The following is a 72089-nucleotide window of genomic DNA, read 5'->3' as shown; positions in this document are numbered from 1 at the left end:
TAAAAATACTTTCGTCCTCGAGCGTGCTAAGAACTGCTCCGGAGTTGTCCAAAATCGTTGTTTAACACCTCGTGCACATACCCGTGCTACCACAACCCAGTTGAGCACATTAGCTCGAGCCAAACAGAAGATCCTTCCTGCTATCTTAGCTAACAAACTTTAGAACCAAATTCCAACATCGAAATTCTCCACGATACCAGATCCTAACACACGTACACCGTATCAATTACCAGACACTGAACACAACATGACCATGCTCTTCATCTGAAATCACACCATGAGCTACATAACTCATTTGCCCAAGGCAATCACCCCGAGCACAATAACTGAAACTTTTACTGACCCAAAGCCCATCGTATACCTTATAACATACATAATCCTTGTTTTAATTCTCGTAATACTGCCACGACGGAAGAGATGTGTAGAAACTCATAACCACCTGCCAACTCAACAAATCATGAAGTCTCTCCTCCTGTTGTCGCGCCCCTTTTTCTCGCGAAATCGGATTTCGACCTCTGATAACTCTTTTAAAGGAGGGTATTAAAAGAGAAGAGTCGCCACCTAACGGTTTTGAGGTGCGTTAGGGCATCTATTATGAAAATAACTCTGTTTGACTAGTCAACGCCACCAAAAATCAGGCAAGGGCTCAAATTACCTCAAAGAGAAGGTGTTAGGCACTCTTCGAGGTCCACAACTGTGGGTCCCGGCCGAACTTAAGACTATGTGGATCGCATAATTAGGCTAGGTGATCAGATAAACAAAGAAATATAAAAGTCAAAGAGTTTCATTATGACATAATGAGAATTGGTACAAATCTTAAGGATTACAAGGATACGACTACAATGGTCTATATTAAATGACTAAGTCTGAATAGCAAGTATATAAAGGAGGGGGGTCCTAAGTTTTTTAGCCTAAAGGATCACCCCGTACAACATAAATAATACTTCGCAACTCCTTTTAGATAGGAGTTGCTCATATTATTCAGCGGGCACAGACTATCATCTCCTGCTACCCGATTACAATGTTGAAGTTGTTTACCTAAAGCGGTCTAATTCAATTCTAAGTCGTGTCCTATGTGCGCACTACCCATCCCATGCCTAGGGTCCAGGAGGCATTGGACCTCTATTTGGGTGGTTCTAGACTTACTTAGGTTGCTCAAAATGATAAAACTAATCACGCATACAAAACAAATAGGACTACACATAATAGCAAAGAGTGGCTCATGTTAGCCTCCACATATAAACAAAGAAGCACGCAGACGGATTTTCAGATTAAATGATAGAACATTTCGAACTTAAGACTTAGAGTCCTTTGGTCCTATAGGCATGCTTTCTATGTGATTCTAGTATCAAACAGGTAATGCTGCATTTTTAGTCTAATGTAAGGACAAATTAAATCGTTATAAATCCTATAGGCATAGTTTCTAAATGATTCTAATTTTTTAGCAATGTACAACAACGGATTTGCAGATTACAAATCTATAGGCATGGTTTCTAGATTGTTTGCGCAAAAGGCAGTGAAACGACCCCAGAATCATGAATTACCAGCGCTGATTTTATAGAGGAATTTCTTAGGCAGGTGACGGTGTCCTAGAAGCATGATATCTAAATAGTTGGCAATTGATTTTATATAGTTTTATCCCTATATGCATGGTATCTAGATGAGCAGTACAATGATAATCGAGGAAATTGATAGACTAGTCATTTGAATTCCTATAGGCATGGCACCCAGGTAAGTAGAATATTGCATTGCTACACCCTATAGACATGCTATCTAAGAAAGCACAGTAGTAGAAACAGGTACGACAAATACTTGAAATAGCATGCGTTGGCAAGTTAAGTGAGGTGTGTGTGTGCGCAACTCCTATAGGCAGGCTTTCTATTCATGCAGTTAAAAACATGTAAAAGCAAATAGCGAATAGATCACATAGATCCTATAGGCATGCTTTCTACCCATTTATGTGAGAACTAGAGTACCCTACCCCTCTTTTACTAATATCCCCATCTGTTTTTGTTCACAAATTTTTACAGACTCTAAAATAATGAATACTAGTGCGAATATTATATATTAAAAGGCTATAGGCTCAATACACAGAACATGCCCAAAAGAATATAACCCAGTAACACCCAGGCCTTCAGCAAGCTTCTCCTTTCACACGAACAGTGAACCCAGGACCCAACATGTTTCAGAGTGAGAATGTATCAGCTACACACCCAGGGCCATACACAAACTCATGCCAAGCTTAAAGGGGAAAATCATACATGATAACCAATTGACAGTCCTAAAGCCTATTAACAATCGTCATGATTCTTAGAAGCTAGGGGAACAATATTGGTTAACCAAGAGGGCTTAAGAAGCAAGTCTATTGAGCTAACAGGACAAACACACACATGCTAAGCTCTCAGAAATTAAGTTTAGCACAAGACATTAACCAAAATAGGTCAGAAAAGACTTTAAACAAGTGAGCCTTATTCAAAATAATTATAATTAGAGGGATATGCAATTCCACATAAAGAGGACCACGAGCTGCATAGCAACAAACTAATAGCATGGTTTACCATAAACCTCAACAGTGTCCTAACTCATGAGAATATACAACACTTAAGGGGGAATGAAACAGGCAGGCATAACCATTCGTGCTAATTGCCTAGACAGGAGGGAAACCAACATAGTAATTTGTCCTAGAAGCCATTATGAACCAAACATGCAACGGAACTTAAATGGCATGGAAACATGCTTTAGCTAATCAATACAGCTTCAGAGACCTATCATTTGAGCAAGAAGAACTCAACAAGGTCTAGAACACAAACAAGGAAATACAGGACAAGGTAGGGAACACACGTTAGTCTGGAAGTACTTAAGAAAACTGGAATCTATTCCGATAATGAAAACATATTACATATATTGAAGTCTACTGAATTCAACTAATAAGGAACATAGAACTGCAGGGGATTGTTAAAAGCAATATAATGGCAGTAAAGCATACAATATCAGGGGTCCATGAATAGCAGGAAAACTGAATCATGCTTACAGAATTTAAACAACATTAGCACATAGAACACACATGTCATAGACAAATAGAAAGGAGAATAGTTAACATTGTAAGAGTCAAAAACACTAACCAGTAGCAAAGTTAAACGAGAAAAAAAGTGAGGAATTTAGAATATTGGTAACAGTAATTGAAAGAGAACCCCAAATTCCCGATGCTTCAGAGTTCACAAGAGCCTCGAGAAGGGCTTCGAGCAGTGCTTGCACCGGAGGAGGTCGTTTTAACAGTATTATGGCCTTGGCTTTCAGCCGGCCAAGAATTCAACGATTCCAAAAAATATTCAAGTGTCTCAGAAGAAGTGAACGAGTGAGAGAAGAATATAGTGAGAGTAATAGCAGTCAAAAATTAGGTCCGTCTAAAGAAAAATCGGGAAGGGTTTATATAGTAGCCAAAATCAACATCCAAATAAGGAAACATAATTAATCGAACATAAATAAGGAAATAGAAGCATGCAAAATTGTTCAGAATAAATTTAAGAGAAAATCAAGTAAACCCTAGTTCAAAAGGAAAGCACGGATGATCGAAAATCTCAGTGAACCGGACCATATGGCCCGGTAGTGAGTGCATATAGATGAAATAACGTCTAAATCTCAAAGGTTGAAGGCGGTGGAACCCGATTTAGGGATTGATACTTGCCAAAATTGAGGCAAGTACTATGTAACACCATAGTCTTGTAGCAAACGATGAGATGATCCATAAAAGGTAAGAGGATCGTAGTAAGAATCCATGATTTGATCGGATTTAGTAGAGATTTGAGTGAGGTGGCTAGGGTTTGAAAGGAGAGAGTAGAGAAGATTTTAGGACAGCGGTCTCAGGGAAATGGGGTTAGGGTTTCTGGGTTGGGCTAATTAAAAAAGGGGAATGAACGAGGGTTGTTGATCTTGAGAGATCAACGGCCAAGATTAAAAAATTGAACGGGGCGGGTCATGAAGATGGGTACCGACGAGTTTAGTATGGGGTCGTTTGGCTTGGGCTGGGGGGCTGTTGGGCTAAGGATTTGGGCCAAATTTGATCCAAAATTGGCTTAAATTGGGCCATAGTTTAAATACACAAAATTTATAAAACAATAACTTATAAAAGTAATTAATAAATAGTAAAAATATTACTTATGTAGTAAAATGATTGGAAATAATAATTTAGCATTATAAAAATATAAAATGCTATTTTGGCACAAATAATGTAATTAAAACACAATTATGCATGAACGTAGTCTATTATTACAAAAATTACATAAATAACTAAAATATAGATGTAATTATATAAAATAAAGTAAAATATTATTAAACACACACGTGGATATAAAATGATAATTTTGGGTGATTAAGTCATCATAGATAATTTAAAGGGATAATATTTAAGTAATTTAAATGCAAGAAAATTAATTTTAAAACTCTAAAAATTGCAGAAAATTATGGAAAGTACTTTTATAAATCTTGTAAATCAAATAATGATGCAAAATTGACATTTTGAAAATATATATACTATTTGAAAAAATGTGAGGGCAAAATTGGGTATCAACACCTGTTAAGGACCATTACCTTATTCTGAACTAAACAATGATATTTGCTCTTTAATATACCTTATATAAATCTAATTGCACTGATTTCAGGTCCAAAAGTCTCGTCTCACCCAGTACAAGCTGCTCGGCAATAAGCCACCTCAAACATTGAACAAGATTTCATATGATGCCACAATGCACCAACAAGCTACAAACTCGAATGTGATACATAAGGAAAACGAACTCTGGAAAGAACTACTCAACCTACGTAACTAATTAAACAGTCGAAAGGATGTTATGAACCTTCCTCAGAAAATGAGAAACAAAACACACAAGAACAAATATAGGGGAACTTTACTCAACATCACACCGTTGCAGCGTGCAACCCGATCCACGCATGATGTCGTTGCGGCGTGCAACCCGATCCAACCATAATACCCATGGCGGCGTGCATCCAAACAACATACCCGCGGCGACGTGCCACCCGATCCACACTTAATAATCTATAAGGAAATGCCTACCGAGCCAAAATGCTCATACCTACAAAACACCTGAATGTCGACCACAAGCACTATATGTGTATAATACCATCCCTGGAGAGACAGTTAGCGCCATACGCTACAAAACTCAAGCACGACTAAGGTGCAATAAATGACCTGCATCTCGAGAGCCATCCTGCTCATATAACACCGCAAGCTACACGGGACCACAATACATGTGTGAATAATCAAGCCATCTCACAACCCACATGGCACAATAGAGTATTACATGGAATAGCTGACGATGGGAATAACACCCGGCGCTGGAAGACTCCTCCATAAGCAACGCTATGCTGAACAAACACACCCGACCTGATATAGAGGACACATTCACATTTAGATCCATCCACGGACCTCAAGCCGATTCTGATCATACCGAACTGGGCTAATAACCTCCTAAGGATCCACAACAACCCTATTCATGACACATAAGAGCCGCCGTCCAATCCGGAACAAACTTTCACAGTCCACAACCAAATGAATAGAGCGCCTTCCAGGCCTAAACTCTCACATTAGCGATAGTACCATAATCTCCATACTCGGTTTCAATCTTTAATCAATCAAGTGACTACATGTCACACTTACACAATCTCCCTATGGGATATGCCCTCACGACCTTCCGCACCAGGTAGCAAAGTCTGCATATCCATGCCACCGGCCATACTAGTGCTGTCAAGAAAATCGAGACCCCATAAATCAGTATACAAATCCTCCTACACATGACACCATTCTCAAGTGACGCTAAAGAAAATACCAGCTTACCCTAAACATCTGAATTCTTTCCTGCTCATCCGAGCTCGTGACATTCTTGTCAACACCAAACTGCAACTTGATTTCCCATGCCGCTCCATGCACCTAACCTGCCACTACGCGAGAGTACAAGAATTTCATCATAACTCTTGAATAACTAATATAATAAACACTTCATCATATAGAAACTTTTCACCTAACTCATTTTAGGAAAACCATTACATCACGCGAGTGAATTCCCATAACTGCCGAAAATACAAATCTCAAGTTGAGGTCTAAACCACCATAACTCTTCCGGGATCCATCTACACATAACAGGCCATAATAATCGAATGCCTCTAAATAACTCAAATTACAGCGGCCGTCAAGCCTCGCACGTACCGCCACAAGTCACATGTATATCTTAACACTCTGACGGAACGGATCATTGCCACCACTATGCTGATTCAACCATTGCTAACCGAACCAACTTCTTCTAATTACTATGGACTTGCCCTAGAAATAATAATAGCTCCATTAAAAACATAACAAACTCAATCCGCACTCATCCCGAGTGACCCCATTTCACGAGATCACATTGTCTCAAAATCCACAAACTATCTCATACCATCCTTGTGCGCACATTCGCATCTTCAACTGGTACCCCCATTTTGATAATTCCTCTATGAATCTGAAGTTATTTTCTCCCATATCTCCAATATTACACCGCAGACCGATGATAACATAGAACACTCCAAGTCTCTTTCATAATCCACTACAAAAGCTCGATACTAAACCACACCATAGACTCGAAACCCTTGGGCACCGCACTTTAATTTTTGAACCCACTAGGACCGTTGTTGAGAGTCACCCACTCTGACATGGTCCCGAATATAATCAACTCCAAAACTCTGCTAGCACATGAACACCCTCTTAAAGAAGCAACCGGCTGAATTCCTTTCTTTGTACATCACATCCATATGAAGCATAAACTCTGAGTCTTCCCAAAACCTGAACATGAATCGATAAGGCCAAATATAGCACTCATTCCTCAAACCCTTTGCTCAAATTACCACTAATGTTTTCTTTCCTTAGTCGTAATAACCAACCAATACACCGATAACCAGAAACCGCACAAGTAGACAACCACGCAATCCAATCGTAGACGGTCGGGCTCCCCCACTTAGCTTGAAGATATAATTACATAACCCTGAAACCCACCAAGATTCCTTCTTCCCCATTGACATCAACTGAAAGTCCGCCAATACATTCCAAACTCGAAGTCATATTGCATCTAAATAAAATCCGTGCACCTAGTCACTGCCCACCATGATTCCCGAATTGCTCTAAACTTTTCTCAAGGCGCGTGGCTATCCTACCATAGAACCCATATGCTACCGTACCACTCTCCCACTTTGGTTAAACCCTCTCCTTTAAGCAACTTCTCAACTTCCTCTTTTCATACTTGACCTGCTAGTAATTCGACCACCGCGAGATACCTTCTGCCCCGTCTTTCCTCCTTTTCGCTGCCCAAATACTGCCTCAAATAAAAATCCATCACTGTAGCACCTGACATGATAAATTGCTACCAACTCTAAGCCTCCTCTTAGATCATCTTTCCCGAGCCATCAGTATTAGAAATGCCGATTCGATCCTGAAGCCAACATATACCTGCCATATCTGACAATCGCTTCTTAGGCACTATTTCACAGCATCCTGCCCCGAAGGCAAATCAAATGAGACCATAACACCGGCGAACATCAATGCATTCCATCAAGGATGACGACACCACATCAAGATGAGAATTACTCCATCAAGCCTCGCTACTCCGTCAACCCAAGCATGAGCATTCATAGACCGATTATCTTTCCTCCACTGGATTTAAATGTTGAACCCCTAAGTCATGCACTGAGAAATCCTCCTTTCAAGTCATTCACTGCCTCGACACATAGACAAACACCATACCATTGCACCAACACTACGTCTGAACATCATAGCAATCTGCACGCAGCCTTGAAACCATTGAAAATACAGCTACTGAGCCGAAATGACAGAACATCCTTCTGCAAGAAGACGATAATGACTTGCTTGAATGCGCAGGGAGAAACATCCTACCCATGTCTGTAGTACCACTACAGCTCCTCGATGCCCAATTGACACGAGCGTTGAACATCATATAAGAATGAGTAGGAAGGATATAAAGGCATAAGCCTCAAAGGAATCAAATCACACGATGGCGAATCAAGAAAGGGAAGTGCTCCTAACAGCCCTGTAGCCTCTCGAAGATAAGTACAGACGTCTCTGTACCGATCCGCAAGACTCTACTAGACTTGCTCATGACTCGTGAGACCTAAATAAACCTAACGCTATGATACCAAGCAGTCACAATCCAAAATACTCTAAGGTCATGATGGCGCCTAACACCGCCGTCAGGAAAGCCAACAGTGAATGATTAACTTAATTACTCATTTAGTACTTTTGAAATCGAAATTTTCATCAATTAAATAGTAAGAAATAGAATTCACAGGATAAATGATAATATTTTTACAACTTCAATAATGAACAACCCGTAAGTACCCCCAAAACCCGATGTCACAAGTGCATGAGCATCAACTAGGAAATATAATAAAATACAACATCTGTTTGGAATACAACTTAGACAGGAGAACATAAATAACTCTGATGGAGACTCTGCAGGCTGCGGATCGTAACATGAAATGCATCTCACGGTAAGTACCCGCAACATCCACGCCTCTGCGCCCACAAAACCACCATACATATATGTACCTGCACAAAATGTGCACCAAGTGTAGCATGAGTACATAAATCAACGCGTACCCAGTAAGTATCTAGCCTAACTCCAGAGAAGTAGTGACGAGGGGTCGACATCGACACATACTAGTGATCCAATAAGACAGATACAGTAAGAGGTAAACAGATATGGGGCAGAGTAAATAGATGAAATAAAAAAGTATAAATACGTGGTACAATCCTCCTATCAACAGTAAACTCAAACTCTCGATTAGCAGTTACCTCCTCAACCGGAGTATATATATATATAATGGACCCCACTAGATAGGTCGTCATAATTCAAATCACGAAAACTCCCAGATACACTGCTTTTCGACAATTAATACGCACGATTCCATAGGAATATTTTATAGAAATGCCGAGGCGTACGGCCTGATTCCATTATAACTGGTATATAACTATAGATACATCTATTATATTGCCGAGGCAAACGGCTCGCTCCCATGAGAGTGTAGTACATAATCCTGCCGAGGCGTACAACCCGATCCACCATATTGTGCGCACTGCCGAGGGTCGAACGGTATGAACCATAGATGTATCTATCCTGTCGAGGCGAATGACCCGATCCTATTAGAATAAGAAGCTTTGATGGGTCCTTAACCCCGCTCACCAATGGACATGTGAGTTATAAGAAGATTTGGGGAAAACCTTTCGATGAGAACACATAAAACGGGAGAATTTCGTAAAGAGAGTACAATTATACATCGGATAATCATGAAGCCCCTAGAATCTCTATGATGGCAAGTCCATTACTCTACACAAGTATAGTCTCAAGTCGCATCGTAAAAATAAAGAAATTTAATAGACACGAAAGAACTCAAGTAGTACAGCTATAGCATGGTGTGAGCCTAAGTCTACCTGGACATAACATGAATCTAGCTACGCACGGACTCTCTTCACCTTGTGCGTACGTAGCCCCCGTAATAAGTAACACATAACAAATACATCACCTAGGGGTAGTTTTCCCCCTCACAGAGTTAGACAGGAGACTTACCTCACTCAGAAGTTCCAAAACCGGCTCCAAGGCCTCTCTAACACCTCAAACCAAAGCACGTCGATCCAAAACTATTCAAACAACATGCAAACCAGTCAAAATACATTCTAATACCCATAATTGATCAATTTAAACAATTCCTAACTCCGCTAGAATATTCTATAAAATCAACTCTTGGGCCCACGTGCCCGGCCGAAATTTTTGAAGATAAGCTTTACCCATAACACCAAGAACTCAAATATATAATTTATACCTAATTCCATATCCAATTTCGTGTTCAAATTCCAAAAATGCCAAATTCTAGGTTTTCTACCAAAACCCCAGAATTCTTACTAATTTCCATGCCCTAATCCGCATAAAACCCATGTATTTAACTTGTAATAGGTGGTAATCACTTACCTTATGTTGCTTGATGACAATATTCCCTTGAAGCTCTCCAAAATCGCCCCAGCCAAGTGAAAAATGGAAGAAAAATGGGCCAAGTCCCGTTTTTATAAAACCTTACTGCCCAGCGACTTTCCGCACCTGCGGACACCATCCGCACTTGCGGAAAATCAATCGTAGGTGCGGTTCCCTCCAAGCCAGGCAAAATTTGCTTCTACGGACAACATTTCGCTTTTGCGCGACCGCTTCTGCAGCCAACACGCGCTTCTGCGCTGCGCATGTGCGGATACCCCGCCGCTTCTGCATCCCATCCGCCCCTCTCATTTTTTGCTTCTGCGAAGATCCCCTCGTATATGTAGGCTCGTAGATGCGGAAATGCACTCGCATCTGAGGCCATCTCAGCTAGTCCAAAGGTTGCTTCTGCAGCCACCATGCCGCTTTTGCGGCTCCGCACCTGCGGCCAAAACCTCGTAGGTACTGTTACACCAGATATGCCGCCACTGGCCTTTGCATAAGGCCAAATTCTAATACCCATAATTGATCAATTTAAACAATTCCCAACTCTGTTTGAAAAGTCTATAAAATCAACCCTCGGGCTCACGTACCCGAATTTCGAAAATATTCGAAGATAAGATTTGCCCATAACACCACGAACTCAAATATATAATTAATACCTAATTCCATGTCCAATTTCATGGTCAAATTTCAAAAATGCCAAATTCTAGATTTTCTACCAAAACCCCATAATTTCTACTAATTACCATGCCCTAATCCACATAAAAATCATATATTTAACTTGTAATAGGTGAGAATCACTTACCTTATGTTGCTTGATAACAATCTTCCCTTGAAGCTCTCCAAAATCGCCCCAACCAAGTGAAAAATGGAAGAAAAATGGGCCAAGTCCTGTTTTCATACAACCTTACTACCCATCGACTTTCCGCACCTCCGGACACAAGCCGCACCTGCGGAAAATCCATCGCAGGTGCAGTTCCCTCCAAGCCAAGCAAAATACGCTTCTGCAGACAATATTTTGCTTCTGCGCGACCGCTTCTGCGGCCAACCACGCGCTTCTGCACTGCGCATGTGCGGATACCCTGCCGCTTCTGCGTCCCAGCCGCCCCTCTCGTTTTTCGCTTCTGCGAAGCTCCCCTCATATATGCGGGTTCATAGATGCGGAAATGCACTCACATCTGCGGCCATCTCATCTAGTCCAAAGGTTGCTTCTGCAGCCACCATGCCGCTTCTGTGGCTCCGCACCTGCAGCCAAAACCTCGTAGGTACTGTTACACTAGATATGCTGCCACCGGCCTTTTCATAAGGCCAAATTTAATCAGTTAACCATCCGTAATCCACCCGAGGCCCCCAGAACCTCGACCAAATATACGAACCAGTCCTAAATCCAAAACCTCGCACGTGCGGTCACATCAAACAATGCTAAAACCATGAATCGCATCCCAATTCAAGCTTAATGAACTTTGAACTTCAAACTTCAACATCTGATGCCGAAACCTATCAAATCAGGTCCGATTGACCTCAAATTTTTCATACAAGTCATAATTGACATCACAAAGCTACTCCAAGGCTCGGAACCCCAAAAGGACATTGATAACATTAAAATCTCAATTAAAACCAAACTTAGGAATTCCTTAATCTTTTAAATATCAACCTTCCATACTGAGCGCTGAAACGCTCCTGGGTGATCCGATACTCAACTCTAACATATGCCCAAGTCCGAAATTATCATACGAACCTATTGGAACCTTTAAATCTCGATTTCGAGGTCGTTTACTCAAAAGTCACACCTTAGTCAATTCTTCCAACTTAAAGCTTACGAAATTAGAATTTTCTTTCCAAATCAACTCCGAACTTCCCGAAATTCAATTCTGACCACACGAATAAGTCATAATACCTGAAGTGAAGTTACTCAAGACCTCAAACCACTGAACGACGTGCTAGAGCTCAGAACAACCGGTCGGGTCGTTGCAATTGTGCATTTTATGATATTGTAGTTTGCTTTTTTCAGATCGTATTTTACTATAACTCAAAGAGTGATATATTTTATTCTAAATTGTAAGGACTAATACTTCAAATATCTGCATGATTAGTAAATCTAATTCAGCTGCACCTTCAATTTTCTATCAAGCTCTAATTATTTTCTATCACATTCATATAAACATCTCCTCTAATTTTCTATCCATTTTTTTTGCTACTTCAATGTACCAATTGTTTGAACCTTTCATTCCATCTTATTTCTTAACTGTATATAATTATTTTACATCTCTCTCTCTCTCTCTCTCTCATATATATATATATATATATATATATATATATATATATATATATATATATATATAACTACTATATTAGGAAGAAACTACTATCCATTCAATTTGAATTTTTAGTTTTTTTTATATTTTATTTTTTATTATTTTAAAATAATTTTAAAACTTCAATTTGAAACTACTCCATAATTTGAATGGGTAGTTTTTTTTAAAAATATATTTTCGTTTTTAATTATAGATAATTATAAGATATTTATATTTATTAATTCAAATAGAGTAACCAATTAATTTAAAATTTAAAATTTAAAATATTTTTTAATTAGAAAGGTAGTTTATTTTATCTTAACAATGTTACTTGACTTTTTGTAGTTATGCCACTTGGTTTAATGAGATTTTTTTTTTCTACTTTTAATTATAGATAGATAAAAAAATTAGAGTAAAGCATTGGCTTTGGCCTTTGGCAGACTGCGGTTAAAAGAAAATAGGAGTAGAGGACATGACTAAGGCTGGGAATCTGAACTGTGTTTCCTGTGCTTTGATGTTTTCGTATATCAGGTTATGGTATTCGCATTCTCTACCGCGGTATTCTTATCTTCATCGGCTAATTTTGCCTTTTCCTTGTTATTTCCTCTATTTAGCATATTTTATTTCTACGTTTGGTATTCATTTTATCATTTTTTTTATTAAAAGGGAAAATATTCCTCTTATCTATGTATTCATATTACTTGGATCATATTTCTTTTTCTTCTTCTCTTTTCATTTAACCAATTGAAAAGTGTATGAGTCAAAATCTACCCTAGAATATTTAAGATAAGATAACACTAAAGAAAGAGTCCCCGAGCCGTCGTTAGTCAAGGTGGAGCAGGAAGCAGCAAGACCTATAGCCGAAGAGTCGACGATAGCCATGGTCGAGGTGTTGATAATGGTCGAAGTCGAGCATCGCTGATAAAGTTGTAACAGTTGGTTTTCAAAATAGGATATGTAAGAGAATATTCTAGTGGATATTCTCTACACTTGTACTATTAGGGTTTACTAGGAAAATATCTCATATAAATAGAAAAAAAGGCAATGATATGAGGCATGCGATATTCATTTTGTAAGAACAGACTTTGACAAAAGATTCTCTCTCTCTCTCTCTCTCTCTCTCTCTCTATATATATATATATATATATATATATATATATATATCGCTCTCTCTCTCTCTCTTACTAAGATACAAACACTACCTTTTATCAATATTCTTGTCTATATTATTTCATACTTTTCCATCAGATCCGAGAATAATTCGAACATTCAAGGATTTGTCTGTCACTCATCATTGTCAGGTAGAACAATCGTCTAGTTCATCCTTTATTGGGTGAATCATTCCTCCTATTTACTTGAATGTCATTTATTATTATTCATTGCTATTAAATGCTACATTATTGCTCATACGTTTTGGAATAGTTATTGCATGCTATTATCACTTTCCTACCAGATCTATTCGACGCTAATCACGCTTTCAAAAGTCACATATAAAAATATTATTATTAACTAGGTTTAACCTCTTATCACATAAATTTAGTTATTTGAACCAAGAGTTATATTTTTTGGTAAATTAATTTGGCGCCATATGTGGGGATTTCTTAGTTAAGCTTTTTGTTTTTTCTAGATCTACAACTAACACGGGTCACTAATGTAAAAACAAAATGCAAAAATAAGATCTCCTTTCTTTGTGTGCACAAATCCCAACATGGCAGGTAACCGAGAAGAAAGGACGAGAATAATAAGTGACCTTCCAACCAACCTCATGAACGTCATCAACGAAAGTTATGAAACAGTAGATGAAGTCGCAATGCCCAGTGCCTCCCCTAGGCGAGATGGGTCCCCGCCCCCTTACTGCAGCATCACAAAATATCTTGGTAAGGGAGCCTCCACATCTGTGGGGGAGGAGACGCCCCCAACTGTAAAAAAAAAAAAAAAAAAGCTCCTCGAAGTGTGGCTAACTGACATGCTAACCAACATCCTCAAAAGGCCCGCCCAGGACACGACTACAGAAAATGCAAGAACTTGCACTATACAACTATCAGATGAGTAGTGCAACCAACTCCCTCCTCCTCCAACAACAGGTATTACTCACAATGTCATTAATAGTGCAGGTGACAACGCCCTCGCGCCCTCGCAGCCATTTTGAAAAGGATAGAGGAAATAGAGAATGAGAACAAGGCACTCCGAGATCAAATGGAAGAACACCAGGAAAGGGTCGATAAAATACCGGGCGCCCTCAATCTGTTGCCGAAGAGGGACGTTGGCCGGTTTGTCAAACAGTCGTATAGTGATGATGCAGCCCTACATGCTATGCCAAAAACCTTTAAAATGCCACACTACCTCAGGATATATGACAGCACAACTAACCCCGAAGATCATGTGACTTATTACGTCACCGCCGTAAAAGGCAACGACCTCTCCAAGGAACAAGTGTCTTCCATTTTGCTGAAAAAGTTCTACGAAACCCTCACTACAGGAGCATTAACCTGGTATTCGCAGCTACCAGCATGCTCCATTGAAATATTTTAAGAAATGGACGACAAGTGCGTAACGGCCCACGTAGGAGCCAAAAAGGCCGAGGCAAGAGTGAACGACATATTTGCCGTCAAACAATCTCTGGGAGAGGGATTAATGGACTTTCTCGCCCGGTTCAACCGAGTAAGGATGACGTTACCAAACGTCTCCGAAGGGATGGCGGTCGCAGCCTTTAAGAACGGGTTGAGCTGGGATTGTTCAAGAGAAAATAGGAAACTGTTAAGTCGATTGATGAAGTATCCCCCAACCACTTGGGACAAAATCCACAATGCTTACTGTGCCGAAGTCCGTGCAAATAAGGACGACCTCAACGGGCCAACCCACTGGCTAACCTCATTACAAGCGAAGTCAATAAAGGATCGAAGAGACAACGCCAGAAGAGATCACCCGATCCCACAACCTAACAGGAAATGACACCAACCATATATGAGAACGGTCGTCGCCCCCTCTCCTCGATATGAAGAAGGTCCATCCAGACCAAGGTTGTACTCATCGAAATGACAAAGGTATGCCCCCATTGTCTGCTCACAATTTTTGTGTGTTACCTACATAGATAGTGCACGCCCTGGTGAAGGTCGGACCAAAAGTGAAGTGGCAGCCAAAGATGAGATCAGACCCTAATACTAGAAAGTCTGACGCCCTCTGTGAGTTCCACCAGGAACGAGGGCACAAAATGGAAGACTGCATCGCCCTAAGGCAGGAGGTCGTGAATATGCTACGACAAGGACATCTTAAAGAGCTGTTAAGTGATAAGGGAAGAACTAATTTTTCCATAGGGTGCGAACATCGAGGGCCACCCAAACCGCCCTCACCAGCCCGTACCATCAATATGATCATCGAAGACGACGCCTCTATCAATAGCGTGAAATTCATCACTACATACAAACTCAAGTGATCCATCACTCGCGAACAGTATGACGAACTCAAAGAAAGTATCATTTTTGGCAAGTTGGATGCCGACGGTTTGGTCTTTCCTCATCATGACGCTCTCGTTATTACTCTACGAATTTTGGATATTGATGTTAAACGCATTATGATTGATGATGGAAGTGGCGCGTGCATTATTCATCCTTGAGTACTTACTCAAATGAAACTCGAGGATAAGATAGTGTCGCGCTGCATCACGCTAACTGGTTTTAACAATGCAGTTGAACAGACATCCAGGGAAATTACTTTCCCTATTTTGGCTGGTGGTGTAACTCTGGAAACAACATTCCACATCATGGACCAAGAAACCGCGTACAACGCCAAAGTGGGATGACCGTGGATACACCCCATAAAGGCCGTCCCCTCTAGCTTATACCAAGTCATCAAATTCCCAACTCCATGAGGGATATTCAGCATACGAGGAGAGAAACGTACATCCCGGGAATGCTACCGCATTGCTTTAGACATCACTGCCACCCAACAAATGAAGGACAAAGAAAAAGAGGCATAGTAATCAGCCGGGTCGAGGTCGGGGCATGACGAGGTCGGGGAAGGCATCAAAGATCTCGACATAGTTGAAGCCGTAGGGTCGACCATAGAAAACCTCGACCCCATTCAATTAGACTCAAACGATCACAACAAAAAGGCTTATATCGGTTGCAAGCTCCAGGACCTAAGTAAATTCAGTCAATTCTTAAAAGCTAACGCGGATTTTTTTGCTTTCAGATATACAGATATGTTGGGCATCCCAAAGGAGATCGCCACGCATAAATTAAATGTCGACCCCTACCACCCCCCAGTGAAGCAGGTCAGGCATAAATTCAACTCCACAATCAACGACCCAATGCACGAGGAAGTGGAAAAACTGTTAGAAAATGGTTCTATCAGGTAATCAAAGTACCCCAAATGGGTCGCCAACGTGGTAATGGTTAAAACGAATAATGGGAAATGGCGGATGTGTGTAGACTTCACATACTTGAACAAAGCATGCCCAAAGGATTCGTTCTCGCTGCCTCACATTGACCAACTCATTGATGCAATGGCCGGACATGAGCTGCTAAGTTTCTTGGATGCTAACTCAGGCTGTAATCAGATCCTCATGGAAGAGGAAGATTAGGAAAAAACCACGTTCATCACCTACCAAGGAACGTACTGCTACGGGATCATGCCCTTCAGACTAAAGAATGTGGGGGCGACTTGTCAAAGGTTGGTGACAAGAATGTTCAAGGATCAGCTCAGCAAGACAATGTAAGTATATATAAACAACATGTTTGTCAAGTCAAAAAGAGGAGAAGATCACATGGACCATTTGAAAGAAACTTTCGACAGACTCAGACAGTACGGAATAAAACTGAACCCAGAGAAGTGTACGTTCGACGTAGCCTTGGGAAAATTTCTAGGGTTCCTCGTATCACAGCTAGGGATCGAGGTCAACCCTGACCAAATTAAAGCCATTGAAGGGATACCCGAACTCTTGACCACCAAATAACAGGTCCAAAGATTGACTGGCCGCATCGCCACCCTATCAAGGTTAATCTCGTAATCGTCGAATAGATACCATAAATTCTTTGACATACTCAAGAAATATAACGGCCTCCAATGGACTTTGGAGTACGTCTAGTCTCTGAGGGAACTAAAGGCATACTTGTCATCGCCACCCTTGCTTTCAAAACCAGAGTCGAGGCAACATCTCCTCATTTATCTAGTTGTATCTGAGGTAGCTGTGTGCACAATCCTAATTTGAGAAAACAAAGGTACGCAATCTCACATCTATTACATTAGCAAAACACTAGTCGATGCCGAGACGAGGTACCCACACCTTGAGAAACTGGCTTTGGCCTTAGTCATAGCTTCACTGAAGCTTAGACCGTATTTCCAGTGTCACTGACGGTAGGCTATAATTATGTATTTCAGTCGCTTATTGCCCTCTAATTCACTACACTTTACTTGTGTTTGATCTTTAATTGGTAGTGTTTTGCACTTATTGTGTGTTTTATACCTTGTAGGAGTGATTTCGAGCTATGTAGATATTGTGGAACTAATTCGAGCTATTTGGAGCTTTGAAATCTGAGTAAAAGCCCAAGGTATTAAGCCGGGATCGAGATTGGGGTCAAAAACTAAGTATACATATGAAAAATAAAAGAAAAAAACACTCAAGACCAATTGGATGGCCTATCATGGCATGAAGCTGGTTGGGCATCTAATTTAAATGTTAGGCAACAAAACTTGCAAGGAACTGAAATATTTTGATAAAGTGGATTAGCACTTTATGCTTGCCAACGTGTCCAACAAAGGGGACAAGTAAATTGTCATCAGGAATTAAAGAACAAAGTCCTCTAAATTTTTCCATTAGTGCGGCGCGCAGTGCGGCGCGCTGGACGATGCGACAGTGCTATTGTGCGGCTATCAGTTAGAACCTGCTCTCTGAACTTCTCCGCAAGCGCCCCACATGGGGCGGCGCACCTGTGCAATATTTACAGAGTAAATGTCCTACTTTGGCTTGGAAAAGGTATTTTCATCTTTGCCCGACCCTACTTGGTATAAATATATGAAAAAATATTATTTTCTGGACTTTTGACTCATCTAAAACCTAAGGAGGCTAAGGAGGAGCTGGACAAGAAAAAGCACAAGGAATTCATCATTCAATCCTCACTCAAGACAAGAGTTTGGATCGTTTTATGTTTTTCTTTACTTTAACATATTTGTGATGAATTACTCTATATCTATGGTGTAGTTCTATTTAGGGTTTGATGGATTTGGTGTATTGAGATTTGTTTGTGGATTATAACTCTAGTTTTATGTATTGAATCGTTTTGGTTGTTTTAATTATTGCATTTATAGTCACTTGTTCATGTAATCGAGAGAGGCATAACTTGTGATATCTTTGCATTATCTTGTTGGTTGAATTCATTAATTTTTCTAAGTAATCGAAAGAGGTTCTCTTAAATACCAATCCACTACGAAGTCATACATATCTTCATCGAGCTTAAATTGGTTCATATTATGAGGTTGAGACTTAATCGAGAGAGGAGTTTCTACTAAACGTTTGATCTAATAATAGAGTGAATTCGAGAGACTCACTTGAACATTAGAAGTGAATTAACTAGAGTTAAATCCCAGACATTTATCTTGCACCAATCCAATCAATCCCTATTTTCTCCCATTGACATCTTCCTTGCTCACTTTTGTTCGATTGTCATTCGTCAATTAGCTTTAGATTCATAGTTAATTTTAGTTGTTAAATCACATTATTCTAAACTGTTGATTATCTTGGATAGCAATCTAGCTACAAACTACGATAATACTATTTAACTCCAATCCCTGTGGATATGATATTATATTATACTATATTCGACTAGCGAGCATATTTAAGTGTGTGTTTTGCGCTCCTCAAATTTTGGCGTTGTTGCCGGGGATTGGCAATCAATAGTGTTTAAAATAGTTTGTAGTACTAATTCAAAAGTTAATTTCTTTTTTATTCTATGTTATTTTTCCCTTTTTACGGTTGGTGTTCTCTGACTGTGCACAGGTTGCATGAAAGAGTGGTACATGACTCGATCTTCTGGGAAGAAATTGCTACCATACGAACCAAAAATAGAAAAACAACTGCGACAGCTGAGGAAAGGAAGAAATCTCCTTGAGAATATCGATAAGGTTGGTCAATCCTCAACCATAGAAACTATGGCTGGAGATGATGATAATGTGGATTTGGCTGCAAGAGAGTCAGCCTACCAAATAGAAAAAGTTGCACGGGATGCTGAAGAAGCAACTATTAGAGATATGCAACGCATTTATGAAGAAGAGAGGGGTCACAGACTTAATCGAAATCATCCCTTGGCTGCAGCCCATTTTGGAAACATAGTTCCCAGTGCTGGGAGACCACTTAGTGAATACGCTAGACCGGTCTACAACCAAGGATTGTCAAGTATCAGACCACCTCCAGTTGCAGCGAACAATTTTGAATTCAAGCAAGGGTTGCCCCAAACTCTTCAAAACTGTTGTGTCTACATAGGGAAGATGAACGAAGATCCAAACAACCATCTAATGGACTTCGAGGAGATTATGAACACCTTTCAATATAATGGTGTGTCACAAGATGCAGTGTACTTAAGGGCATTCCCATTCACACTCAAAGATGATGCGAAGTAGTGGCTTCGAAGCTTGCCTCAGGTATCAATTAGAATTTAGGAGGAGATGACCAGAAAATTTCTTGATAAATATTTCTCCTAAGCTAAAACGAGCAAGTTTAGAAGAGAGATCCATAACTTCTGCTAGAAAGACACTGAAACTGTGTTTGAAGCTTGGGAGAGGTTTAAGGAGATTGTCAGAAAGTGTCAACATAGCGGAATTGAACTCTAGATGCAACTACGAAACTTTTGGATGGATTGGCATCGGCCTCGCGTGGAATATTGAGCAATGAAGCTGGAGGCCCATTGATGAAGAAGACCCCCAGAGGATATAGTCACAATCCTTGATGAGTTATCTGAAGATGCAAATCAATAGCCCTTTGAGAGTGCTGAAAGAAGAAGATCAACTGGTGTTCACCAGGTTGATGCTAACACATTTGTGCAGGTACAGCTTGATGTTGTGGCCAAAGAGATAAGGAAGCTGACCTCAGTCTCGATAAAAAGTGAGACTCACGCAGCTTGTGATATATGTGGAAGAGGACACCCTACCCAGGAGTGTCAGGCCACAATTGAGGAAGTAAATGTTGTGGAGAACTACAATTTTAATGCAATGGGTCAGAGGCACCTCAATTTTTCATAGAGTTCACATGGAGGTACAGAAAATGCATGGCAACAGAACAATCCTAGACCTTAGGGACAAGGGGCGCCACTCTACCAAAATTAACAGAGGCAATAATTTCAGCCTCAAAAGCACATTCAGTCTGGCTTAGAAGATCTCATGAAGTCCTTCATTCAGAAAACTGATGAGAAGCTAGAAATTCATAGTGCATCTATAAGGGAACATGGAGCATCTATCAAGGAAATAGGTACTGGTCTTTGAAATCTAGAGAGACAAGTGGGACAGATCGCAACAATATTATCTAAAAGGATTCCAGGTACTCTGCCAGCTGATATTGAAAGAAACCCTAAAGAAACAGTAAATGTTGTAACTCTGAGAAGTGGGCAAGTGTTGAAAGAGCCCACCCAAGTCCAAAAAGATGTGATACCTAAAAAAGAAAGTGGGGAGCAGCTGAAAAATGAAGTTGATAAGAAGAAAGGCAAAAAGGGAACTGAGAAAAAGAAGAAGGAAGAGAATTCAAGAAGGGATGAAACTGAACAGAGCAAGCACATGCTTGTTTTACCTTTTCCCCAAAAGATTTATAGAGAAAAGATGGACAAGCAATTTGAGAGATTTTCGGATATGGTGAAACAGATTAATGTAAATTTGCCATTCACATAAGTGCTTTCATAAATGCCAGCTTATGCCAAATTCTTGAAGGAGATCCTTACAAAGAAGACGAAGATAGAAGAGACCTCGGTGGTGAAGCTCACAGAGCATTGCAAAGCAATCTTGCAAAACAAACTCCTACGGAAGTGTGGAGATCCAGGGAGTTTTACTATACCTTACTCTTTAGGCACTATTAAATTTTATAAGTCTTTATGTGATTCTGGTGCCTCAATTAATCTAATGCCTTTGTCTATTTACGGGAAGTTGGAGAATGAGATTGGAGAGATAAGGTCAGCACCAATATCTTTGCAACTGGCTGACCAGACGATTCTGATACCTGAGGGGATAGTGGAAGATATTTTAGTTCGGGTAGATAAGTTTGTCTTTCCTGTAGACTTTATAGTGTTGAATATGGAGGAGAACAAGGAGGTCTCTCTCATCTTAGGAAGACCATTCTTAGCAACGAGTAGGGAGATTTTAGATATACACGAGAGAAGACTCATGCTGAGAGTGGGTGAGGAGACTGTGACTTTTGAGATGAATGTACAAACGGGGTTGAAAAAGGAAAAGCCAGCTGTCACGACCGAAATCCACTATAGATTGTGATGGCGCCTAACGCCGCCGTCAGGCAAGCCAACGGTAATTTACCAAATTAATTACTCATCTTAGAAATTTGAAATCAAAGTTTTTCCTTAATTAGACAGTATAAAAATAGAATTTACACAGTAAATGAAAATATCTGCACTAACCACAATAGTGAATAACCTGTAAGAACACCCAAAATCCGGTGTCACAAGTGCATGAGTATCAACTAGGAAATATGATAAAAGACAGCATATGTATGGAATATAGATTAGACAGGGGAATGTAAATAACTTTGATGGAGACTCTGTATGCTGCGGATTCGTAACATGGAATGCAGCTCACCGTAAGTCCCCGCAATAGTTGCGCCTCTGCGCCTAGAAAACCACTAGACTTATATCTACCTGCACAAAAATATACACCAAGTGTAGTATGAGTACGTAAATCAACCTGTACCCAGTAAGTATCGAGCCTAACCTCGAATAAGTAGTGACGAGAGGTCGACATCGACACTTACTAAAGATCTAATAAAGAAATATAATAAAGGCGTAAGCAAATATGAAGTACATAACAATAGTGGGGTAAATTTGTAAGGTTTATAATCTTCCAATTATTCCTTTTAAAGCATAAGTTTCTCGATATTGTATTCTACATTAATATCTTAGAAAGTTTCAAAGTGTCAATACCAATTAAGCAAGAAATACCATAAAATATCGGGCTTCAGTGGGAGGTTTATCTTGTGAATATTCGAACTACTAGCGATAACGCCCGATTCTGCTGAGGTCGTTCGGCCCGATCCGGAATAACGTGTACACTACCGAGTGACGTGCGGCACGATCCATAGATGCATCTATACTGCCGAGGTGTTCGGCCCGCTCCACAAGAAAGGAAGACACTTTATGAACCTTCGGAATGAGAAGCTATCATAAGGCTAACACATAGGGATGTACAATTACTATTAGCGGTCGATATTTGCACAAAAATTCAAGTATGTGAAATTTTGATCTTTTACTATTTGCTCTAACAATTTCCAAAATGATTCAAGTACTTCAATTAATAAAGGGTGCAAATATTACAAGTAATTCATGATTTGGGTCCTAAACTACCCGTACATAGCATAATTAGTAGCTACGTACGGACTCTCGTCACCTCGTGCGTATGTAGCCCCCACAATTAGCAGTATATAATAATTTAAATCATCTATGGGGGTAAATTTTCTCTTATAAGGTTAGACAAGAGACTTACCTCACTCCGAAATTCCATAACCGACTCCAACACCACTCAAACACCTCAACCCGATGCCCGTCTCTTCAAACTAGTCAAACAAATATACACCAGTACGTATAATTTAACAATTTATAATGATTTTCAGCTTCGCTCAAAAGCCAACAAAGTCAACCCTCGAGCCCACGCGCCCAGATTTCGGAAATGTTTGAAGATAAACTTTACCCATAACACCAAGAACTCAAATATATAATTTATTCTTAATTCCATGCCCAATTTCGTGGTCAAAATCCAAAAATACCAAATTCTATATTTTCTCCCAAAATCCCAAATTTCTACTAATTTTCATATTTAAATCCATATATAAATCGTGTATTAAACTTGTAATAAAACTAAGACGGAGGACTACGGAAAATAATTGAAAACTAAGCTCAATAGAAGACTATATGGAATCAATAAAGATTAGCTCAAAAAAAAATAACTAAATAAAATCCAATAAAGCACATACACACCGATAATGAGAAATCAGAGACGAAGAGAAGAACCCCAAAATAGTTTCATCTTCACCTTTTTAATAATCAAAACTTATCGTCCAATTTATGATCTTATTAAACTCATGATGATAAGAGAATTAGTGTAAAATACCAAAGCAGCTAAGTAGGAAGGCATTGATACAGTAGACAAGAGAATGAATTGAACATTATATAGAGGAGAAAGAATTTCAACACCTATCACTCTTACGAAATCCAAAAAAAAACAGTAAGAAAAAGTCAAAAATCATTATTATTTATATTCCACACAACAAGCACAAATTAAGAAAAATAAATAAATAAAGTTATCAAAATGTGCTGAAACATAACAAATAAACTACTAATTTATGATATACGAAGTAAAAATTGAAGCAAGGTAGAAAAAGGAAAGGACCTTTGTATTATATAATTTTGCCTTGAATGTGAATGCACCTCGAATTCGAACAAAGCACAGGTTACTACGGACTATATCTCAGCCTCAATCACTCGACATCAACTCAACCAACGAAATCGATCTCCATTACGTAGCTTTGATAGATTAATTTCAACCCAACTGAATTTGGATAGAATATAGCCATTGTTTATGTTCAAAAGGAATATGAGTAAGATGAGTGATTGTGAGATTTCAAGCTCTCTTTCTTTTTGTTGTTTTCGTATCTTTCATTTTTGTTTCCTTCTTCTTCTTTTTTTAGGTGCCTTTTTCGTGTCCCTTTCCCCAAAAAACCAGCCCCTCCTTATCGTTTCTTTTTTTTTTTCCCTTACTTTCACGTCCTCCCCCTCTTTTTTATTTCCTCCTAGTCCTTTTCTAGATGAATCAGCCACATTCTTTTTCTTTTAGGTCGTTTTACTCAAAAGTCAAACCTTAATTAATTCTTCTAACTTAAAGCTTCCGAAATTAGAATTTTCTTTTCAAATCAATTCCGAACTTCCCGAAATTAAATTCCGACCATGCGTACAAGTCATAAAACATAGAGTGAAGCTACTCAAACCGCCGAACAACGCACTAGAGCTCAAAACGACCAGTCGGGTCGTTACACCAGCTACAAGTATTGAGTGGAATGTGAAGAGTTCAAAAGACAAAGCTGTGGTGAGTGAGAAACAAAAGTGTGGGGTGTACCCCAAGAAGGCTGAGAAGAAGTTGTTTGCATGGATGTGTGCTTTGGTTCGGGTGCGTGGAATGGAGCCCGACTTCGACTCAGACCCCGACTAGATATTCAGGGAAGTTTCCTTTACAGTATATTTTTTAATTGTGTGTCATGGGGATATGCCACAACTTATAGAGCGGGATAGGGGGATAATTGTATGTTGCATGTATATGTGTTAGTTTTTTTTATTTTAGTAGTTAGAGATAGAAAAACAATTGGAAAAAAAAACATAAAATTTTGATTTTTCCCGACGATGGATATCATTCGACAGGTTTCTTGAGGGATTAAAGTTAAAAGAAAAAGACAAAAAGATTTTCTTTTGTAATTAGTGTAATGATTTCCCCTTGGTTTTTCTTTGTGTCGCGGTTCTTTTCCAAGGGTTTTGTTTGAACCGGGTATAGTCAGTTATTATTTTAGAAGTAGAAAACCTTGTGCTATGATTTGAATTGAAGGCAGTATCTCTTAACTTTATTATATCTTGAGAATAGTGAGTGCTTTAGTTGTGACTCTTAGGCTCAGTTTTTTACTCTTGCATAAGCACCTTAAAGTGTATGATCTTAACTTTGCTTAACTTCTTTGACTAGGGTATCTTGATAATCCATTATTGAGTGAGTTATGTGCCATGTGGGTGTGAGGTTTTGTGTATTCTGTGTATTACATTTGATGTCTAGAACTTGCCCCGTATATTTGTAAAGCGAAATAGTAGTTTTATTCAGTCTTGAAAGTGATATAGGCATTTCTTTATTAAGCCAGTTGTATGCTCTTACCCACCTAATTGTTATGTATCTTAGTTAACCTCTTTGAGCATGTATTCATATTTCTTTGGCAATCGCATTACAAGCATTACCCATTTATTTGAATTGACCATCTATTTGAACTTTTAACCTCTCGTGAGCACTTAAAATTGTTATGAACTTTGTAAAAGTTGAAGTGTGTGGTGGTTGGTTTGGCTTTTGAGTGAAACTAATGAAATAAGAAGAAAGGTGCATTATTTTTGAAAACGTAAGAGCCACTTGAATTGAAAATAAAAAGGAAAGAAAAAATAATTGTATGGTTATGAAAAATATTCCATGATAGTGGTAACTTTTGATGTAATTGTGCTTAAAGAAGTTGGGAGTTAATGTATATTAATGTAAAGGTGGAGTTATGGATTGACATAAGTGTGGGGTTTTGAATAATGAAATTGTATGTACTGAAGTGCTTAGGGAGGTGTAGTCACTCTTATATCTAAATGTATCCTACCTGTCCCGCAGCCTACATTACAACCAATTAAAGTCCTACTTGATCTTTGACTGAATGAGTTCGATTAGTTGAGTAGTATACTACGGGCAAGCCCATGGTACGTCTTTTGTGGCATATGAATGTTGTTTCTGAGAGTGAGTGAATTCTTTCTATTTTGAGTTCCTAATTATTCTTAATTTCTATGGTGTGTGGAACTACTCTCTATTGTTGTGTGAGGGCACTTGATTCACGAAGGAAAGGTAATGTCGTTGACCTTTGTGTTAGAGTAAGTGAGCATGTTATAAATAAAGCTTTTGAATTAAATCTTGAGGCTAGGATGTTACACTATTGGGCTTAGTCTATTTTAAATATTCTTGGTATGATGAGTTATGAGAGTTGTTTAGAAAGGTCGTGTTCTATATGAAGTGTAGTTGGATTGCTCGAGGAGGAGCAATGATTTAAGCGTGGGGTGTTTATGGTAGGCTATAATTACGTATTTTAGTCACTTATTGCCCTATAATTCACTGCACTTTACTTGTGTTTGAGCTTTAATTGATAGTATTTTGCACTTATAGTATATTTTATACCTTGTAGGAGTGATTCCAAGCTATGTAGATATTGTAGAACTAATTCGAGCTATTTGGAGCTTTGAAGTCTGAGTAAAAGCCCAATAATTAAGCTGAGATCGGGTTCGGGGTCAAAAATTGAGTATACATATGAAAATTAAAAGAAAAAAACACTCAAGACCAATTGGATGGCCTATCACGACGTGAAGCTGGTTGGGCATGACGAGGTTACTGCCAATTTAAATTTTAGGCAACAAAACTTGCAAGGAATTGAAATATTTTGATAAAGTGGCTTAGCATTTTGTGCTTGCCAACATGGCCAATAGAGAGGACAAGTAAATCGTCATCGGGAATTAAAGAACAAAGTCCTCTGAATTTTTCCATTAGTGCGGCGCGCTGGGCGATGTAGCAGTGCTATTGTGTTGTTGTCCGTCAGAACGTGCTCTCTAAACTTCTCCGCTAGCTCCCCACGTGGGGCGGCGCGCCTGTACAACGTTTACGGAGTAAATGTCCTATTTCGACTTGGAAAAGATATTTTTATCTGGGCCCGACCCTACTTGGTATAAATACATGAAAAACGTTATTTTTGGACTTTTGATACATCTAAGACCTAAGGATTCTAAGGAGGAGCTGGAGACGAAAAAGCACAAGGAATTCATCATTCAATCCTCACTCAAGAGAAGAGTTTGGATCGTTTTATATTTTTCTTTACTTTAACATATTTGTGATGAATTACTCCATATCTATGGAGTAGTTCTCTTTAGGGTTTGATGGATTTGGTGTATTGAAATTTGTTTGTGGATTATAACTCTAGTTTTATGTATTGAATCGTTTTGGATGTTTTAATTGTTGCATCTATAGTCACTTGTTCATGTAATCGAGAGAGGCATAACTTGTGATATCTTTGCATTATATTGTTGGTTGAATTCATTAATTCTTCTCAATAATCAAAAGAGGCTAGTTGAATTGTTGATTAAACCTAGTTAGGAGGATAATCGAAAGGGATTCTCTTAAAGACCAATCCACTACGAAGTCGTACATATCTTCACCGAGCTTATATTGGATCATATTGTGAGGTTGAGACTTAATCGAGAGAGAAGTTTCTACTAAACGTTTGAACTAATAATCGAGTGAATTCGAGAGACTCACTTGAAAATTAGAAGTGAATTAACTAGAGTTAAATCCCAGACATTTATCTTGAACCTATCCAATCAATCCCTATTTTCTCCCATTGATATCTTCCTTGCTCACTTTTGTTTGATTGTCATTCGTCAATTAGGTTTAGATTCTTAGTTAATTTTAGTTGTTAAATCACATAATTCTAAACTGTTGATTATCTTAGATAGCAATCTAGCTACAAACTACGATAATACTGTTTAACTCCAATCCCTGTGGATACGATATTATATTATACTATTATTCAACTAGCGAGCATATTTAAGTATGTGTTTTGCGCTCGTCAGTCACCCCATCTCAGTCGTCACAACTTTACCCTTAGATGTATTTTGCATAAACCCGAGCTATCGGGGAGTCTGGCCAAATGGTCCATCGAGCTCAGCAAGCACGATATCACATACCATCCTATACACCGACAGCATGTCCAACGCGTCGGGGTACAGACTAGGACTCGTACTCAAAGTCCCAACAGGTGAAGTAATTCTCCAGTCTATAAGGTGCCCGAATATGACTAATAACGAGGCCGCGTATGAGGCTGTCATTGCAGGTTTGAGACTAGCACTCAAGTATGGGGAAAAACGGTTAAAACTACGTTGTCATTCCCAGCTCGTAGTCAACCAAGTCACAGGGACTTTCCAAATCAAGGAACAAAGATTGCAAAAATACCAGACCGAAATTTGCAAACTACTGCCTGAGTTCGACGAATGCCAGCTCGACCAAATTCCACGAGCATAGAACGCTGAGGTAGACTGCCTCACCAAACTAGCCACAGCTACCAAAAGCATCACAACATGAGACAAAAACATGGTCCATCTGCTCAACTCCTCGCTAGACCAAGTCGAGGTAAGAACTATTAACTTAACTTGGGATTGGCGCAATCATATTATCGTATACTTGCAGGACGGCGCACTCCCAGGTGATAAAAAAGAGGCCAGGAAACTGAGAATGCAGCCAACCAGATACAGTATCCTCCACAATGACCTGTACAAGAGAACCTATGGCGGACCTTTAGCAAAGTGCCTTGGCCCAAACCAGACTCGGCACGTCCTTGAGGAGATCCACGAAGTCCATTGCATGGCTTATTCCGGCAACCGAATGCTGGTCAGATGCCTCATACTGGCGGGATATTATTGGCCCACCATGAAAAAGGAGGCCGCAGACTTTGTAAAAAGATTTGAGCAATGCTAGAAGTACACCCCAGTGATTCACCAAGCGGGCGAACACATCCACTTAGTCACCTCACCTTGGCCGTTCATCAAATGGGGAATGGACATCGTAGGCCCCCTCCCGGCAGGACGAGATAACGTACGATTCCTTTTAGTTTTAACTGATTATTTTTCTAATTGGGTGGAAGTGGGAGAATTCGCCCAAATACGGGAACAAGAATTAATCACTTTTATATGGAGAAATATCATATGCCAGTTCCGCCTTCCCCAAAGAAATCAGCAGTTACAAAGGAACCCAATTCACGGGCAATGGGCAAGAAGATTCCTCCAACAATCAATACTAAACATCATGAAAAAGAAGCTCGAGAACGCCAAGGGACTGTGGCCGGAAGTCCTACCAGAAGTATTGTGGTCATATCGGACAACTCAGAAATTTAGCACAGGAGAGACACCCTACTCTTTGGTCTATGGGACCGATGCAGTAATACCAGTTGAGGATGGTGAGCCCAGTCTAAAGTACTCCCATAAGAGCAGCACAAGCAACGATGAGGGCCGAAGGAAGGAACTCGATGAAGAGATATGGCTTATATAAGAATGATCGCCCAAAAACAGCAAGCAAAACGCTATTATAACAAGAAAGCAAAGGTCAAGCCGCTCAAAGTCGGGGACTACGTACTGAAAGCTAAAACCCTAGTAAGGAAAGATCCCAGGGAAGGTAAGCTGAGAAAAAATTGGGACAGTCCGTACAAAATCATAGCAAAAGTGAATAAAGTATCATTTCATCTAGAAACAATGGAAGGAAAGCTACTACCAAACAACTGGATTATCAGCCACCTCAAATACTTCAACTTCTAAAGGAAAGAGTGTCCCCCAAGTTGTACTCTTTTTTTCCTCACTTGAGTTTTATCCTTGTTGTGTTTTCTCAAGGAGGTTTTTAACTAGGCGACGAAGGGAACACTCCAAGTCGAAGTACACGAAGGCTAAGCCCTGGTTACTATTTCATTGCTCGGCCTCTTACTACTCTCCATATCGACCAATGAAAGGACTAAATAGACCGGGAATGGGACTGGAACGCCAGCCAACAACAAAAGTCTATAAATTTCTCCAAGTATGTAACTGTCACGCCCCAAACCTGGGGAGGCGTGGCTGGCACCCAGTGTCGTGCTGGCCCGAGCGAACCACTCTGTAACTTATGATCATTCGACCAAAACTAGAACATATATAGGTTGAGTTAGCTGAACTCATTCCTTTTGTAACTATCATAGGCCCACATGGCCACAACTCCTAATGTACAACTGTAAGTGGGAAAACATTGTATTACTGAATCATTTTTCTTAAAACATAAATACATATGGGCCGTCAAGGCCTCTAACATACTGTACAAAATAAATCTCTATCTACAAAGCCTCTAAGATTATTTGACATCAAATGGGACAGGGTACCGTTCTACCTATAAGTCTTTAGCAACACTCTGACACGATGACTCATAGACTCGGTTGCACTCCGAATGAGGTGGAGTCTTACCGATCCTTTGATGAATGCCAATCTCGTCTACTATGAGGGCTCGTCAAACTGATTATTTATACCTGCAAGCATGAATGCAGCGTCCCCAACAAAAGAGCGTCAGTACGAATAATGTACTGAGTATGTAAGGCAGAACTGAAACATAACAATAAGTCAACATTAATTAAAGACATATAGGAATCAACCTGAATCTTTGAAGTGCCACCGTATATGCATACTTATTATACTCATATATATACAATGCTTCTCTTTAAGACTATTATCCATATCGTATGATGCATGACTGCCCAACTGATTAGTGGTAACTGCCCGACCGGCCGTAGCGCGGTGGTAAATGCATGACTGCCCAACCGGCCATAGCTCGGTGGTAAATACATGACTGCTCAACCGACCGTAGCTCGGTGGTAAATGAATATGCATGTCTGCCCAACCAGTGGTAAATAATAATACATAACTGCCCAACCGGTGGTAACTGCCCGACTGGCCGTAGCACGGTGAAAAATGAATATGCATGAAGATGAGTGTATCACTATATTATAAACATTAACATTTTTATCAAATACCTCAATAGAGATTTAAGAATATGCTTAGACATGCTTGAATATCAATTTACAGGAATGAATAACATAGACATCCTTAACTACTAAGAGTAGAACCACTTATGGAATAACATTATGTTTACGTATCGTTACTTGGATCATGCCAAAAGAAAGAAGGATTAGCCTTAACATACCTGAACCAGTTCTCCTAACAATCCCTCTAACACACGTTAATTGTGACAAAATACGTAACGGCGGATAGTAGAAAAAAATCCTTAAGATATTCTTGATATCATATCACGTCATTTCTTATCCGACTAATATTCACTCCATACTCTACATTATCAAACAGTTCCTTTCGGCCTTCTTCTGTCATGTATCTCCAAAATTCCTCAAATTTCATTACCAATAAAGAAACCAAGACAAAGGAAATTATTCAAAGATAACTTATGTGTTATTCATGGTCCTCCAACGTGTAAACAACTTCATTGAGGTGTTATGACTCATCATACACCTTAGTGCCACCAAGTTACATGACTTTAAGAGTCATTAATTTGAAAGGGAGGGGCTGCCACGTTAGGCCTTGTAGGTCTTATCCAAACTTTTAATTAATTTTCCACTAAAAATTATTAATTACCTAATTATCCATATAATTAAGAATTATCTCAAATTACTTAAAATACTACTTACTTTTAACTCACTTTATACACCTTACTATTATGGTCATATGGTACCATATAAAATCAATACATACACTATTATTTCATTAAAACATCCATGTAAAAAAAAAATACACATATTTTCTCAACTTCTAATTTTCCTAATCTCATATAAAGAGTACAAATTTTTATACGCTTAATTCTTAAAATGGTAAAAAGATAATCTTCTTTTCTTGTGAGAAAATAATTTCTATCTTTACAATAAAGAAAATCTCATATTATTTATATAATTTAAAGCATATTCGGAAGTAGTAATATTAATAACTATATAAAATCATATTTTTCAAACTTTTTACAAAAATATTTCACTCAAAATACCATATCAAACGTATATAATGGTGTCAATATTGTTAAACTCACGGGATGTAACAGTAACAAATGCAACAATGTCAAGGCAATAAACATTACACTTACCAGCGCATTTCTCTCAAATTCAGGTTATGTTCGACCTCGCTCGAATTAACCTACCGGCCCTCGGTCATAATTAAATTCAGGTTATGTTCGACCTCGCTCGAACTAACACCTACCGGCCCTCTGCCATAATTAAATTCAGGTTATGTTCGACCTCGCTCGAACTAACACCTACCGGCCCCGGGGCATAATTAAATTCAGGTTATGTTTGACCTCGCTCGAACTAGAACCTACAGGCCCTCGGCCATAATTAAATTCAGGTTATGTTCGACCTCGCTCGAACTAGCACCTACCAGCTCTCGGTCATAACTAAACTCGGGGTTATGTTCGACCTCGCTTGAACTAACACCTACCGGCCGCCGACCATTACTAAGTTCAGGTTATGTTCGACCTCGCTCAAACTAACATCTGTCGGCCCTCAGCCACAGCTAAGTTCAGATATGTTCGACCTCGCTCGAACTAACATCTACCGGCCCTCGGCCACGACTAAGTTCAAATATGTTCGACCTTGCTCAAACAAGAAACATAAGCAAAAAACACGCAAGTACAGAAAAACTAACCACAGAAAAGGAAACAGATACAGAAAACAATCTTGGAATTCTATTTCATACTTAAATATTTTTTACAAAGGCTCGTGAAGATGCCGGCAAAAATACACAAGCTTACAACAACAAAAAAGAGGAGAAAAACTACTGGTCACTGCCATCACGATCTTCTACACCTCCACCACTCTGACTGCCGATTCCTGGGCCGCCTCGATCCTTTTCTTCATCATCACCCTCAGGGTATACAGCATCATACTAGGCGTTCTCTTTAAGATGGTCCACGTCCCTGTCCCCCTCATCATCACCAACCTCAGGCAACCCGAGCCTTGCAGGCCTTAACACGAACAATATCAAGGGCGACCGCAGAAAAAGACCCTGCCTTATACAAATCTCAAAACACGTCCAACTAAGCTTCAGCATGAATCCATTCCTCATACAGGTCCCGAGAAACATTTGGGAAATTTAAAGTACGAGAGGAAGACGGTTGCGCAAGTAGTTGAGCCTTTTAAGCCTTTAAGGCGGCCACCCGGTCCTACATGAGGGAGTTGTCTTTTTCCAGCTCTCCGATCCTCTACTCTAACCTATCTTCTTTTGCCTTCACCGTAACTTGATCAATCTCCCTCTCGGCCCAGAGAGTCCTATTCGCCAACTCTAATATCTCCAATTTTCTCTGAGCCTCCAAATGGTAAGACTTCGCCTTCTCAAGCTCGCTCTGCTTTTCGGCGACTTCGCCATGAAGGACCTCCATCTGTAGCCAGCACTCCTCCAATTGCTTGTGCAGTTTGACCACTTGCGTCTGAAGGTCGCCACATTGGGCCTCTATGGCTCTACTGACTTTGAGCTCTTCTTCCCTACTTCTCAACATCCCCTCAAGGACACTACACTTCTCGATGACTCTCACCAGCTCATCATCCTTCTCCTTCAATTCATCACGAAGGCCCCGCAAATTGCCGCCCTCACCAAACCGCCTACGAAACTCCCGGTTGTTATCATGGTACTAGAAATATTTACGTTTCAACCTCTCAAATATTTCCTTATGTTTCTCCTACCTTCGGGCGCTTTCAATCTCCAAAATCATGGTTTGTAGTCATAAAAAGAAAAAAAGGAAAGCAAAAATAAGAACGCCCCTGCTAACAAAGGCAAAATACTAAACAAAAAAACAGACAGAAAGACGAAGCCCAAAAATACTCACCCTGAGAGCAAGGTCGTCTATGCTCCTCGACAAGGTAACATTGTCCAGCTCTTTGAGGGTTTCACCCTCTATGTCAGAGCAAAGACGTCCGAGGGCAGGGACTACATTCTCCGTGTTCTTCAACAGATCACGATCCATGGGGATCGCAATGGTCCTCGTAGACCCCTCCAGCCTCACCTCGAGCTAGGTAAACCCTTCCTCCATCATCCTGAGGTCAGCAGCATCAACGTCTGAACCTGTCTCATAGCCTTCTTCGATAATGAATTTGCCTCTCCCATCGGCCGGCAAAGAAGTATCATCAGCTGGCTGCGAAGTCAACATCCCCTCTTACCGTGAAGTGTCAGAAGCCCTAGTGGTCGGCCCGTCGGCTTCCGTCATCGCAGAAAAGAGAGACGCACCCTCGTCGGCCTCCGCCGACCTCAGAATCTCAGACGTCGGCCCGATATCATATTCAATGACAATAGTCACCATCTCAAGAAGTGTAAAATCACCCATCACCAAGCCAACAGCCCGGGCAACCTCGTCACCAACGTCCACCGATCTCCTTTTACGGGGCATCAGGTCCCTATCACTTGGCAACGACTCCTCTTCCTCATCTATGAGACGGTACAAGGGAGAATCCAAAGGTTCCGCGGGCGAAGTCTCTGTAGATAAAGAAGGAATTGATGCTGAAGCAGCAACGGGAGGGACCGAGGAGTGAGAAGAATCAGTCGCGGTCGTAGAAGGGGCAGGAGCCAAAGAGGTAGCAGTTATCCTCTTACGGAACGCAGGCGCGGGAGCTATCGACCTCCTTGAGGACCCTCTAGCTGAAATTAAGAGAAGTACAAAGGGATAAAAAAGTTAGCCAAAACAAACTACGAAAGAGAAACAACTAACAGGTCAAAGACAAGAGTAACTTACCAGTTGAGGGGGGAGCCGGCCCGAACCTCTTGAAGAAGCCCGGCCACTTATGAATCCCTTCGATGTGAGGGAGGAGCCGACCGACACAACCAAAAATGTCCTCGACTAAAAGAGGAGGCGAGGTCTTGGTTGCATAAGAAAAGAACGAAATGTCAGAATCCACAACTAAGCAAAATAAACCAAGTACCTACATGCAAGGGAGTGAGGCACTTACGAGTACAATTACAAGCTTCAGGGAAGTCGTCGACATTGGCCACCGCATCTTCAGTTCTAACAAAGAAAAAAGTTGAGCCAGAACTAGAGGTTAGCCTTGTCATCCATCTTCACCACCAGGTATTTGCCTCCTCGGTGGCGGAGATTCATCATCATCCCCCTATAAAAACTGGGGGCGAACAGGTGCATCAGGTGTCGAAGTGTGATCTCGACCCCGGCTAACTCCGCGAATTTGGTGAGCATCCTCATGAGCTTGTACACATACGGAGAGAGTTGAGTCGGGCAAATACCGTAGAAGCGACAAAATTCCTCCGTCAGTGGGAAGAGAGGAAGAGTGTAGCCGACACGAAAGGGATAGGCGTAGAATATGCAATACCTTGGACGGTGGTGCTGCACCGTATCCCACCCGGCAGGGATCAACTCGACGTGATCAGGAATGTCGTATTTCACCTTAAGCTCTAATAAATTAGCCTCCTTCATCGCCGACTTAAAGGTCCCGGGTTCGGCTTCAGGCAATTTCGAGAAATCAGACCTGACATCGGGGTTACGAGGAACAATCTCTTCCACAATCGGGAAGCTTCCATCCTCTACAGTAGTGAGAATGTTCTCCGCATGAGGAGGAAGAAGAATTGCTAGAGGGACCGGGTCACTTCCCTCGCTGGGCCTAGAAGGTATGTTAGATATATTTTCAACGAAAGAGAGGAAGGTATCAAATAATGAAGAATTAAAAATGATAAGGATCGATGGAACAAAAGGAAAAGTTGCACAACAATGGAAGAGGAAGAAGAAAATACAGGGTTTCGGTGCAAAATTTTTTGTCAAGTATGATATTATACCTTTACACCCCTATTTATAGGAATTCAAGCATCATAACCAAGAAATTGATTCATCATTACCTGGAACCGTAACCGAAGCGGAAGATTCAATCAAAAGACGTACGCGAAACAAAGCAACGCATCGGGAAAATGCATCATAATAACGCATGACATCATGACGTCACCTCGATTCATGGACAGCACAACTCCAGAGTTTGTGGCTCACAAAGGGCCATGTTGCTAGCTTGCCCAAATCATCACGATCCGGTCAGCTCATCCAATCATTTCGACCACAATGAACAGAATCTGCTCATCAAGCTCGCCTAAGGCCATCCTCAATAAGCAGAGGGACGAAACTGTATGGGTCAAAATCTACCCTAGAATATTTAAGATAAGATAACACTAAAGAAAGAGTCCCCGAGCCGTCGTTAGTCGTGGTGGAGCAAGAAGCAGCAAGACCTATAGCCGAAGAGTCGACGAGAGCCATGGTCGAGGTGTTGATAATGGTCGAAGTCGAGCATCGCTGATGAAGTTGTAACGGCTGATTTTCAAAATAGGATATGTAAGAGAATATTCTAGTGGATATTCTTTGCACTTGTACTATTAGGGTTTAATAGGAAAATATCTCATATAAATAGGAAAAATGGCAATGATATGAGGCATGTGATATTCATTTTGTAAGAAAAGACTTTGACAAAAGATTCTCTCTCTCTCTCTTACTAAGATACAAACACTACCTTTTCATCAAGATTCTTGTCTATATTATTCCATATGTTTTCATCAGATCCGAGAATAATTCGAATATTCAAGGATTTGTCTGTCACTCATCATTGTCAGGTGGAACAAAAGTCTAGCTCATCATTTATTGGATGAATCACTCCTCCTATTTACTTGAATGTCATTTATTGTTATTCATTAATATTAAATGCTACATTATTGCTCATAGTTTTTGGAATAGTTATTGCATGCTGTTATCACTTTCCTTATCAGATCTATTCGACGCTAATCACACTTTCGGAAGTCACTAGAAATATTATTATTAACTAGGTTTAATCCATTATCACATAAATTTAATTATTTGAACTAAGAGTTATATTTTTTTGTCAAACAAAAAGTTTGTTAAATAACTACAGATTTGCACAAGAAGAGTATGTAGTTTATTGTGAAATCCTCGCAACCTAAGTTGATGGTGAAGGAATATGGTTTGGTTTTTTTTTTTTTTTTTTGGGGGGGGGGAGGGGGGGGGGGAGGGTTGAGAATAAAAAAGACAAAATTTGTTTAACTTATCATTTGAAGGTCTTATAATTAAGGCGGTGCATAATTTGGCAAATACCGAATTACCGTATCGAAATCTAAAATTTTGGTATTTGGTATTTGGTATTTAATATTTTGGTATTCGGTGTTGAGAGTAAAAAAGACAAAATTTGTCATTTGAAGGTCTTATAATTAGGGCGGTGCATAATTTGGCAAATACCGAATTACCGTACCGAAATCAAAAATTTTGGTATTTGGTATTTGATATTTTGGTATTCGGTATGGTATTTGGTTTAATTTTTTTTTTAAAAATGGTATTAGGAATGGTATTTTAAAATGAAATACCGATATCGTACCGAAATATATATTATATTGCACAATACACATATTATTAATTATAACATAAATATAAAAAATCTAAAATTGTGCTTTAATTTGTTCTATAAGTTCATCAATTAACTCTATGCAAGTAACAAGACATTTCTAATGATCAAATTTATTTCTTTATGTACAGTTTTCTCTCTCTGGGTTGATATTTATTGGTTTTGGACAAAATTTTTGTCAACAAACATTTTTAGTTTTGTACTTTTGAGTATTTTAATTAAGAATATTATAGTCTATGACTCTACGTACTAATTAGTATTCAAACCAAATAAATCGAAGTTACTGAACCGAATAAACCGAAACCGAAACCGAAAGAAGAAAAACCTAACAATACCGATTTTAATTAGGTACAATATTGGTATAATATTTTAAGAAACCGAATACCAAAAATATCGAATCGAAATGCCTAAATATCATATCGTACCGACTGACGAACACCCCTCGTTATAATCCACAATTCAAATTGCATTTAAACGGCCACTGTTTTATGCTCTACATATGGGACACATGGTCAACCTTCTAGTAAAAACAACTTTATCATATTGTCCCAATTTTCCTAGTTGAAGCTGATTTCGTAATTTAGCTCATGTCTTGCAATACTTACTGGTATTATATTGCAAAAAGAGTTTAGTGGTCAGAAAATCACTAATTTAATAAAAAATTTGCAAAAATTATTCGGATTTAGTGGCCCCCTAGCTATTATTGTGCAGTTGAAGTTTATACCTTCAATTGTCAATATGCATAAATATTTGAAAAAACGTGAGGCCATTGCTTACTTTGGTTCACTGTTCGAAAGCAATCAATCTCTTTTTGAATTTTAACACTTGACCTCAGTGACAGGATGACTTTGACACCTGAATAAACATTTTAAGAAATAAAAACCAGAGACTCAGATATGCAATAAAGTGACTAAAATTCATGAGGAAAAAAAAACAGCTACAAGTTTGGAAATCTAAATGCAACAAAAGCAAGTTTTCATAGTTAAATCTTTGAGAACTATTTTCCATTTAGCCCCATTATTTCCTAAAACCCAAAAAGAAAATTGTTTACCTGAAAAACGGATAGAGTTGAATTTATACGTAATTCTAAGGATACGTGATATAAATTGATACAAATTAGGAAAGATATGCAAATGAATATCGAAATTAGTTATAAAAGAAATGAATGTAAACTGAATAAACTAGTTAGCCTAAGCCTTCAAGTTTTATCACCTTCAAATTGAGGGAAGAATGATTGGTAGAAGAAACAATATGACTAAATATCAAAAGCCAAAAAAAAGGATAGTATTTGCTCTCTTTTCTGTATATCTCAAAAATGAATCTGTGCCCACTACAAATGATAACAACTCTTAATATAGTGGGGGAATTCCATTTTGGATATAATTAAAAATACATAGTGAGGATCCCATGATAGATTAATTAATTAGCTTTTTCTTGATTCAAGCCGTGATTTCTGCCGAGATTCTCCCCTTAATTGCGGCTATAACGATTTTTTTGTTTCTTGGCTTGATCTTGATCTTGGCCGATCTCGATCCTGATTAGTTTCTGTTGCTTGAGCTCGATCTTGGACGATCTTTATTTGTTCGACCTCGATGTCTCGAGCTCGATCTTGGCCGATCTCTATTTGGTCGACCTCGATGTCTCGAGCTCAATCTTGACAGATCTCGATCTAGATTGGTTTCTGGGGCTCGAGCTCGATAACCAAACTCCGCATTATGGCTCGATATTACAATGACGAACCTTGATCCATCATGTTCCAATCTCGAAGGGCAAACCCGATTTTGACCGTATACAGATAGTCCCCTTCTCGGAAAGAAGATAGCGAGAAACGATATGAATTTTCAAACTCCAACTAGATGGGCAATGACATCAGCGACGAGCCCGATTGTGACGTATGCGACAAATGTCCTGTCGGTCCAGTTACCAAGGTATTAAATGCGCGTCAGTCGATGGCCGGCCACTACCAGTTTTGAACTGTCGTTGTGAAACCTATAAATAGCCCCCTTCTTCATCATTTCAAACTTTTACTTTCAAATCTTTTTCATTCCAATCTTCATAGTCCTTTATCTTCTCCAAAGCTCCTTATTTCCAGGTTTTCAAATTTCTTTCCTTTTTCTTCCTAAAACATCAAATACTTCAATTTCCATTCTTCTTTGTTCACAAAAACTAAATGGCCAAAACATCTAAAACTATTCCGCAGAAAGAGGTTGCTTCCTCATCTCGGCCGGCCGGCGAGAAACCAGTGGTGGAGCCACGCCTTGAAGAACTTATTCTCGGGGGTGTGTTATGTTATTGATTCCGACTTAAAGGTCGAGAAACCTTCATCGGTTGCTGGTCGATGCGAGCCGGTATCGAGATATATATGCTCAATATCCAAAAGCCTTCTTGATCTGGTGAAGAAAGATTGCAATTAGGAAAACAAAGAGGTTGTGATACCGACACCGGAGGAAGCAATCACTACCCACGTGAAAGGGTACCTGAGTGTTTACACTTATCCTTTCATGTTGGGTCCCCTCGATCCGATCATCGTCGATTTCTGCAAGAAATACCAGGTGACCCTCGGCCAAATACACCCTTCTTTCTGGAAGATCGTGGTACTGCTCCGTTTCTTTGTGAGCAAAATCGACGGGCTTCCCTTCACCCTCGACCACCTCGTAAGATTATATAGCCCTGGACTATACCTAGGTGGGCTGCTAAAGCTTCAATGCCGGGCCACCAAGGCGTTCACCTCGAGTATAGATGAAGACAAAGATTGGGGTTGGATGGGCCAGTTCGTTCGGGTGAACACCTTGGACCTAATCCTGGCTGAGAGCATGCCATTTCCTGAGAAATGGAATATGAAACGTAAGTATGATCCCGTCTTTAATTTTCGTTTATTGTTTTTACTTCTTCATTCTTTCTTATCAGTGTTTTTCTCGATGCAGTTGTTGTTTGGATGTTGGGTGCGGTTCCCACCTCAAAAACTGGGTCAGGAGCCTGGTTTCGGCGTTAACATATGTCTAGCACGTGTGGCGCGATTTGTCAAAGGGCCGGTGGGAGGCTCGTACTCATGGTAGGCCTTCTTCTTGGCTTACCGATTTGCCTATCGTTCAAGCATGACTTTACTTACTTTCTCCTTTTGTAGGTCTCGGAAAGGATGCGGCTATGAGACCCATGTCCGGTGATGAAGAAGTTTTACAGCCTATCTCAAAATCGGCGAAGGTGATTAAGAGAAAAAGGGCCTCGAATTCCGAGGGTCAAAAACCCAAGAAGAGAGCAGCCCGTAAACCCAAGGGGAACACAATCCCACTGACTATGGAGTCAGTCCAAAGACTAAGGGAAGAAGAAGAAGAAGGTGATTCTGGGCTGGTGGCCCGTGCACGAGCTAGCACCGATATTTAGAAAACTTCGGAACCGGTGCTAGTTGATACTGCTCTGTCTAGGCTCGATGAGGTCGAGGAGGAGACTCCGGACCAAGTTCCTGAGCTGAGGGGAACCGAAGATACTTTACCTCAGGGCGAAGAGACCATTGAATAGGCGGTGGATGCCGATGCATAAACAGGGCTTGAGGCTCGTCAAGATGGAGGCGGCGCTCCAAAAAACCTACTTGGGGCAATAGATATCGGGGATTCCCCCTCGTTTCCTTCATTTTCCCAGTCGATGATACGTGACGCTAAGGTCGTGGAGACTTATCACGGGGAGGGATCCCATGGAGAGGAAGATCCTTTCCGTCATTATTTTGTTGGGGTAGAAGATGTCACCGGTCTGAGTGACTTGGAGGCTCCGAGAAGAGCTCGGGCGAGGTGGGAGCATCTTGTCTTTTCAACGAAGCTCAACAGGCCCTAAATCGGGTAAGTTCATATTTTCTTTGTCAATTTTCATACTTGTATTTTTCTTTCCTTGTATAATTCCTTCTTTTTATTTTTGTAGGTATCTATGCTTCATCACGATGCGTTTTTCCGATCCTGAGGGGAGAAGAGCCGGTATGAAGTTGAAATTTGAGGGCTTACTGAGGAGAGAGATGCCTTCAAACTTCTCAGTGAGCAGAGAGAAGGAGAAGCAAAAGGACTTCAGGCTGAGCTAGAAGCAGCTCGGAAAGAACAAGCTAATCTGGTCGAGCAGGTAAAAAGAATCTTTGAAGTTAATGACACTGACACGGGCGTGATGGCTAATAGTTCGGTCCCACAGGTCCAACAAAAGTTTGATGTGATTAGGCAGCTTCGTGTTGAAGTGGACGCAGTGAAAGCGGAGGCCAAGGAGTGGAAGAAAAATATGGACCGCCTTGTCTCAGAAAAGGAGGCTGCCCGAGCTCAACTGGCCTCGGCTGAGTCCCAACTCCGAAGCTTGAAAGAGAAGGCCTTGGTGCAAGCCAAGAAAATCTAGGAGTTCCAGTCTCAGTTGGGCTCAGCAACTTCTGATCGAGAGAGACTGGCCATAGAACTTGCAGCGGCCAAATCAGAGGTCGAAATAGCCATGGCTAATGCTGATGCAATGGTGGTCGTCTACCGGTACGAAGCTGAAGTTGCTCAGGTTCGAGCAAATGAGGTTGCCGAGGCTGCTCAGGCTCGAGCAAACTGGGTTACCGAGCATGCTAAATGCCAGTCTCGAAGGGAGACTCTCGAGGAGATCCATGCTCGTGGCTTCGATCTTACAGCCGAGATCGAGAATGCTAAGGAGCTTGAAGCCGAAACCAGAGTGTTGGCCTTTCCTGATGATGATGATACCGGGAGTATGAGCAGATCTGAAAGTGAAGGAGGCCTCGAGGCCGAAGATGCTGCTCCCGGAGAGGACTATGTCCTTTAGGATTAGTATTTTTTTGTGTTTCTTTTAAGATCGTTTCAGTCTTTTGTAGAGAAACTTGATCGGGCCATGCTGCCCTTGTAAATAATTTTTGACATATATATAAAAACTTTCTTCCTTTCCGCCTTATAAAATTATGAAGTTATATTCTAAGATCAGAGGTTTAGACAATTTGATTTGGAACTGAATTGTATAGCCCTTAGACTTTATGATCGAGTGAGTGCTTGCTCGAACTAGAAGTAAGATAACCCTTAGGTTTTTTATTTGAGCGAGGATGGTCTCTCGAACTCAAGGAAAAAACATCCCATAGGCTTTTGTAAAAAGATTGTTTATGGCTTTGTCCCATTTTCGGCTTGAAAAAGTTTTTTATCATTTGTATTTGCGAAACTTGTAATGCCTTGGCATGAAATAAGGAATTGTTCGAGAGTTCGAACAATTTTGTACTCATTAGAGTTTTTTGAGGCTTGATATTATCGAAACCTTTTATGATTTTGCTGGGGGGTAGCCTTGTTATCCACTTTATGAAAGAATTCGAAGGCCTGTTTTGTTACAGAATTTGGACGTCTCCGACCCGTGTTAATTCGGTCGTAGCCTATTTAGTTCGGAATTTGCCTCCTGGGCTTATTTTTCCGTTTTACTACGAGCTTGCCCGAAGTGTCAGTCCCCGAGTGGGGTGGCCGTGGCCTTTAAAATCGAGAGTTGCCTAAAAGGTCTTATGATCTCGGAGTTTATATAATTCAATCTAGTTTATTTTTCGGACGGCAATCCCCAATTGTGGGGGTAATTATCCAAAATCTGGTCATAATCGGCCCTTAAGCATGTTTACAAAATAGATCGAGAATATAAAATTATAAAGTAGAAAAACTTTTCTAAGGTACGAGATATCGGTAAAGAAGAATACTTCTCTTTATAAATCATTATACATGCATACATGTTCTGTGCCAAGGCTCGAGCAAACTACGCGGGCATGGTTCGTTTGACCGTTTGGCCCTTACAAATTTTCCTATCGATACCTTGCTGCCATGAAGTAACTTCCTCGCATCAAACTTGATATTCGAGGGCAATGCCTCCCAGTATTCGAGTTTGATTGTAAGGAGGCCTCGGTTACTGTTGAATTGTTCTAAGTTAGCACGATCAATAGTTGCTTCATTAAAAACCTCGCCGGAAAACCCATTTGGGACAAAATGGGTCTAAAGGAAAAAGAGTGCAATGCGTGCTTTCAAACCAAAAGGCTTCATGTTGAAGAATCCATCGTTGTTTCTGGTCGAACACTTGCAAGAGTTAGTTTTGAAAAATAAATGAAAATGGGAGGGGTCGTACCTTAGTAGTAGTATCGTTTTAGGTGTGATACGTTCCAATTGATCGGTAGTTATTTGCCGTTTATCATGCCGAGCTTGTAGGACCCTTTTTTGATGATTTCGAGAACCTGATACGGTCCTTCGCAGTTCAGACCCAGTTTCCCTTCATTCGGATTTCGGGTGTTAAGGGTGACTTTTCTTAACACCAAGTCCCCGATGTTAAAATGTTGAAGATTGGTTCTTCGATTGTAGTACCTTTCAATCCACTACTTTTGGGCAGCCAATCGGACGAGAGAGGTTTCGCGTCTTTCGTCCAACAATTCTAGGCTCGTATTCATAGTCTTGTTATTAGACTCCTCTATTGCATATCAAAACCTGATACTGGGTTCTCTGACCTCGACCGAGATCAGAGCTTCGGCGCCATAAACCAATGAGAACGGTGTTGCTCCGGTACTGGATTTCGATGTTGTACGGTATGCCCATAGGACCTCGGGTAGTATTTCTCTCCATTTTCCTTTGGCATCGGTCAATCTCTTCTTAAGATTTTGGATAATGGTTTTGTTGGTCGATTCGGCTTGTCCGTTCCCGCTGGGATGATAAGGTATTGATAGGATCCTTTTGATCTGGTGATCCTCGAGAAATTTAGTTACTTTGCTGGCGATGAATTGTTTTCCATTATCACATACAATTTCGGATGGCATCCCGAATCGACATATGATGTGGTCCCAAATGAAGTCTATGACGTCCTTTTCTCTGACTTTCTCGAAAGCCCGTGCTTCAACCCATTTAGAAAAATAATCAGGCATAAACAAAATAAATTGAACCTTACCTGGGGCCGATGGGAGGGGGCTAACGATGTCCATTCCCCATTTCATGAAAGGCCATGGGGATATGACCGAGTGGAGTAGTTCCCCGGGTTGATGAATCATGGGCGCATGCCTTCGGCATTTGTCGCATTTTCGAACGAACTCCCTTGCATCCTTGCCCATATCAGTCTAATAATACCCTACTCTGATTACTTTGTGGACCAACGAATCGGCACCAGAATGATTTCCACAAGTGCCCTCGTGAATTTTTCGTAGGATGTAGTCAGTATCTCCCGGTCCAAAACATATTGCCAATGGTCCATCGAACGTCCTTCTAAATAGTGTTCCATCTTCGGACAAAGTGAACCGTGCTGCCTTTGTGCGCAGAACTCTCGACTCCTTTGGATCTGATGGAAGCTTCCCATTCTTTAAGTACTCTATGTTTTTATTTCTCCAATCCCAGGTTACACTTGTGGAGTTTATCTCGGCGTGACCTTCTTCAATTACCGATCTCATGAGTTGTACGACAGTCCCCGAGTTGAGTTCGTCATCTTCGACCGATGAACCTAAGTTTGCAAGAGCGTCGGCCTCGTTGTTCTATTCTCGAGGTACATATTGCAAGGTCCATTCCTTAAATCAATGTAGAGTCACCTGTAGTTTATCCAAGTACCTTTGCATTCAATATTCTCGGACTTCAAAAGTCCCGTTAACTTCGTTTACCACGAGGAGGGAATCACACTTAGCCTCTACGACCTTCGCTCCCAAGCTTCTAGCTAGTTCGAGACCTGCGATCATGGCCTCATACTCGGCCTCATTGTTAGTCAATTTTGTAGTTCTGATAGATTGTCTAACTACATTACATGTGGGTATTTTAGTACGATGCCTAATCCGGACCCCTTCACGTTCGAAGCATCATCCGTAAAGAGGGTCCGGACTCCCGAAGATGTTCCCGATTTTATCAATAGTTCTTCTTCAATCTCGGGTACGAAGGCTGGCATAAAGTCAGCCACAAAGTCCGCCAAGATTTAAGATTTGATGACGGTTCGGGGTCGATACTCAATATCGTACCCACTGATTTCTATGGCCCATTTGGCCAATCGACCCAAAAGCTCGGGTTTGTGTAAAATATTTTGAAGAGGATAAGTTGTTACAACATATATCGGATGACATTGAAAATATGGTTTTAGTTTCCTAGAGGCGCTTATTAAAGCAAGCGCTAATTTTTCTAAGTGTGGATATCTAGTTTCGGCCACACCTAAGGTCCGACTGACATCATAAATAGGGAATTGCATACCTTGTTCTTCTTCGGACCAAGACTCCACTTACCATTATCTCCGAGATAGCTAAGTATAGGTAAAGTTGTTCGTCCACTTTTGGGGTATGAAGCAACGGCGGGCTCGATAAATACCGCTTTAGTTCCTCCAAGGCCAGCTGGCATTCCGGAGTCCATGCAAAATTGCTCTTCTTTTTAAGCAGTGAGAAAAATCGGTGGCTTCTATCTGAGGATCTCGAAATGAATCGTCCTAGGGCGGTTATCCGCCCCGTCAGCCTCCGCAAGGCATTTACATTATCCACTACCGTGATATCCTCGATAGCTTTGATTTTATCGGGGTTGATCTCGATTCCCCGATTGGACACCATGAAACCAAGAAACTTGCCCGAGCCAACCCCGAATGCACACTTTTCGGGGTTGAGCTTCATATTGTACTCCCTCAGTATATCGAAAGTTTTCTGCAAATGCTTTAATTGGTCCTCTGCTCGTAGGGACTTAACTAACATGTCATCAATATAAACTTCCATTGATTTTCCTATTTGTTCTTCGAACATTAGGTTTACTAGGCGTTGATAAGTTGCACCAGTATTTTTTAGACCGAATGGCATTACTTTATAACAGTAGGTACTGTACTTAGTGATAAATGAGGTCTTTTCCTGATCCTTCGTATTCATATATATCTGGTTGTACCCGGAGTAGGCATCGAGAAAACTGAGAGTCTCGTGGTCGGCTGTGGCATTGATCATACGATCGATATTAGGCAAAGGAAAAGAATCCTTGGGGCATGCTTTATTCAGGTCTTTATAATCTACACACATTCTAAGTTTGTTTTCCTTCTTAGGGACTACCACCATGTTTGCTAGCCATTCGGGGTACTTTACTTCTCGAATGGATCCTATTTTGAGAAGCTTGGTTACCTCGTCCTTGATGAATGCATATTTGACCTCGCACTGGGGCCTTCTTTTTTGCTTCACCAGATGGAATTTCGGATCCAAGCTTAGTCTATGAGTGGTGATTTTCGGTGGGATCCCTGTCATGTCAAGATGGGACCAAGAGAAACAGTCCATGTTAGCTATAAGAAATTGAATATGCTTTTTCCTGAGCTCGGGACTTAACCCCGTGCCCAGGCATACCTTTCGTTCAGGAAAATGTTCGATTAGTGTGATTTTCTCTAGTTCTTCGACCATTGATTTGGTAGCGTCAGAATCATCGGGGACCACGAAGGATAGAGGGATCCCATAATTATCATCTTCATCAGTCTTCTGCTTCTCTAGTTTGGTCGAGGCTGGAGTTTGTGATTGCTATTTGGTATCCCATTTTTCCGTCGAATTTGATCCCTTTGTCGATGAGAGTGATGATATTGGAATCACTTCATCGACGGCAAACATTTCCTTTGCGGCTGGTTGCTCCCCGTAGATTGTCTTGATTCTCTCTGGTGTTGGGAATTTTAGAACCTGGTGAAGGGTCGAGGGTACTACTCTCATGTTGTGGATCCACGGCCTCCTGAACAGGGCGTTATACCTCATGTCGCCCTCGATCATGTAAAACTTTGTTTCTTGGATGGTCTCGGCCATGTTTACTGGCAGAATTATCTCGCCCTTAGTAGTTTCACATGCCATATTGAATCCGTTTAGTATCAGGGTTACGGGCACGACCTGGTCTTGTAGCCGAGTTTCTTTACAACCCTCGATCGAATGATGTTGGCCGAACTACCTGGATCAATTAACAGGCGCTTAACTTAAGTTTTATTCATAAGTACAGATATTACCAGTGCATCGTTATGGGGCTGCATGATTCCTTCTGTGTCTTCGTCATTAAAGGACAAGGTTCCTTTTGGTATGTAATCTTGAGCTCAAGATCGCTTCTCTCTTACAATCGACATCTTAGTGCGTTTAAACACTGGCCTATGGGGGACATCGATCCCTCCGATGATCATGTGGATAATGTGTTGTGGCTCTTCTTGTTCATTTTGTCTATTGAACTCTCTGTTTTTGAAATGATTCTTGGCCCAGTCACTTAAAAATTCTCGAAGGTGCCCTTCATTGAACAACCGAGCTACTTCTTCTCTAAACTGCCTACAATCTTCCGTTCTGTGGCCATGGGTACCATGATACTTGCACATTTGATTGGGATTTCTTTGGGCTGGATCGGTCTGCATAGGTCGAGGCCATTTAGTATCTTTGATGCGTCCGATAGCCGATACGATGGCGGATGCATCAATGTTGAAGTTATACTCTGACAATGGCGGTGCTTCCTTAGGTCCGGTATGCCTGTCGAAACCATTCTTGTTCATCAGCCCTCGAGATCTTTGGCCTCGATCACTTCTCCTTTCACATCGTACGGAGTTGCGTTCTGGTCCGCTACCCCTATGATTTCCATTATACGGTTGGTATCGGTCCCTGTTCAACCTCGGTTCTCGGTCGATGTCCCTCTTGATAATGGACCCAGAAGGGGACCCCAACTGGTCGTCTTCGACTCCAATCTTCGATTGATATCGATTATGTACATCGGCCCAGGTAACAGCCAGGTACTCAATCAAGTTATGCTTCAACTGTTACGAAGCCAATAAGCTTCGTTCATTTAGTCCTTGGGTGAAAGATTGAACGGCCCAATCGTCTGTGACCGGTGGTAGATCCATTCGTTCCATTTGGAAACGAGATAAAAACTCTCTTAGCATCTCGTTATCTTTTTGCCTTACCTTGAAAAGGTCCGACTTCCTAGTCTCCACCTTTATGGCTCATGCGTGTGCTTTTACAAAAGAATCTGCAAGCATGGCAAAAGAATCGATATAGTTAGGTGATAAATTATGATACCATATCATTGCTCCCTTTGACAGTCTTTTCCCGAATTTCTTTAATAATACGGATTCGATCTCGTTGTCCTCTAGATCGTTCCCTTTAATGACACACGTGTAAGAGGTGACATGTTCGTTGGGGTTAATCGTTTCATTATATTTGGGAATCTCGGGCATATGAAACTTCTTGGGGATCGGTTTTGGAGCTACACTTGGGGGGGAAGGGCTTTTGTACGAACTTTTTGGAATCCAAACCCTTCAATATTGGTGGTGCCCCAGGGATCTAATCAACCCTGGAGTTATAAGTTTCTACTTTCTTGTCGTTTGGTTCAATCCTCTTCTCTCCTGACTCTATCCGTTTTGTCAGTTCCTCGAGCATCTTTATAATTTCGGGGTTAGTCCCTCATTCTTGTTCATTTGACCTTACTACAGTCGGCCCCGTTCTGTGGATGACTTCTTGGGGTAGACCGGGCTCAGGCCTGCTTGGTGCCTGGGTTTGGCTTTGCAACTGAGCTATCGCTACTTGTTGAGCTTGCAATATTTCGAAAATCATACGCAGACTGATCCCGTCCTCTCCAATATTTTAGGTATTTCGAACTACAAATCGAGTTCCACCATGAATGTAGTTTTTGGGGCCAGAATGTTGGTTCGCTTCGATGGCCACATATGAATTAACGTCAATTGGATCCACGGCCCGAGTCCCAACGGGGTTAACGGGTGGCCTTTCATCCCCGGGCGTCACGTTGTTATTCTCATCTTGATGGCCAGATTCGTTGTCGATAGGTAGGGCCATTAACTGAGAGTTCGTCATTTTTAGCCTGAAATCAAAGACACTTCCAAGAGCAAGTGTAAAATAGTGTGCGTTTTACATAGGTTTGTATCAAAATAACCACTATTATCCTTAGCTCCACGGTGGGCGCCAAACTGTTTACCCGAAAAACGAATAAAGTTGAATTTATATGTAGTTCTAAGGATACGTGATATAAATTGATACAAATTGGGGAAGATATGTAAATGAATATCGAAATTAGTTATAAAAGAAATGAATGCAAACCGAATGAACTAGTTAGCCTAAGCCTTCAAGTTTTATCACCTTCAAATTGAGTGAAGAATGATTGGTAAAAGAAACAATATGACTAAATATCAAAAGCCAAAAAAAGGATAATATTTGCTCTCTTTTCTGTATATCTCAAAAATGAATATGTGCCCACTATAAATGATAACAACTCTTAATATAGTGGGGGAATCTCATTTTGGATATAACTAAAAATACATAGTGGGGATCTCATGATAGATTAATTAATCAGTTTTTCCTTGATTCAAGTCGTGATTTCTGCCGAGATTCTCCTCCTAATTGCGGCTATAATGGCTTTTTTTTTCTTGGCTCGATCTTGATCTTGGTCGATCTCGATCCTGATTGGGTTTTGGGGCTTAAGCTCGATCTTGGCCGATCTCTATTTGTTCGACCTCGATGTCTCGAGCTCGATCTTGGCCGATCTCTATTTGTTCGACCTCGATGTCTCGAGCTCGATCTTGACCGATCTCGATTGATTTGTGGGGCTCGAGCTCGACAACCAAACTCCGCATCATGGCTCGATATTAAAGTGACGAACCTTGGTCCATCATATTCCAATCTCGAAGGGCAAATCTTATACAAAAATATAGCGGAGAAGCAGCCAACTCTTTTTTTTTAATTCAAATTTCGTGGGGTAAATAAACAAAGAGAAGAGTTATAGGAAAAAAAGAAACGTGTGGCAAAGTAAACACAGTTTATTAGCTGTTAGGAATATTGCAAACAAAGACATGTTTATTAGCTTCATTTCCCATTAAAGTTTGGGATTAGTATCTAAAGTATCATACATAATTTATATCTATACTATACTAAAAATACGAAAACTCTTAGCAAAATATCGTTCGTCTTTTTTACCTTTTAAAAATAAAGTTTACATTGGGCAAATTTGTAATTTAATTATTTTTCTAATATTAAAGACTTCGAAGTCGACTAAAATTTTGGTTATTAATTCTTTCCTTATTTGAATTAGGTAGAATTTTCTAATATTTCGAAATTTAAAATGACTCTACTTATATATTCTTACCTTATTAGACTTACGTGAAATACAAAAATAATCTTTTGTTATTCACTTTCAAATTACAAAAGAGAATTTCTTTTTCCCGTGGATCCGAACCCGTGATAATTTTTAGTTCCATTACGTTTAGAAATCTTTATGTAATTTCTTTTCATCTTATGCTTTTTCCAAAGTACTACAAGATGGCCCCTTAATTCGTTTAGTATTTGCATTTTAATTATAATCTAATTTTTTATAATTTAACATTGCTATGTTATTTGGCCAAAAAGTGAATAATCACCTTAACTTAAATAAGAATAACAAAATTGGATGGAACTTTATATAAAAATTTGAAAATAAAGATTTATTACTCCATCTGATCCATAATAAGTGACTTTTTGGCCTTTGGCACATTCCTTAAAAAGAATACTAACTCCTAAAAAAAGGTATTTTGACTAAATTACCCTTAATTAAAATTTGCATTGAGATATGTAAATAAGGGCAAATTTTGAAAAAATAAAGTTAATTTCTTCTTGATTAGACAGGACATTTATTTTGGACGAAAATAAAAAGGTCGAAAAGTCACTTATTATGGACCGGAGGAAATATATAATAAATTCTTAAAAGATTATATTCTATATTTATTCTAAAATAAATAAAGTTGGTATAAATTTAAGTTTGATAACATAGATTTAGACGAATTGAATACTTTTATGAGAAATTTTTTGCTTTATTGAGTTAGATATATATGATCAATAATCATTATTTTCAAAAACTTATATTTTTTCTTAACTTTTATTTTACCACTCAAATACACTTATAATATAAATATTTATGTGTTTTTCTTAAAATCTACGCTTACTCATACGGGGTACACGCGCAAAGCGCGTACTCTAAGACTAGTAGCACACGAATGTATGACATAACTTATAATACTACAGGACTTTAATCTGAATATTTCTTTTTGTGTCTCTCCCTTTATCTACGAGTTTTGCGAGCATCGCAAGGAGAAAATATATTTTGCTCATTGTAGAACTTTTTCCATAAGCAATCAACTGGAAAAAGAGTAATAATTAAAGTTCTGAATTCTGAAAATTTATTGACAAAGCTAAATAGATAGAGAAATGTAACTAAATTAAAGAATTCCTAAGTACCATTGTAAAGCCACTATTGCAATCAACAATTCCTAAGTACCATTGTTTCCAATTAACAACAACGCCTCCCAACTGAACCAAATGTAGTGCATTAAAAAAAATTAGAGAAGCTAGGAAAAATCTCACCTTTCCCAGGAAAAAGAAATAAAAATGTATAAAGCTCCATTTCATGGTTATCAGCAACAAATTAATTTTTCAGCTCCTTGATTTCTATAAAATAAAAATCTTAAGTTACCTAACTACATGATATTAGAGTATCATCTAAGATATAGCCAACTTTTATTAACTTGCTCAACATATGCTAAGAGAAGGTGTTGTAACCGAACATGTTTTGCCCTTTGCAAGATGAGTAGTATATCCAAGAACTATGAGATTCTCGTTCTTCGTAGCTAGTCTAACAAATGACATTTGCAGATCATATGGAAACAAATAGGGGAGTCAAATAGGTGGGTTGGGCTGAATTTAAGGAGTCAGATAAGTCAATAAATAGGTAGGTCAAATGACATTTGGGCAGAAATGGGCACTTTGAACGTCTATTCGTATTGCAAAGGAAGACAAAGTATGCCATTTTGACAACTGTCTGTGATAGATAGGAATAGGAACAAGATAAAAGATACTGTAGTAATAGAAATGGTTGAAAACTAGTACTCTTTTTAATAAGAGTGTTCCAGTTTCCTCTACTGTAATTCCCTACAAGGCTGGGAACAAAAGTCCTCCTTAATGTCTCATTCCCACCAACCTTTCATTAAGCTGTTGTAATATCCTCAAGACCTAATTCATATTTCATAATTCATAGTCAAACTCAGCATAAATACTAGAGCTCAAAGCCCGGGAAAATATCTCTTTTTGAGATCGGAGAGAAGTTGACAGTAGAGTGGAAAGTAGTGACTACGAAATTGAAAGAGATATTGTCCTAATTTTACATAACTACCTTACTATAGCTCAGACAAGGTACATATGTGACATGGACTCTGGTTATGCATATGTACTTGATACCTGCCTGTACATATCCAATTCAGGTACATGTAGTTTTTTGCTAATTTTTTGTTTATTATGAAAAATCAGCACAAAATACTCAATTCAATGAAAAGATATACATCTGATAGCATTACCTACACACTAATTTACTTGTTGAGGTTGAGAAGTCTCAACTTCACTACAGGATTTGTAGATGATCGCTATTTGCTGGGCATTCCTAGAGTTCAACTCCCTGCACTTGCGGGAAAAATAACCCTTTTTGTGATTGGCCAGGAGTTGACAATCAGATTGTTTTTTTTCGCTGATTTTTAGTGTATATGAAAAACAGCACGAAAGACTCACGTAAACCAAATTCAATGAAAAGATAGAGCTAACAGTACATCACAGAATACTACACCATAGGATTTGCAGGTGAAAGTTGGTTGAACTGACATATGGTCATCTACTTGGAAAACCAGCCAGCATCCCCTCAACTTGAGAAATTAACTGAATACAAACTTATCTTTAAACTTTTATCTTATTCTAAACTTCACTCAATCATCCAACACTATGGGTCCAAAGCTGTCTTTTTTATTAACCCCATTGGTGAATATACTCTGATTGTTCTGATTTATATGTTATTATTGCTATCTCGGCCGGGGGAGGGGAGGGAATGTAATAACCCAGCTGGTCGTTTTGAGTAATCAAGTCTTATTGGCTCAATCCCTATTTGATGCTTTCCGTATGTGTATTTGTTGTTATGCGACTTACTGGGATAGTTGGTTTGGTTTCGGGAAGTATTTGCTACGTAGGATCAAAGCATATGAAAGATTACGACGACAAACAAGGGAGGATCATCCATTGCGAGATTTAAGATGGTAAGAAGTTAAAGTTCCTTAGAACAGAAACATATAAGCTAATAGGAGTATTTGTTAGCTGAAATGGTTTCACTGAAGAAGGAACTATGTACTTTCTTAGTATACACCACACAAGTCTGAAATAACAGTGAAGGTCAGAGACTCAAAGCAAACATATCTATATAATTATATAATCCAGGGCCATAAGCCCGGTGACGTGGCATGACTCATTGACCAGCAATTGCCTTTTCCATTTTTCTCCGTTTTATGGAATTTTCTCCAATATTTTACCCAATTACCTCATTAATTAACCAATAAAACCCAAAGAAAAGCCACCGATTAACCTTCTTAAACAAACCGTTTCTACTTCCTTCGTTGATAATGGCAGCCGATCAAATTCAACCAAACCGTGTCTTTTTCCTTTCATTAATTATTATGGCAATTGCGAACATTAATCTCTCTTCCCTCTCTTCGATTAAAGATCTATAATTAGCGATGAACCTACGGAATAATGCTTAAAATTCAAGGCATACTAACGTTCATCATAATCATCATTGAATAGCAAAGGAGAACATGAAAAGGACCAGCAATAGCGAAAAAGCACAATTAGGTTGCACCATGGATCCTTCAATAGATTTCGAGAAGGTACACTCTTTTTCTATTTATTCGTTTCATGGTATATACAATGCGCAAACGACACCCTTTTCACCAATTATTACGTTTTGGCAATTTGTGTATTGGCTTAAGTTGGATTTCTCATAACCAAAAATATATATATATTTGCTCGATTAAAGATTGATTTTTTGCTAATTAGAATTGTCTGTGGAAGAGTTAAATAATTTGATAGGAGCATAATAATTATCACTGATAATTTATTATTCAAACTCTTCGGTAGTCCCCATTTAACTTTCCTTGAAACATTTTTTGTCAGGTTTATATATTATAAACCTTGCAGTATGGTCAATCCAGAACAATGATTGAATTAATGAGATGTTTTACTCCTTCTATAGTTAGTTTATCAGACATTTTTGTAGAATATTTAGAAATTTTGATCCAAAATATCTGCTTCAAATATAAAACCCGAGTTATTCTCGGAACCGAATATTATAATATGTTATAATATATGTCCTCTATAACAGCACATCACTATAGTAGCCAAAACAATTCGGAACGAATTAGGCTGTTATAGAGAGATTTGGCTGTATAATATTCTTCACTTTTTGCTCTCTTCATATTTTAATAGGGAAAACGATGTTGGACTGTGTTTTCACTATATGTTGTCACCAAAATTTCAATCTTTTGGTCACTTGGCTTCACTTTCTTGCAGATTCGCTTAAAAATTGGAAGCGAATTTTTTTTGTGTAACTGGAGCAAAACATCAGCCTCTATCATCATTAATTTGTAATGTCTTCCTTTTTCACTCTTTCTTTTTTAGTAAACTTCTTGTATCGAGATCTACTTCTATTTAATTACTTTCGGTACTATTGGAGTTATGCATATGGCTCCATTAGTTTTTATTCTTTCTGGCTTGCAGATAAGAACAATTTTGGCTCGCATTTTCTAACTTATATTTTTCTTTGCGGTGTCTCTATTGGATGCTTTCTGTCACTAGATCGTTCTCAGCTTCTTCTATTCGAAGGCATCAGATTGTGATGCCATATAATGCTAAGCCTAAATATAATGAGTCAATCTTCGATACTTCTTTAGCCTTTTTTTGTTTTCCTATGGACTTTCAAAGAATCTTTTCGTTTGTTGGCATATGAAGCAAACAACTTAATGTTTGACTTTAATTTTTCAATAAATTCATGCATCCTATTTCATAATCATGCTGTATAATCCTGGTCTATACCTTCCTAAATAAAGAATTTGCACTGAAGTTCATTTCAACTGGAGTTTTCATCTTTGGTTTTCCTTTATAATTGTTTTTCATGAGTCTTGCTTTTCCTCGTAGAACTTCATTCTTCATACTGCTCAATTGCCTATTCTACAACATTCCAAAGAAAATTCGGATTACCACTATCCAGCTTATAACATAAGATATAGAATTTTTTTCTAAATATGTGGAGTAATATGGAGTTTATTCTGAAAAATATGGCTTGATAATGTCACGATGTCCTCGGGCCATGATTATTACATGTACTTGGTTTGCAATTTTTTGTTCAAAAAGATCTATCAGATGGCGCAAATAAATAAATAAATGAAGTATATTGTCTGATTTTATATGCCATTATGCAAGTGGCTAGGGAAAATAACTACTCTGCCATCCGCTGCATTGTTTATTATCCGATACCATTCTTCTATCATAAGTAGTCCATAATTAAATATTTATCTTCATTTTCTTTCTTGATAAATATTTTGTGACTTTATGGATATAACTATTATCCTAATTCTGAACCTGTTCAATGTAGCTCTGAACATATTAGGAGCATATACACACGAGATGAATGAGGAGGATAAAAAAAATCTGAAATGGTTTTGAGGGTCTGCATTCTTTGTCATGAGGTTGCAGAGTGTGTGTTCTCGTAATCATTTAGTTAGAAGTTTTAGCTTCCTTTTGATGCTAAAGAAGAATATATTTGTTTGAAGACTTTTTTTTAGGGTACATAGCTCCAAAAATTATAGTATACCTGGAAGTTTTGATGAAAGTATGACTGAGGTTTACCAAGCAGAATGCAGAGAATGTAAATTTAAATGGAGGAGTTTGATGAATGACCACAAAAGTCATATTTCAAATGGAAGTTGAAAGTCACGCTTGATGTAAGAATGAGATTACAAAATCAATGGTCAAAGAAAAATTGGCTTGTATTGCCGTATTGGGAAGCAATGATACATGCTTTCTTTTATCCTACTTGCGTGGATAATATAGTAATATGTTTTAAACACACGTTATTTTGATCTTATTAATGAGGGCTACGGATTACTACAAGACTAACATCATATAGAAGGTTTAGGGATGAAACATAAGTAAATGAGGAGGAATACATGGAAGATTTATGCATTATGCTGCTGGAAAATGAGTATTTTTCTTTTCTTTCTGCCCTTGAAAACTGTAGTTTGTCTTGTGAACATCTGGAATGAGCTATAGCTGGAAAGTATTCAATTATATATCAAATTTCTAAAATCTAACTCCCAGTATTCTTTTGCATTACATTTAGATTCCTCTAAATTTGTTTCTATTACGTTCTGCTGGTACAAATTTGTTCCTGAATATAGTGCAACTTTTCTTTTTTGTCTTTCTAGACTAAAGTGTACGAAATTGTTCGTAGATTCATTTACAAACAGTATATCTTTCTATAATTTTATATGGAATCAATGCACAACCATGAGAATGCTACAATATTCAATCACTAATGTATACCATTTTCGACTTTTATAGGCTTTACTTATATAAATACTTACTGTTTTATTGATATACAATTTTGTTAATTTTTTTTGGTGATATTGCGAGTTTTGTACCTAACAAGAGAATTTATATTTGTATATAATGCATGATAATTGTATCTCTTCTATCTCGATTAAGTTTATAACACGATCATATGACATATTTACTATTTTCTGTAATGACCGCGCGAAGCGGGAGAATTTCACTAGTTATACAATAATAAAGGAAACTACACTTATATACAAAACTCTGGAAACAAGCTGCAATACAAACAGTCTGTCCATAATTTTTGCAAGCTAAAAGTTGCATTTGCCAGATCAAAACAAGTCCACGAGCACTTTCCCTACAGAAGTATTTACAGATATGAAAAGAACCTCAGCACCATCTTAAGAACAGCGAAACAAGATAGTAGAGGAAAAAGCAAAACCTCCATAGATAAAACTTGCACGACAACAGGGCACAAGCCCCGTTTATGCATAGAAGTCGAGACAGATTACAAGCAAAAGCAATTTCAAAGAGACTGAAAAATTCTTTCATGTCTTGATCTGGTTACTAGACGGCCAGTTTACGCTGATGGGAAGACCTCCACCGTGCATTGCCATTCTCTCTGAGACATCAGCAAGTGATTTCAGGTTGCAGTTGATTAGGGCCTTCACAAAGTAGCAGGTCTCCTCTTGAGTGTTGCCTTCAGGCACATCTACCATAAATGACTCAATCACCAGTGTCCCCGGTGCACCATCAAGTATCTCCGGATGGACTGTAATAACTGAAGAATAGTTCTGCAGAAGTTGATAAGAGTAAAACACCAGGTTAGTATGCTTCGTATTAAGACAGGTATAGCAGGCAGCTTAATTAAGAAAAGACTCTGCACTAAGATTTTGCAACTTCTTGTTGCAAAATGCAAGTGGACGAAAGCTGAAATGAGTAATGTCGGATGCAAATTACCAAACATTACAGGACATTGACACTACTGCAGACACAACGACTAATAACCAAACCCACCATAGCAATGCTGATACAGTCTAGAAGATGCAAACAACAAAAGATTAGTTTAATGACTCCATTAGTTGATTGGTAGATGTGTGTGAAATTCTTTATCACACTTGATCACAACCAGTAACTGTTAAAACCACTGAAGGATAATGAAAGATCCTAGAATAGACATTGACAAAGATAAAACACTTGGTACCAATTCATTCCATATCTATAACTTTCTAACCAAGCATATCTATGCACAAGTTTTAAAGATCTTGTTAAGATCCAAATTGGTGGAATAGACAACATTCCAAGAACTGATTTGTTTCCTACTTGGGAGTCCGGGCATGCATTACTCTGCTTATATGCTGGATCCGCGCTACTCAAACCCACCTCACCCTCTTGCAGAAGTGGAGCAGCACAAGGAAACTATTTTACTATAGGATACTTCTAAAAAGCATTTGGAATGAGCTAATCTTCACCTACATATTTAACAAAACTGTATTATGCTTCTAGAGCAAACTCCTACCTTTAGCCTGTGATCACCACCGACGATTCTGATGCCAAGAATGTGCTCTTCGTCATCAAGAAGTTCCAATCTTTCAGTGCTGGTGGTTGCTGGAAGACCTGACTTAACATTCACCTCTCTAACACTTCCAATCCTAAGATCACCCTTCACAGTACACCTGCTAACAAATGGCTTATACTTCTGAGGCTGATCGAATCTCCTCACCAGCGACCAAACCTACAAGTAAAACAACAACCATAAAAAATCAGACTTTAAAACTCAAATGCAAAAACAGAGAAACTCAACGTATAGCATATTATAAATACTTGCAAGGAAAAAAACAAACAAAATGGTCATAAATTTCAAAAGCCTTATGTTTTCTTTCTTACCTTTATAATTGTTTCTTCAGTTGTTTTTTTTTTTTCACAGAAAACTGCCTCAACCAAGCAAGACGTTATACAAGACTTTCCACAAACATTTTGAAGAAACCTTACCAAACAAATTTTTTTGGTTACAAACTTTCCGCAAATAGACAAACCTTTTATGAGTAACTCAACTCTTCTAAAACAATAGCAAACAACGTACCAAAAATTGGTATCCCCATAAAAAAGAGAAGATTAAACAAAAGATATCAGCTTGATAACAAATTAGAAATACCCAATTTCCTATAACTAGAAATAAATAAAAGAAATCCACCACAGTTACGATATTCATTTAATTCAATCTCTCCATAAGAAATCCTAAAGAACCCAAAAAATGAAGAGGAAAGATTCTTAACATATTGCAAAAGCAAGATTAACCAGAATTCAAGAGAATAAGAGGAAAAAAGACTAGAGGTTAAAACATCAACAAGAAGCAAAAATTCATAACTTCTACAGACATATTAGGAATAAAGATATGATATTTACAATATCAACTGGTGCTTTGATGTGCTTAACAATAGAAGAAGAACACTGGTGGTCACTAGGCTGATGACTATGGTATCTTGTTATAAACTGCGCCTCCATTTTCCTTCAAGAATTCTACTTCAAACCCTCAAAATTTCTAGCTTTTCAACACAACTTGAACTTCTACAAAAAGCTTACTGAGTCAAAGAGAAATAGAGAAAAGATTGAGAATTGGTGGTTGTTGGTTAATTGGTCTGTGATGAGTCTTGACTTTTAAGTCTATCAAAGAAGTAGTAGAAAGAGAGAGATCTTTGTGTAAGCTATCATTGTCAGACAAGCAAGCCCACTAATAACAGCCCATAGGCCCAAAACTTATTCCTATCCAATGGGCCCACTCTTACATAATTGTACAAAATTAACTAACTTATCTCAAATGTTTATCCTTTTTAAGTAAAAAAAATGAAAATTATTGAGTCCACACTTTTGAGTTGTTCTGATCATGTCAATCCTTTCTATCAAAATTTGTACTAATGAACTTGACCATACAAGTTTGCTCAAATCAAGATAATACTTTGCTAAATAAAATTTCTAATTTAATTCTTTTAACATGTTTTTCTCAAGAATTTTTCGAAGGAGGGAAGTTAAATGAACCAAACTACGCAAGGGCCTCATGTTTTTCAAATATTTATTTATGCATTTTAACACTTAGAAAATATAAAATTCAACTGAACAATCGCTAGTCTAGCCTTCTTCTTTTATATCTGTAGTAGTATTAGTACGTAGTTTAGCATTTTTTATTTTTAGATTTCGAGTACTACGTGTTGTTTCTTTTTCTTCGGTCATTTTATTATTTTATTGTTGTTGTTGTTCCTTTCATGATTTTTATATTATCGTATTTACTTTTTAATATTGTTGTATTTATGTTTTTCTTGAGCCGATAATCTATTGAAAATAACTTGTTGTTGATATTGATGTTGTTGTTGTTGCACAATAATAAACTAGGACGCCACTAAATTCGAAAGGTTTTCTAATTCTTTTTTTAATCTAATCAGTGATTTTCTGACCACTTAACTGTTTTTGCAATAAACCAGTAAGTATTGGAAGACATGAGCTAAATTACTAAACCAACTGAAAAAATCAACTTAGGAAAAATGGGAGAATATGATAAAGTTGTTGTTACTAGAAGGTTGGCCATGTGTCCCATATGTAGAGCATAAAAGAGTGGCCATTAAAATGCAATGTGATTTGCGGATCATAACAACTTCAGATGATAAGTTAAACAATTTTGTCTTTTCCACTGTCTCACTCCCACCGCCATATTCCTTCACCATCAACTTAGGTTTTGAGGATTTCAGAATATTCCAGCGACCATATACTCCTCTAGTGCATTTCTCTAGTTAGGGGCTTACTAATCATACAATTTTAAGGTCAATTTAATCATTATAACTTAAGATTTTATTTCATATGAAATTTTATTTTTGGATGTTACTATTCACAGAGTTATTCAATTAAAAGAATTTAATTTAAATTGCATAACATTATATTATAAATTATATATAAACATACTCGCTCTAACCTAATTTTTGAACACGTAAATTTGATTTTTAATATCTCGTGCATCGACAAGTCAAAAATGATCATGAGTCAAAAATGATCTCTCCAACTTGATGTTATTTAACAAACTTTTGAATAGCAATTAATTGAAAAGAGAAAAAGAAAAAGAAATATGATCAAAGTAATAGGAGTACTTGGATAAGAGGAATATTTTCCCTTCTAGAGAAAGTTGATCATAAAATGAATGCCAAATAGAGGAAACAACAGGGGAAAGGGCAAAAATAGACGATGAAGATAAGAAACCCGCAGCAGAGATTGCGAACGCCACAACTTGATGTACCAAAACATCAAAGCACAGGAAACACAGTGCATATATATTCCGAACCTTAGTTATGTCCTATACTCCTAGTTTCTTTTAATCGCAATCTGTCAAAGCCAAAGCCATGCTCCACTCTAATTTCTTATTAGTTCGAAAATGAAAATTATCTTTTTTTATCTAAAAGGAATTTAATTAATAGCATGTTTATTTAAATCAAATAAATGTCATGGCAGGTATAATAATACAAGTTTCAACAAAAAACAAAAGGTCCTTTAACTCCGCATCGAATAAGGGTCTACTTAATAAAAGCTATGGTTTAATAAAATTCAATAAGATACCAATTCTTCTAACTTTTGATATGCAAAGCTATAAAGTAATCTTTTTAAGAATTAATTCCTTCAAAGATTTCTTTCAGTGAGAAATAGAAATAGTTCTTCAAGAAAAATTGAGTTAAAATTAAAAAAAATTTAGCATAATAGCGAAGAAAGAAAATAGAATGAATATTCGCAAAGAAGGAAAAGCCAGAATAATCGGGTAGGTATATTTATAAATTAATGAGAGATAGAAACTTAACTTAATCGATTATTCATTTGAACAACCTAATCAAAATTAAAACCTTTTATTTATGTTAATTATTAAAATTATATTTTACATACACTATTATACAAATCACGAAACTCTAACAAAAAGTGTAAGCTTTGAATTAATGCACTTACCTTAGTAATCATGCGTTCTGTCTTGAATCGAATGATACTAAACAATAGATATAATCAACTAGCAAAGAGATAATAATATACTAATTGTTAAGAAAAATTTTACGAATGAATTTGTCATTTTTTCTTGCATTAAAAATATATTTTTATTTATTTTTTCATTGCATATTTTTTTAACTAAAGTTCACACGTTTACTGTCTTTGCATTTAAAGCCCTCGTAAACCTCGACCACTTTTTAAAACTTTTCTCCTTTGGCAATACTATATTTATTATATGAACTTTTCTTTTAATATAAAATTATTTTTAACAAGAAACTATCACCTTTGTTAAAAAGTTATAACTAATTTTTTAAAATTTAATTATTTCCTTATGTTCATTATTTTATATTTTCAATAATAAGAGATTTATTATTTAATTGTATTATCGTGTCATTAAGAATGTCTTTGTCAGGACCCAAATTTCCCTTCCGTATAATGCCGTGATGGTACCTAGTCTCTAGACTAGGTAAGCCTAACATTCGCGAAATAATAAAATAAAAATAAAATTTTAACACCTAACTGTTCAAAATACACAGCAAATCCCAAAACCCGGAACATCGTGAATCACAACCTACAGAAGGAAAAATCTAGTGTCTCTATACATCAGAATTCTAACAAGGAAAATACAGAAGATAATGGACATGAGAAAGAGTAGAAGGGGACTCCGAGGTCTGCGGACGCGACAGATATACCTTGAAGTCTCCAAAGCTGTCCCGACTCACTGATAGTGCGGCTGATAAGGTGCACCTGGATCTGCACTCGAAAAACATGTGCAGAGAGTAGCATAAGTACACCACAATCGGTATCCAGTAAGTGTCAAGCCTAACCTCGGTCGAGTGGTGACGAGGTCAGGTCAGGGCCCTACTGGTAATTATATAATAAAATAATATAGAGTGTAATATCGCAATAAAATAAAGGCTGAAATTTAACAACAATGAAATCATAGAAGGTAACAGCTCAGTACACAGAAATACAACAGGGGATCTCCCGAGATACCGTCTCGTAGTCCCAAACGTAAATGTACAGGGAAATCTCCCGGAATACCGTTCTGTAGTCCCAAAGTAAATGTGCAGGGAAATCTCCCGCAATACCGTTCCGTAGTCCCAAAATAGATGTGCAGTAGAATCTCCCGGAATACCGTTCCGTAGTCCCAAAGTAAATGTGCAGGGAAAATCTCCCAGAATACCGTTCCGTAGTCCCAAAGTAAATGTGCAGAGGAATCTCCCGGAATACCATTCCGTAATCCCAAAGTAAATATGCAGGGGAATCTCCCGCAATACCGTTCCGTAGTCCTAAAGTAAATATGCAGCGCGAGTGATAGAAAGACAACTACATCACGAAATTCTTACAATTTAGACTAAGTACCAGTCAGGGAAGAAGCAGGAAATTCACTGAGCATGCTGCACATAATTCACATAAACAATTAAGACACGTAGACATGTTGTATTAGACTAAACATGATAGCTACACATATTGGAATAACTCAATTAAGAATGAAAATAGATTAGTATTCATTAAAATGGTATAACTCAAAATAATAGGAAAACATATTTCTGCTCGGCAAGAAAATTGGGTTTTTCCATAACTAGCCCGTGTACGTACTTGTCACCTCACGTACACGGCGCTCACATAGCATAATAGTTCCAAATCTTAAGAGGATTTCCCCCACGCAAAGTTAGGCAAGCCACTTACCTCGAACCAAGCTCAATCAATAGGTCACAATGCCTTTCCCACGAATATCTGGCTCCGAATGGCCCAAATCTAGCCAAAAGCAATTACATAAGATAAATGCGACAATAATAGACTCATCTAATTAACGAAATCAACATTTTAAAGAAAATTCCGAAATTAACTCAAAATCACCCGTGGGGCCCACATCTCGAAATCCGACAAAAGTTACAGAATATGAACGTTCATCCAACCACGAGTCCAACCATATAAATTTTACCAAAATCCGACATCAACTTGAACCTCAAATCTTCAATTAAAGTCTATGAAGATTTCTACCATTTTCAACCCAATCTTTACCCATTTGAACTTAAAAATCTTTCCACAGCCTTATTGGTATGTATACATAATACTCTTATACCCAAGAATCATACTATTAATCACCCATCTTTACTCCAACCCGAAATTGAAGAATTGAGGAAAGAAATTCTTACCTCTATGAAGCCCTAGCAAGATCCTTGTGAAATCTTCAAACCTTGAACAAGAATTGATGGATAAATCACTAAGTCTTCACTTTTTCTCTCTAAAATGCTCTCACATCTCTCTAAAATATCAGATTTTGGCTCAAAAATGAGTTTCAAGGGCTATAAATCGAAGTTGGGTCGGGTCAAAAATTAGAAAGAATGAAAGCTCCGACGCAGTTATGCGTACCAACCGGATAATTTGGCCTCCAAAGCTGGGCGTTACTGACCTGTTCTGCGGTCATTATGCGTTCCGCATACTTGTTCTGCGGTCGCATAATGGACCGCAAAACAGGTTTACGGTCGCATAGTGCACCGCAGATTTTTCTCAAATCTTGCCCTCTTTCTGCTCCACTTTGCGACCATTATGCGGTCCGCAGAGTGATTCTGCGACCGCATAGTGGTCGCAGAAATGATCATTTTCCGACAAAATTTTCCTTTACACTTCGGCACCACCAAACCTTAATTTTCTTAGCAAAATTTCTCCGAGATCGTTATACATAAGTTAACATCCGGTCAACCTTTTCAACTTAAATTCTAAACCTTGGAACTAAGCGCTCCAAATCATTTCAAAACCTCACCGAACCCAAACCAATTTCCCCGGCAAGCCAAATATCAACAGAAATTCACAATTTGAGCAGTAAATGGAGGAACGGAATTGCAATAGTCAAAACGACCGACCGAGTCGTTACAGTCTTAGATCTCGGTTCCAAGTTTTTAAGTTATTATTTCGATTTTTCAAGTTCTTAACTGCATAACTTTGTCTAATCTTTTAGAATTTTTTAAATTAAACTACTTAATATTTCATATCTATCATTAATTAGGTTTTCGACAACATGAGCCTAGATAGTGTAATGGCATAAATAGCTAACTTTGATATTGAGATACTGACTAGCATATACTTCAATTATCCTAAAATTTGCAAGATGCATCCTTCTGTTTGTCTATGTCAAAAATACAAAGGGCTTTAACAAAATAAAAGTGATTTACCATTATGTCCCCTCCCTATCTTCTTCAACCTTGAGCCTCTCAAAAATGCTTGCTATCACTGCTTGCATGATTCATGGTCGGAGGATGGTGTTAAAATAAAGCTTATTCTCAAAAATGCATAATTTTTTAATGGTCGGATTAACTGGTAAATTAATGATTCAAGATGATAGTTTGTTTTTTATTTCTGCAAGAAATCTTTCGAGTTGTTTTTGAATGGTTAATTTCACTTTCAACTTATCATTTATTTCACAAAAGTCACTTAAATATTTTTCATCACTTAAAAGTCACTCAACTTTACCTTTGCAACTTAAAAGTCATTTTAGTTCAAAACTTACAAAATATCCAATAAAAAATATGACATGGTATTACATTTAATTAAAAAATCTAACAATAATGCCACATAATAGACTATATCTAAGTCAGACCCATTTCTTCTTCGGCCCGATTTGACCTATAACCAAAATGGATTATTAATATTTGAACAATTAACTGAACTAGCACTTTGATTTTGTGATTAATTTGTAGAAAAAAAGTCTAAGAAATCTAAGAAAAATTAGGTCTTTTGAATTTATCTTTAGGTTTTTATAGTACATTTACGGTCAATGACACAATATGTTGTCTCTTTCTTTTGTCCAAATTATCGCTCTAGGTTGTCTACGATTGTGATGTGTATTGACAATTTTTACTATGCAATTTTATTGTGGGTGTTTCTTACTGAGCAGTATTTTTGTCTGTTAGAATTAACTTATTATTCTTGTCTGTTAGTGGTACATTTAATTGTTATGTGAGATTGATATGGTAGTATTTTAACTTCATGAAAAATTATAAAATGATATGAAGGATGCAAAAACTGGTTATGTGCTAGTTGTGTTCATATTTTTAATGAATTTATAGGTAGTGGTATTAAGGTTATTACATAACAAATTAAGATATTTTTAGCTCAAAATAATTGTTCTCTTCTTTTCCTTCTAATTGTGAAGAAGAAATGAGTCTAACTTAGATATGGCCTATTTAAGCTTATATGGTATTATTGTTAGATTTTTTAATTAAATGTAATGCCATGTTATATTTTTTATTGGATATTTTGTAAGTTTTGAACTAAAATGACTTTTAAGTTACAAATATAAAGTTGAGTGACTTTTAAGTAATAAAAAATAGTTAAGTAACTTTTATAAAATAAATAAAAGGTTGGATGACCATAAGTGAAATAAACTTAATAATTCGTCGTTTTAATATCAACTAGTTGTGTGGTTCCTTACATATTAATAGGCTTTAATTTAGCAATCGGGATCTAACATTGGCTTCAACTCCAATAGTAGTTGCTCCCTCCTACTATTTCACCTAACATTTCTCTCTTTTTTCTTGGAGCCCCACTGAGTAATTTTCTTTTCTTGTGGTCATCGATCTCTAAGCGTGAGTTTAGTATGAAGCAAAATGTCATTTTATCACTGTTTTTTTATGTAATTATTTTACGTTGTTTGGTTGTCTTTTATTGGTAAAAGTACTTTACACCAATAAGGATTTTTTTGTTTGTTTTAATGAAGGTAACTTATTTCCTTTATAATTATCTTAAGTTTTTGTTCATTTTATATTAACAGTTTCTAAGGAATATATTAGCAGTAAGGTCAACCTTGATACTCGAGATTACAACCTAAATACCCTACTAATTTATTTTCCAGCGAAAGTTAAAATAATCATAAATTGTCTCTATTTTTTAAGTGGATCGTTTTGATTATTTCTCTTCCCTTTTCTGCTTTTTTTTTTTGTTTTTCGTTTCCCGTTTCCCTTATTATAGTTTTAGTAAACTATGACGTACTAAGAGAGGAATCTTTTGTCTAATACGAAGTGAACCGGGGTCCCGGGTTGGGGTGTGGGTGGGGGTGGGGGTGGGGGTGGGGGGAAATAAACTGCCATTAATTTCACCTCTCAATCAATGGATGTTAAAAAGTCATGCAAATTACAATGTCACTGATAACTATACCATTTCTACTTTCATTTCCTTCAATTTCTTGGGTCCACCTCTACCAAACAAGAAAGATAAAAATAAATTACAAAGACAAAAATGTCACATATATAAAAAAATTTTGGGAAGACTTTATCTCCAAGTTGAGTGGTCATGTAATGTTGATGGGTATTCAATAAGGACCACGTTCACTATTCATTTTTATTTTATTTTTGGTCAGGATTCATCGAAAACTCCTTCACCTTGCTTGTGAAACAAAGCAATAATTCGTGCCAAATTTTTAGTTGGTTTGAGTTCATTGGACCTGATACACGAGAAACGCCAATAGAAACGCCACTTTGTTTTTAACTTTTAACTTTTGGCCTCATATTTGAGAAATACAAAATTGCTCCATTATTATTTGTTTGGGTGAAAATTAGTAGCGGATGTGCTTATGCTATATTTTTTAGCTCGAACTTTGTGTTTACTCTTATATATGTTAAGGAAATTAAAGAAAATGTACATTTATTTGAAACCAGATGAGTTTAGCTTTCAGTTTAATCTTTTATGGTTTGTCATACATTTACTTGTCACACATCTCATATCAATAGAACCTAACTGTCCTCTCAAATATTGAAAGGAAAAGGGTTAATTTAATGGGTTAAGTAATTACTATATAAATGCCCTTATAGATATAAAGCATTATATATCTGATCTGATCTTTTTATCTTATGTTATAACTTTTCAAGATGGACGTACAATCTTTCACTAAACGTACAAAATTAACTATAATAAAGTTGTAAACAGGGTTACCTACGTTGTCTTTGAAGTTTAAAATCTTGCCAAGTGCGTCGTTGGTTGTTGTAAAAAAAATTAAGGAAGTTGAAACATGAGTAGACTTCAATTAAGAAAAAGTGCAAAAGCAGCCAAATTTTTACCATGCCTAGGAATTCGTCCAATCAAATTTCCCGAACTTTGATCACTACGACCAAAAATATATTGCTAAGTTCTCGTGTTACACTCCGATTGGAAAATTCTCGTCCTCTGAATATGGCTTATCTCATAGAGTTTACTTTTCCTTTCACTAAATCACTAGGAATCATTTTTTTATTGGATGCATAATAGGGACATAGTTTGGCCAACCCAAACCTTATCCTATAGACCGTCCAAATCTCGTTTCATTGAAATAAAAATTAAATGTTAAAGAACTATATAAAATAAAATAAAAATCATAGTAATATTAAAGATTATTAAAAATATTTAAACATTTTGATTAAAAGACTAATTGAAAAAGAATAAAGAAATGTTCCTTATCTGTGCTTCACTTCATCCCGTTAGTAGTGATGTTGCATCAAAAATGGAAAGTTACCAGAATATCTCTCAACTAAAGGTAACAGAAATGATGTGTTCCTCTTTGATGGACAGCAAACCTAAAGCCACTCAATACGTTTTTGAGCACTAGGAATGGTCTTCATTTGTTAAGGTTTTCTTCGTTGCATTATTGGACAAATATTACACAAACAAAAAGAACAACCAATAATGTCACATTAAAGTTTAGTTAATGGAGAAATCAGAGAGAAGTTATATCAACTCACTATATATATATATTAACATTTTTTTATACCATCAGTGAATAACAACTTAATCAACAGTGTAATATATAAAAAAAAACTTAAGTTTTTATAGAATTAATGCTATACTGAATGTAACTTTTACATGTTTAAGGGATACTTTTATGTATTGGCATGGGCTACCTTAAAAGCTCTTTTCCCTGTATCTATACAGCTTGGTGCTTCAGTGTGGCGAATTAACTGCTTTCATTTCCTGCCACTGAGGCAATTAGAAGTATCAAATTTAACTCTCGTCCAAACTTGCACAAATTCGATAAGAAATATATTCATTGCCAGTTCAAATTAACTTGTTCAAAAGTTAGAACCAATTGACCCGATTAGGACAAGAAATAAAGAGCAAAATATACTATTATCTTTTCTGGTTCTCCATACTTGGTAGCACAGGATTATTATTATTTTTTAATTGTTATTTATTTCCCTGGTCGTATTTGATGAGCCTACGTGAAGTCTCAAATAAGGGAATGTGTTCCTAAAACTTACTTATTTTTAGTTGTTCATGACTTGCGACACTAGTTCTTGGGTAGTTATTGAAATTCTGCATTTTAGTTTCTTATTCATATGATTATCTTTTGCAGGTTACACTTGTATTAGTTAATTTGCCTAGCGGGCTGGGCTTGATACCATCACAATGTGGTGGGGTTTAGGTCGTGCCAAAATGGTATAGGAGTACTAGATTTATAAGTCTTACGAATTACGAGCAGTATTGTAGTAGAGTATTGTTTATGAATATGTAGCGCTCGAGTTTCAAACGTCTTTTTTATTTCGAAGCCTGTCTAATAATTCGGTTGTTGCAAAAAATGATCGATTCAAGGTAATTTTAAGCTTGCTTCAAATCTTGATGAGTTGGGCCATTACCGATTGTCTATCTCAAACTGGTCCAACTTGTTTTGACCGGAATACATTTTAGGTTGTTATGACTAATTCATTGAAACTTAACTTATTTCAACCCCTCTAAATTTGACTCGACTTGCCCATTGAACATCTAGACTCTAGAGGCAGGGAGGACGGAGGATGTAATGTAAATAATAAAGATTAAAACATTTGAGCAGCTTAATATATTAGTTGGGTAAAAATATGGCCATTAGCTAAAAGGCGCTACATCAATTTTTATATAATATAAAGTAGGAATAATTGTTTTCATAAGTTTGAGTTGTCCTAAGAGGAAAAAGAATTATTTTAATAAAATTAGTCAAATTTTCTAGCTCAAAGAGAAGAAGTACAGTTTTCTATTAGGATATAGACGATATTTTTCTTTTCTTACTCATATTTGGACAATCTTAATTGCATCAACAAGAAATTTTAACAATTTTCTCGATTTCAGCCAAATATTGAGCATATTATTCTGAACTCTGAAGGGTAAAGGGTTCCTGTTCATCTTAATCGATATTGATTATCCTATTGCAATTGAATTTATTAATTTTAGACTGAAAATTGATTTGAAAGATAATGGGTATCAGTCCCTTCGGGGACATCCGATAGAAAAAAAAGAATTATGAGAATTAGAAGTTCTTAAACTGAAACCCATGTTGTAAATTTGGGCTAAAAACCAGAAGTATTTTGACGGCCCAACAAGTGTACAACTTTTTCCAAGGATTATTTGGACCGCATCACCCCTTCTGAGGTCACCTTTTAAATTATACTGTTCCGTTAGTTCCGTCCGATAAATTTTGCATTGCAATCAGATTTAATCATATTGATAGTCATGTTAATGAATTAAATTCAAATTAAAATAGCCAATATATCATGTAGGTTAAATTCCACAATCATAACAAGTTAGGCGGCTTTTCTAGTTTACACGGCTCAATAATTATTTTAGTGAATTTGTCTAATATCACATACTTAGCTTCACACGCATCTAGAAATATTTTATCTATTTTATTTCTCTAGTTGTGACTTGTGAGGCGTGTTCGCTATATGATTGTTGTTGATAAAAACTTTACCTAGTACTACTATTTATTGCTTGTATGAACACTGCTAATCATTTATTTGTCCAAACCAGCTAAGGTACAATAAGTCCCAATCTAGTTACAAACGATTTTTTTTTCCTTACTTTTACACTGCAAACCGGCTATAGAGTTTTGCAAGTATATCTAGTTCAAAGTCTGGTAAAGGAAGATATTTCAATCGATTAATGGTTAGAGTAAAATTGTTAAATGATGATCTTCTTGATAGCTATAAAAGTATTCATAAAACCGTGTTGATAACTTACGGGCAACATGAGTGTTGCATATTTTCTAACCTGCTTCACCAAATTGTATGATCTTCATGTCTTGCACGATTAATGCTCGATCCGAGTTTTGCGAGAGGTTTTCGACTTTTGTATATATTGTTTGAAATAATGGCATTCTCTTTGAATACTAAAGAAGCGATCCAAGGGAAAAGGAGAATAAATATAAATATTGAAAACATTTCTCTTACCCTACATATATATAATATACTGTCTATGCTTTTCACGTAATAACTGCAACATCTTTTAACCTAGTTCCATTACTATTCTAGGCCCTTTTCTTTTCCTCTCAATTCCCACCCAATGCTCTCTGGCGCCGCTCATAATTGACTGTCAAAAACAGTTGTTTTAAAATAAAGAGGCAAAAGAAATGAAAATAGGAAAGAAAAAAAAAGTCATTAATGAAGTAAGGGCGGCACAGTAAATTCTGAAGCTACTCAACCTTTGATGAACGTTCACAATAAATGAGGATGGCCGGATTGCCATAGCCCATAGACACTAAAACTATAATCGGTACTCCCTCCGGTCACTTTAATTGATGTTTTTGTTTTTTTTGGTCCATAATATTTAATTTTTTCAGATATTAAAAAAGAATTAACTTTTTTTTTTCAAAGTTGACATTAGAGTAAAAATTTTAAAAGTATTTGTTGTATTCCCAAAGAACATACTAATGTTAATATGGTTAATTTTATTATTAATTAATCTTAAAAGATAAAAAATTTAATATATGTGAACACATTAATTAAAATGAAGTGATAAACTTCTACATTTTGCTTCTTCCATTCTGTTTCTTATATGAATTTTCTTTCCGTACATTATTATTAGAACGTTATTTATTTGAGCATTGAATATCCCGAGTTTGTCAGAATATTTAGTGTCGCAGGTACTTCCATTACATTGTGCGTTATAAACCAAAGGTTGTGGTGTTCTTGAGTTAATTTTCTCTCGCAGTCTCGTTCTACCCCAGGTGAAATAATACGTACCATTTCCTTTCAGTTTTTTCCTTAATTTCAGTTTCTTTTGTTAGAAATTCAGAAGAGATTTCAACTGTGGCCCATGTATTAGGTAATAAATTATTTACTTTGTCTCCCAAGTAAATAATATATATTCAGTAGTTATGCTTATATGGTAGTTTTTTTGATGGAAAGAAACATTTTTATTAAGAGTCCCTAGAGCAACCGTAATTTATGGAGAAATCCTTAAGGCTAAGGTATTTGTTTAAGAGTCCCTAGTCTACCTATAAATACGTATACGATAGGCACATGCCTAGAATACTCTTAGGTTTTCTATCAAAGGTTTCAAAGGCAATTTCCTATAATACTTGAACAACTATGGATGGCTGAAGGTACGTTCTTAATTATTAATATTCCGATGTGTAGGCTTTGTGTATATGCTTAATTAACTCAAAGTAGAACCATCGTATTGTTCTTGATCTCTGTTCTTATCATCAAATTCACGAGTACTGCATTATA

General features: G+C 38.0%; 2 protein-coding genes and 2 long non-coding RNA genes across 4 annotated transcripts; 2 read left to right on the top strand and 2 right to left on the bottom strand.

Annotated features, from left to right (window-relative positions):
- The first annotated feature begins 21412 nt into the window (after window positions 1–21412).
- On the top strand, window positions 21413–21778 carry LOC138906397 (uncharacterized). Its single transcript, XM_070195069.1, has one exon. The coding sequence runs from the start codon at window positions 21413–21415 to the stop codon at window positions 21776–21778; it is 366 nt and encodes a 121-aa protein (XP_070051170.1).
- Window positions 21779–21837: 59 nt separating this feature from the next.
- LOC104094948 (uncharacterized) lies at window positions 21838–24226 on the bottom strand. The gene is made up of 2 exons (XR_686019.4): window positions 23903–24226; window positions 21838–22158 (listed from the first exon to the last, which is right to left on the bottom strand). It is a non-coding gene; the product is annotated as an uncharacterized lncRNA (long non-coding RNA).
- A 29282-nt stretch (window positions 24227–53508) lies between these two features.
- Window positions 53509–56382, top strand: LOC138896743 (uncharacterized). Its single transcript, XR_011410148.1, has 3 exons — window positions 53509–53906; window positions 54589–54662; window positions 55670–56382. It is a non-coding gene; the product is annotated as an uncharacterized lncRNA (long non-coding RNA).
- A 481-nt stretch (window positions 56383–56863) lies between these two features.
- On the bottom strand, window positions 56864–59330 carry LOC104094947 (abscisic acid receptor PYL3-like). Its single transcript, XM_009600973.4, has 3 exons — window positions 59035–59330; window positions 58148–58363; window positions 56864–57422 (listed from the first exon to the last, which is right to left on the bottom strand). Exons 1-3 carry the CDS (start codon window positions 59131–59133, stop codon window positions 57177–57179), a joined length of 561 nt encoding a protein of 186 aa, XP_009599268.1. The 5' UTR covers window positions 59134–59330; the 3' UTR covers window positions 56864–57176.
- Window positions 59331–72089: the final 12759 nt, after the last annotated feature.

The sequence above is a fragment of the Nicotiana tomentosiformis genome, chromosome 1 (genome assembly GCF_000390325.3).
Source record: "Nicotiana tomentosiformis chromosome 1, ASM39032v3, whole genome shotgun sequence".
Classification (NCBI taxonomy): Eukaryota; Viridiplantae; Streptophyta; class Magnoliopsida; order Solanales; family Solanaceae; genus Nicotiana; species Nicotiana tomentosiformis.
This window is presented reverse-complemented; position numbering and strand designations above follow the sequence as displayed.

What these genes read in the sequence shown, in the direction of transcription:
- LOC138906397 (XM_070195069.1), top strand. Translation starts at nt 21,413, where the DNA reads ATGCCTTTGTCTATTTACGGGAAGTTGGAGAATGAGATTGGAGAGATA.
- LOC104094947 (XM_009600973.4), bottom strand. Translation starts at nt 59,133, where the DNA reads ATGGAGGCGCAGTTTATAACAAGATACCATAGTCATCAGCCTAGTGAC. An exon ending in TCAAAGCACCAGTTGATATT is followed by an intron (nt 58,364 to 59,034) that starts GTAAATATCATA and finishes TTTTACTTGTAG; the next exon opens with GTTTGGTCGCTGGTGAGGAG. An exon ending in GTGGTGATCACAGGCTAAAG is followed by an intron (nt 57,423 to 58,147) that starts GTAGGAGTTTGC and finishes CAACTTCTGCAG; the next exon opens with AACTATTCTTCAGTTATTAC.